The 57,984-nt window shown below is 40.8% G+C and overlaps 3 protein-coding genes across 5 annotated transcripts; all 3 read left to right on the top strand.

The window, feature by feature from the left end:
* The first annotated feature begins 2,872 nt into the window (after positions 1-2,872).
* Positions 2,873-22,872, top strand: LOC103054953 (serine protease 27-like). 2 transcript variants are annotated; one of them, XM_015887357.3, is made up of 5 exons: positions 2,873-3,059; positions 14,044-14,203; positions 17,135-17,409; positions 18,425-18,594; positions 21,285-22,872. In XM_015887357.3, exons 1-5 carry the CDS (start codon positions 3,002-3,004, stop codon positions 21,513-21,515), a joined length of 894 nt encoding a protein of 297 aa, XP_015742843.1. In that variant the 5' UTR covers positions 2,873-3,001; the 3' UTR covers positions 21,516-22,872. The 2 variants fall into 2 exon arrangements, with proteins under 2 accessions (XP_015742843.1, XP_015742842.2); XM_015887356.3 differs by lacking the exon at positions 2,873-3,059 and adding an exon at positions 3,084-3,221.
* Positions 22,873-31,925: 9,053 nt separating this feature from the next.
* On the top strand, positions 31,926-44,397 carry LOC103054715 (serine protease 27-like). Its single transcript, XM_015887351.3, has 6 exons — positions 31,926-32,054; positions 34,848-34,868; positions 35,941-36,103; positions 37,719-37,984; positions 38,789-38,958; positions 43,537-44,397. Exons 1-6 carry the CDS (start codon positions 31,997-31,999, stop codon positions 43,756-43,758), a joined length of 900 nt encoding a protein of 299 aa, XP_015742837.3. The 5' UTR covers positions 31,926-31,996; the 3' UTR covers positions 43,759-44,397.
* A 5,711-nt stretch (positions 44,398-50,108) lies between these two features.
* Positions 50,109-57,445, top strand: ELOB (elongin B). 2 transcript variants are annotated; one of them, XM_025163972.2, is made up of 4 exons: positions 50,109-50,315; positions 53,021-53,155; positions 55,400-55,508; positions 57,091-57,445. In XM_025163972.2, exons 1-4 carry the CDS (start codon positions 50,313-50,315, stop codon positions 57,198-57,200), a joined length of 357 nt encoding a protein of 118 aa, XP_025019740.1. In that variant the 5' UTR covers positions 50,109-50,312; the 3' UTR covers positions 57,201-57,445. The 2 variants fall into 2 exon arrangements, with proteins under 2 accessions (XP_025019740.1, XP_007424071.1); XM_007424009.4 differs by having other exon boundaries at positions 50,119-50,315; positions 57,088-57,445.
* Positions 57,446-57,984: the final 539 nt, after the last annotated feature.

Genomic DNA, 57,984 nt, shown 5'->3' with positions numbered 1-57,984 from the left:
GCAACTAAACACTCTGAATTCCTTAGGGTGGTGCCAGTCTCCTTCTCATCACTTTCACATGCTCTGGCTGAGGACTGAGGAGATACTTGGGATTCCTCTTCCCCTCCCTATGACCTTGGATCTCCATGCCACAATCCTCCTCACTCATGCCTTCCATCACACCATCTATCCTACCCCAAGGCCTGAGAGAACAGCCAGGTCTTCAAAGACTTCTGAAGGGGGGGGGTGTACCTGAGGACAGCCGCCATGACAAAGAAGATGCGCTTCCTACATCCCGATAGATGACAGTTTATTCGAAGGAACCTGGAGCGCACCCACTCTGCCCAATTTTACTGGACAGGCAGAAACTCTCAGACATAGGCAGTCCCTCAGATAACCAGGCCCAATGACATGAGAATCTTCATAGCATTTGTCATGAATCCAGCAAATTCCTTTTTAAACCCTGTTTGCCTTTACTACAAATGTTGTCACTGAATTCCACCATTTCCATTAATGGGTGGAACTGAATCTCTCGTTTATTTATTTATTTTTTAAAACCAATTTATGTAGCTGCCCATCTCACCACAGGTGACTCTGGGTGGCATACAACAAAATTAAAAACAGTCAAATACATTAAAAATATTTTTTAAAAAAATTAAACAGAGAATAAAAGGATGTTAAAAATATATACCTGCCTGTACACCCTCTCCCTTAGAAACTATACTGAAGTGTATTTTTATTTCATCCTATTGCAGTCACTAAATATAGTCTCAAATTATCTGTTATTTGCCTTTCACTTATTCTCCTTTTATTCTCACATATCTGATATCTGAGACTTTCAGCTTGCTAGTAGCAAGTGGTTCTATTATACATAGTATCCCAAAAGTCTTACTGCAATTTTAACATCCATTTCAATTTATGAGTTCTTGAGGGGTTTTTTCTTCCCATAGAGACATCCCTCCATATGAGAAACCTATACTGTAATTATAATTTCGATAGATTGTATATTGTAATTTGATTTATATCTATATTGTAATTGTAATTTGAGTTGTCAAACTGTGATTTACAGCCGTGCAATATTTCCAGCAGTGGTTCCCTGAAAGGGGAAAAACTGCTCTATGCAGAAAGCATTTGCACTTGAAACTCAGACTGATTTTGCTCACTCTTCTTCTGGATAGATAGAAAACAGGCTCCTTGCTGACGATGGCGGTCTTTGGCATCGGCTGAATGATCAGGAACAAAAACACAAAACCAGAGTCACTTCTTTATAGCCAAAAAACCGTAATCAGCTTTTCCTGCTTTGCTGCCTGGGTGGTGCTACTATTACATGGTGCAATATCTGAGCTGAGTGATTAAGTGGACTTTGGATAACTTGGCAGTCCCAGGAAAATGAGCATTTTATACTTTCATCCAGGTGTGGTATTTTATTAGGGGCTGGCCAGCTTCTAAAGAAGCAATACTGGATTAATCTTAACCCAGAGTGACAGGGCTCTCATTTATCATCCTCAAAAATGCTTAGCACCATAACAGGAAATTACGAAGGTAGCAAAACCTGGAGGATCGGAAGGAGGTAACAACACCTTTCAAAACGAGTAGTTGGTTGCGGTGGCCATTTTGTGATTATTTATTTATTTAAATGTAGTGGCCATCCAACTCCAGTGGAGTCTAAGTTATCTTAGTCACATTTGTTGACTTCATGGGAACAATTAATTGTATGTTCCAAACAAATTCCTAAGAGAGGATATTAGTCAAGTTGTAGATCTCTTGCATGATAGTATGTAGGGCATGTTTGTATAAATAAATTAAATGGGACAGAAGCTTCCAGTTTCTTCCAAAGGGAATAAAAACCCTAACAGTGCTGTCCTAGGACTGTTCTAAACTAAGTAAACTAAGAAGCATGTAACAGTCTCTTTCAAGGTTGTTTCCATTTCTCTCCCCAGCCCACTTTCTTGTCCTATCTGCGCTGATTTTTGGATTATGCATTCCTCAGGGCAGAGGTGCCTGGTTTATTTGTTTTTTGTCCTTTATAAATCATCCATGAATATTGATAGTTCTTGACATCCTTCCCTATTTTTCTACCTTGTGTTGTGTTAAGGTCACCCAAACAATGCTAGGAAGTTTGACTTAGTAATTATATAAGAGGGAAAGTCTGGGTTTGGGATGTTACTGAGGACCAGAGGATTCAGAGATATGGAATATTTGGGATGTATCCCCAAATTCAGGGACAAGAGAGTTATTCTTTGATGTTTGGTAAGAAATCTTACCATAAAGGTAACAAAAGACAGTGGAACTGTTCCGCCACCTGCACTTTAAGAATGATTTCAGCTCTGTTTTAAGAATAGGGTCAGGCAATGTCCTTTAAGCCATGTTGGACTTCATCTCCTCTTTGCCCCACAGCATGGCTAATGGCAAGGGTAGTGAGAGATGTGTCCCTAAGTATCAGATAGTCACCAGGTTGCCGAGGTCCACATTAGAAAAGCATTTGCAGTTAGCATCAAGTGACCGTGACTCTTGTAACTCCTTTACATCCAATGCAAATACCTTCAGATTTAATGATTCCGCTGAGGTGATTTGCAGGCAAAATGTCTTTAACTGACAGCCTCCCTTTCTGTGCCTGCCTGTGCTGTATAACAAACAGAGCTACAACAGGTGAGGATCTCCAGCAGGTTAGATACATGAAATATTTTCTGCTATTATAAGAATAGGGAGCTCTGCCAGAAAGACTGCTGCTAACCCTATGAATGGGGCAGCTGGGAGGAGACAGGGAGACCACAAAGGAGGATGGGCAAAGGTGTTGATTTGGGAGTTACTAGAGCAGAGAGAGTTCTGGGAATGACAACTTCTCAATTGCATTCTCAAACTCAGGGAGGAGAAAATGCCCTATGCTCCACCCTTTCACTGTTGGTATTACACTTTATAGCACAGATACCAAGATTGGAATAAAGCAATTTGAACTGAAACTGTCTGGAGCGCAACTACTCAGGCAACATATTAGAAGAAAAGTATCAGAGAAGTGGCAACCATGGACTTTCCCTTCTCCTTGCTGATACTAGGGCTACTGTACCTGTCTGTGGCACAAGGTGAATGATGGTAAGGGGGGGGAAGGTATTCAGTGTTTAATCTCTCTTCTTCCAAATTCTTCTGGTATGTCTTCTTTGGAGCTCTCATGATAGCTGGAAGTCAGTTCCACAAGCTGGATTGGCCTACTTATGAGATCTTTACAAATGGTGTTACAAACCAAGGTGAGGAAAGACCTCTTATTATTTTAATCTTGTACTTTAGGAATGCTCTTCTTCTAATTTTGTTATGTACTGTAGATCTTCCCTTCATCTTGCAGGTTTCTAGGTTGTTGTTGTTGTTTTCTTATCTTTTTGAATTACATGTTCTCCGCCGCTTGCCTCTGTCTACTCTAAAAAGAGAGTGTGCATTCCATCAGGCCAATAAGATGAAGCAGGCTTAAAGTTGAAATATGTAGAAACATGATCAGGCAATACCTCTTCAGTTTGACTGTGTTTAGAAATCTCTAGGGCCAGATAAATTGTCCTGAAGTACTGTACCTAAGTGCTAAGGAAGCTTACCTCCTGTATTATCTTTGAGAAATCCTAGAGAACAAGGGAAATGGGGAAAGGCAGATGTGGTCCCTATGTTCACAACTGGGGGGAAATGAGAATCCATGAAGCTCCAAATATCAAGTCGATATCAATACCGGAACCAGTTCATAAAATAATTTCTTTGTAAGCACCTTGAACACAATCCAGTGATTATTGGAGATCAGCAGGAGTTTGTCAAAAATAAGACTTGTCATACTAACCTTACCTCTTTTTTTAAATTGGGTAACTTCCCTAGTAGATTTTGGGAATGCTGTAGACATAGCATTGTTACACAGGGGCTATCCAGAAGGGATTCTTATGCAAGCAAGATCTTTTACCAAAAGAATGCTTAAAATCTGTTTCTCACAGCAAATATAAATCCCAAAAATGGTGACCACTCACATGTCAGAGAAAATTGTTGTATTTTATTAAGGGACTATATAATGAAAAGAGCCAGTTTGGTGTAGTGGGTAAGGCACCAGGCTATAAACCAGGAGACCATGGGTTCTAATCCTGCCTTAGGCCCAAAGCCAGCTGGGTGACCTTGGGCTCTCCCTCAGTCCTAGGAAGGAGGCAATGGCAAACCATTTCTGAAATCATGCCAAGAAAACTGCAGGACTTGTCCAGGCAGTCACCAGGAGTCAACACTGACTCAAAGGGACCAAAAACCAAACACAGTGTAAGTTTTTCACTGATATGCCAGTGACAGAGAGTTGTCATGACTGGGGAGAAAGCATTCAAAGAAAAAATTGCCTTTAAAGTAATAATCAGTGTTGAGGGAAGAGCAATGAAAAGGGGGCGGGGGGAATTGCAAAGCTCTCTTTTTTTCCAAATAATTTCATTAAGAATTATAAATGGAAAGAATAAAAGCCGATACCGGCTATAGAAAATAGAAACAGAAAAATAGAAAAGAAAAAAATGTGAAAAAGAAAAAAACAGAAAAAATGGAAAAAGAAAAAGAAAAAGAAAAAGAAAAAGAAAAAGAAAAAGAAAAAGAAAAAAGAAGTAACTTCCTCCTTCATCCCAGCAGGTAAAGACAATCGTAATAGCTTATAACTATCTCCAGATACAAAATAGTCTCTCTTCACCCCATAAGGGCAACCAGATGTAACTATTTTTCTCCTTTAGCCTTGGTCAAATAAGCCAACCTTGTATTCCTTCCCTTTTAAAAATATCTTTTAATTCCTTCAAAAAGAATCCCAGAACTAGTTTCCTGTTCATCTGTGTTTCAAGCCAAAAATCTTTCAGAACTTTAGCTGATTTCTTTTGTATATCCAATAAGTAAAGCTTCTCCTTCTCTTCGTCACTTCTAATAAAGTATTTTAGAACCTTAACAGAACTCTTTTAAATATCCAGTAAGTACATAAGTAAGTAAATGAATATCCAAGTTAGCTTCCTGGTTCAATATCTGTATATCTCCTTTTGGGAATAAGACATCCATCGGTTCCGTTTCTGTGCCCATATTTTTCCCCATATCTTTCTCATTATTTGTTACATTTAAGTCCCCCTTCAAAGTAATTTCAAAATCAATTTGCAACTTGTTCTTGTTCTGTAATTTCATTACGACATGCTCTCTCAATCTTGTCAAGAAATTAATCTATTTTGTCAAGAAGCTTGGTAGACAAATATTCCCATTTGTATTTATAGACTAGACAACCCATGACCCGTTGGGTCATCGTTTCAGAGATATTTCCTTACCTAAACAGAGAAACAGAATGACTACGGGCAAAAAAAGCAATGGGAGTGGGAGCGACTTGCTGCCAGTTTCCCATTGATTTTGCTTATGGAAACCTGGCAGGGAGTGTCAGAAATCATTCCTTCCTTCCTACAGCCCTTCCTCCCTCCCTCCCTCCCCCCTCCCCTCCATCTTTCTTCCTTCCTGCCCTCCCTCCATTTCCTTCCCTTTCCTTCCCTCCCTCCCTTCCTCCTCCCTCCCTTCCTCTAGCCTTGCGCCATTTGCCCTCCCCTCACAACCCTCAGAAGAGCCCAGGTGAAGCCTCCTCCTCTCTTCCTCCTCAGCTGACCCACAGAACTGCCTGCAACTTTGCTGGGGGGAGGTAGAACAAAGGGAGCCATGGACCCTGAGGAAAACTGCACCCCCACTCGCGGTTCTGGCATGTCCCCACTGGCCGCCTCCCTCAAGGGAGGAAGAGGCTCACCAGTGCCCCCCAGCCAGCCCTACCTCACCAGCAGGCATCCAAGTCACTACTTCATCCTTCCCTCAACACCCACAGCTGTTAAGAGATTTCAAATTTCTGCCTCATTTCCAAAGCAGCCAATCATCGGGCCTTGCCATCAGCTTGTTGGGCACAGGGGACAGAGGGAGGCAGGAAAGAGGTCAGGGATAAGCCCATGATGATCACATGACCTGGGCTGACCATGGCGGCGCAGCAGCACAGTAGTCCTGAAGCAGCCACAAATTTCCCAAATTTCAACCCCATGGGTCCTGGATTTTGTATGCATTCTGTAAATTAGCCCATTCGAACCATATCTTGGTTCAAAAATTGTTGCCCTATGATGCACTGTTTTGCCCAGTTGAAGGTTATAGACACAAGAGTTTTAGTAGTATATAGATTTCTGCTCCATTTTCTTTATTCTCTAGCTCCCTGTAGTGTCCAACCTTCAAAGTCCCCTTATCATGAAAAAACTCAAAACAACTGTCATTTTTCCCATGGGAAAATTTCTTATAGCTAATTCAAAGCTTCTTGTGGTCATTTAAAATTATAATTCCATGTCCACCTGAGTCCTTAATCCACTGTTAAACTTTCTAAAGTCCATATTCTGAGCACCCTTTTGCTGTTTAATCCAAAAAGTAATATTTTTCAAAAGGTTATAAAAATCGTATTTAAAAGTTCTTCCTGTAAGGAGAAGGTGACTCACCTACAAATACAATATAACTTGCCGTTCCAAAGAATCTTTTTAAAGCAGCAGGAAAAAAAATCCAAAGTTATTAAGAAGTAAGGCTCGGTCAAAAGGCTGCATTAATGACTGTGAGCAAAGACGGTTCCTCCCTTGACTCCCAGACATTGGACCCATAGGCAAACTGTGAAATGACTATTTCTGCATTTTACTCACGAGGAGCATGGGCTATCTCAAAGATCTCTCCTTAATCCAGAGAGCATTTTGGCAGCCAGGATCCTGCATCCCATGCCAGTCTCCATAGTAACCCCATCCCACTAAAAAAAAAGGGATCTTAACCTTGCCATGGCTCTCAGCTGGAAGTCCAACATTTGCAAAGCTCTCAGTGAAGGAAATGGCACTGAAGGGGAAAGCAGCGATCACTGGGGAAGTGGTATTCAATGGGGAATAGTATTTGAGCAGTACTGAGGGAATAGCCATGGCCACTCCTTGGAGGGTAGGGATGGGATAGCATGTACACTGTTGTTTTTAGGGATAAGAACAAGTTCAATATATGCTCTGTATAAATCCTACCAATAGCCTGAAACAGTGTTTGTTTTGGAAAAGTCATATGGGGGATACTGGTATATCCACTTTTGCTTTGGGAGCAAAAGGAAGGAAAACAAAAAGGGGGGTTGAAAAGCCAGCATTTGAACAATGGATAGATCATTTGGGGGAAGGAGGGAAAGGACAAGGAGAAAGAGGAAAAGAGAAGGAGATTTATGTAAAAGGTATCATGGGGGGGAGGAAGGAGGAGTATGGAACCATGATCTTGGTTCTTGAGGATTGGTGGTAGACAGGACCTCCTGAAGTTCATGAAAGGATAGAAAGGAAGGTAGAGGGCCCCAACAATCGTTGGGTTTGCTCAGGATGATGCTGGGCTTCCTGAAACCACTGTTCTGGAGCTAAGGATTCAAACCAGTTCAGAGGAGAGCCATTAGTATTCTGCTCCTCTGATCAAGACCAAGCTGATTTGGTGAAGCCACCTGGCTCTTCCAGGCTGTGAAACCCAACCCAGGAGAGGCAACTTGCAGGACCTGGGAATGCTGTGTGTTGGCACTGGTGGCCAGCTAGTAGCCAGTAGATTCTGGGATCCAAAGACCATAGTCATAAGTACAACTTGTTCAGGGAAATTTTATTGCAAATAAGATTTTATTAAATGCAGGTAGTCCTCAGTTAACTATAGCAACTGGGACTGGAATTTCCATCACTAAGCAATACAGTCATAAAGTACAAGGTCACATGACCATGTTGCTTAGTGACAACAGTTCTGGCACTTCCCAGTTGCCATTGTTAACTGAATCCTGCACCATCGTTAAGCAAGGACATCATGTGGTCTCCATTTTCAATCTCCTGCTGGCTTCCCCATTGACTTTGCTTGTAGAAAGCCGGCAAGGAAGGTTGCAAATGGTGACCACGTGACTGCGGGATGCTACAACATCATAATTGCAAGCTGGGCACCAAGCACCCAGATTGTGATCACATGACTGCAGGGATGCTGCAATGGCTGGAACTTCAAGGACCAGACATAAGTACCACTTGTTCAGTGCGTCGCAAGTTCAAACAGTCGCTGAATGAATGATTGTTAAGCAAGGAACACCTGTATAGATGTAGAGAGTTACAGAGGAAAAAGAATATATATAAGATTATGCCCCTTTACTTTGTCAGGAACCCCTAAAATGGTGGATGGACTCCCCAGATCTGCAGATCTACCCTGAGGTTCAAAAAGTCTGAGTCTCTTGACACTTTTTTTTTAAAGGATAAAGGTGTAAATAGCGCAAAACCTGAGATGGTTTGATAGAACATCTTATCAATGACTTGATCATGACCCAGACAGTTGACCATCTGCCAGATTTATCCCGAGAAAGACATTGTTCTTAGCATGTACTACTTATCCTCCCTTCTGCAGGTATCAGACTAGGGAGTACATGTTGTTTTCTTTATTTTAACTGTCATAAACTGTAATACAGATAGGAGGCTTAAAAGTGAACATGATTATAGTAATAATATACAATCTTTAAGGCTTGTTAGCTAACTCTTTCTAAGCATAAGTGTGGGGCATTTTTTAAAGATTTTTTATCCTGCCTTTATTATTTTTATAAATACCTCAAGGTAGTGAATATACCTAACATTCCCTCCTCCTATTTTCCCCACAACAACAACCCTGTGAGGTGAGTTGTGCCACTTTACCATTTCTGCTATGATGCCACTACACACTTCTATCACCTAACCTAAGAAGGCAACATGTTGGAGGGGTGAAATTCAGCACCTAGAAAGGGGATATACGTAACTGCAAGCCGAGCTCATTGGAGGCCCCATCAGATCTCTGCCTATTTTTGTGGTCACACAGGCTGGACTTAAGTCCAGTCTATTAAGATAAGCTGGCCTCAGATGGATGAAAGAGGGATAAGCAAAGTCTTGCAAAGACAGGGAGAGCTTGGAGCTGGCCTCCCAGCCATGAAGTTTGCTCTTGGGTGACTCCAGCTAAAGATGGAATAGAGAACTGAACACAACGGCTTTTCTCCTCTTCTTGTCTAGACAAAAAGTCAGAATGTTCATATTGTGAACTTATCCTCATGTCCTACTTACCACTGCATGAAGGGGCATGTCCTCACGACTGTGCCTCCATCTTATTCCCAGCCTAAAGTCATTTTTAAGATTGCTAAAATTAAGTTGATCCTCTTCTCCCCAAAGGTCTTTTCAGACATACAATCTATGACACCTCAGTGTTGAGACTGGTGATAACACAGTCAGGGATCCTGTTGGCTGCTTAAATACGTTATGTCTGCACCATCTCCCTGTCCAATCACTGGGCATTGTGTTCATTTTGGCTTGGGCTTCAAAAGAGACCAGGCACTTGGCATGCACAAGCTGCTTGTTTGTTTGTACACCAGAATACCAATCTCTTGGAAAACCAGTGCTCTCCAAACAAATGCCAGTCCTCCAGCAGATTTGACATCAATGCCATGTCAAAAACAAACCAAAAATCCCAGTAGATGTTAGGTGGGGTGCTGGGTGAGGTGGGAAGATACCAGCACCCTGACTGACAGGTGTGGGGAGGGTGCTTTTTAAGTGATCTATCAATCTCCTGGAAAGCCAAGCTTGTATGCTTGATTGCTTGCTTTGTTGATTGATTGACTGATTGACTGATTGACTGATTGATTGATTGAATGATTGAATGATTGAATGATTGAATGATTGAATGATTGAATGATTGAATGATTGAATGATTGAATGATTGAATGATTGAATGATTGAATGATTGAATGATTGAATGATTGATTGACAAATTAGTTTCTATCTATCCCTTGCTGGGCATTACCCTCCATAAAGATTTTCTTGCCAAAATGTTTGGATGCAAAGTTTCTTCCCTGAACTTGTTCTTTTCTGCTTTAGTTCTCTCTGTCTCTCACTCTAAATTCCCCAGCATGCATCTGGGGTTTCATCTTCTTCAGTCTCAGCTTCATAGTCTTTACCTCATGCAAACCAACTCTTTCCTTTTGGTGTTCCCAAGATTTTATCCCTCCTTTTTTCTCTTTCTTTCTTTCTTTCTTTCTTTCTTTCTTTCTTTCTTTCTTTCTTTCTTTCTTTTTTACACGCATCCTATCACTCTCCTTCAAACATTTAGTTTAAGACAAACATTTTTTAGGAGTCAATGAAAGACCTGTAATCTTGAAGCCCCAACTGACAAGAGTAGACAAGCTAAGGATGCATAAAATTTCAGAAGTTTGGTTTCACTTACTTTTTAAAAAGTTTTTCTATCTTTTTTTGTTTCTGCCCATTTCTGTATCATATTAGGAATTTTAAAAAAAGCTTGCATAAAAGTTCAGATGTATTTTCATGTCCATTTCTTCTCACATACGCACTTTGTGGATAGTTTTCTGTAATGGTGTGTGGGAATAACCTTGGGAGACAGGGCAAACAGATGCAGCCAAGAAAACAGTCAGATAAAAGGCAACTTAGCCCACAGTAGGAATGTGGGTGGGGCAAGAGGCTCGGAAGAGACCCTCCTTATTTTCTTGGGCTGTAAAGGGGATGGGGGGAAGAGAGAAATGTACTTTCAGACTTGCAAGATTCTGTTAATGTAACCTTACAATAAAGTAGAATTAGCTCACCTGACTGTGTTTCCTGTCCGGTCTATCTCGCAAGGCTGACATTTTTCAAATATACACATATTTTAGCACATTTTTCCCCATAGCACATATTTTGTGCAATGCTTTGGATGATTAATTGCTTTGAAAAATCTGGAAAAAAATATCTATTTCAGTATGTGAATTCATATAATTTATGTGCAGATTCAGGAAGTGCAAATTAGGGACATTCCCATCCAAGTGGAAACTGAACAAAGTTCTCATTCATATTTAACACGGACGAAGCTTCTCACCTACTTTTATAGATATAAGAGGTTGTATAATTAGAAGAAAATTAGCGTGGCCCATAATCTTATCATTGTATTTCTTTCAAAGTGGTGAAGAAAGCATATCAGAGACTTCTAGGCAGGCTTCCATAAGGCCTTCAAAATTACTGGACTTTGTTAACTCCTAGATAATTCAGTACAAACGTTGAATGATGTCACAGCAAAATCCCCTGAACCATGAACCTTCTCGCTGATTTGATTTCACATTTCACCCAAATGAGGAAACATTAGTTATCCGCTTGGGAATCTCCTGTGTGGTTCCTTTTATAAGAATTCTTGACAACTATTAGGACCTCGGTTACATATACATCAGATGTACAGTATTTTATATAACTCTCCTTTTATTTGATTCAAATTCAGACATTCCTTAGAAGGTGACAACATTTGTTTTTAGGACTATGCATATCAGGAAATGCATGGAAACAACAACAACAACAAAAATAATAATAATGCAGGGATTTTAAGTCCAATTCTGCTGTCATGTGCTATATTTAACATTTTGCCATTTCTTTTATGTAATATTTTGATTGTTTGTTCTGTGTATGAGGTTTTCTTTTTTACTTTCCTGGCCTTGGACCAACATTTTATTTATTTATTTATTTACTTACTTACTTACATAGTCTGGATAGAAACTGAAAATGTTAAACCATTAGACCTGACCTAACTTCATTGCAATTGTAGGGCATCTAAGGGGCTGCTGGCCAACTGGTGTTTCTAGCTTTCAAAAACTATATAAACCCATTCTACTTGTTCAGTGAGAGGTAGCAAGGGGGATTTGGATTAGGAGAATCAGTTAGAAGTTTGGGCTTTTTATTTTCTTCAATGTGTGCCGGTTGCACATCCTCAGAATAGTAAAAACTGTAGGAACAGATTCACTAATTAGATCTGGTTCTCAAGCCCTCCAACCCAAAGCTCTGGGAAAACTTTCAGGCTGGATAATTGAATGAAATAAAGTTATCTATATGTCTGGGAGAACTGGAACCAGTGGGGTGAAGCTGATAGAGAAAGCATAGACAGATATGTCAGGGGTGTTTTGTTTCTTTTCCGTTTTCCATGGTTTTGCTTTACTCAGCTGTGTAATTTTACTATTGCTCACATTTGCTGTTTCTTTGTTTGCTGATTAATGACTGCTAACTCTTGTAAGCCGAAGCAGGCCTCCTCTAACTTTTTTCAGTTATCCTATTCTTCCAGGATCCACTGTCCTCTCTTCACTAAAATAAAGTCTTTATTCATTTTCTTACACCAGTGTTGGATTGATACATGAAAAGTGCATTCCAGAACCACTTGGGTAGAGTTGCCCTGGATAAAAGGGGAACTGCAGCCATTTGCCTAAAAACCCAGTCTGGGACAGGGGGGGCTTCTGATCTGCCCCATTCAGATTCCCAAGAGAACATGTGATGGCAGTTGAACTACTTGCCCTGGGTGTGGCAGGCTTGTGGTATGTGTGTGTCAGACACTTTGCTATAATAGCTTGCACCCAAAGGGCCTCCTTATGCAAGCTGAAGACTTGGACTATCCCAACTAAAGCCAAAATATGATCCTCTGAATCAAGCCTGGATCAGCTGGAACCCTTTCCCCTGCTCCTATTGACAGTTCTATATGATAGTGTTCCTCTTCAGGGTTACCTCTTATCTGAAATATCTACCTTTTTTTTCCCCCTATTCTCACAGATGCTGCTAGGTCAAGCACAGCTAAAAGGCTTTCGGTGTATTGGAAGCATGGGAGAAATGGAAGGAAGCTAAGCTACTGAGAAGGTCAAAGTACAGCCTATTGGTTAGGGCTACCAGACCTAGAAAGCCACTAGATGTAGATGACAGCAAAGAGTTTACTTTCTGTATCTTGTTGCTGCCATCTTATGGCTGTCCAAATTCTTGCAGCCCACACCTGCTAACTCTAATGATAAACCTTATTTAAGGCAGATTTGCAAATATCAGAAGAAAAGGGTAAAGTAAACAAGGTTTCCAGTTTGAGATGTGATTGGAGTCCTTATTTTACACTTGCAAAACATTCTTCTGGGCTCTAAAATGATTCAATAGCTCAGGGTAAGTAACTTTTGGATAGCCACTGTTTTCTCTGGAGGCTTAAAGTTCACAATGGGCAAAGTGAAAATACAAAAAAATGGGATAGATTATCTATATGGGTGAGGATACGTGTTTCTTTCATGTCTTCCAAGGGATGGAGGGTTCTGGTTTTTTTCATTTTAAATCGTACTGAATTATATGGGTGTATCTATGCAGTCAGCAGCGGTCAAGCTCAACTTTAGAAAGTCTTTACCTTTTTCAGTTTTCATTATTTTAGGGCTGAAAATGGAGGTTGGGGGATAGATTCACACTGCAAATGTTTGGCAATGGTGCAAGGAAGCAAGTAATTTGGAGCCAGGGTTAAAGGAGAATCCTTAACCCTCTCCTTAGCCCTATCACACAGATCCATTTGGCCTCTAACCAAGCATCCATGTTCCAAAACGTTACACTCTGGTTCATAGACATGAGAAGGTTAAAGTGTTGGAAAGTTCTGTTTCTAAGTTGGTAAAAAAGTTCTGGACAAGGGGATGCTTAGATGAGAGCTAGGAATTGAAGACCTAAGATTTCTCTTCTTACTTGTATGACTAATCTGATTTCAGGTAGCTGAAAAAAACATGTTGGCAGGTATACCAGCTGAGAAACTTGCCAATGGATCTGGCAAGATTGGAAGGAAAGTTTGGGAACAAGCTCACTGTAGTCCTGGAGCTGAATAGATCAGCTCTAGCAGAGTGAAATAGGCTCTTGGGTTTGAGGTTCTCCATCCCACCCTGAATGCAAGAGGGATAGTTATTTAAAGTGTCAGACTTTTGTGCACATATACAGTATTAACAAAAAAAAAAAATTAAAAGTTGATTTCTGACGCCCTGTAGAGTTGGAATCAAATGCTTATCAATCTGTGTGGTGCGAGAAACCATTCGTGGTCTTAGTTGTGTTAACCAAAACTTCACAGTAAACAATAACATGTTTGTCTAGTTACTTTGCCATGGCATGTTATCTGAACAGAGTCATTATATTCCATCAATCGGGTTCAGATGTTAGATCTTTCATGAGTTATGTGAATCAAGCCTAGGAGTTCCATTTAGTTGAACATTGCAAAGGATCGTTAAGAAACCTGCTGTTCCTTCTCTTCTCTGTGCAGAATGTGGACAACCAAGAACCCCACGAATTGTTGGAGGTCAAGATGCCATCAAGGGGAAATGGCCCTGGCAAGTCAGCATTCTCGAGAATAATAAGCCTATTTGCGGTGGCTCAGTTATAAGTGATCAATGGGTCCTATCGGCAGCTCATTGCTTCTATGAGTATGTATCAGATATGTGTTGCTAGGGATCCTCATGAAAGCTTCACTTAAGCTGCTAAGTTGGACTAAAGCTGCCCACCAAGAAGCTGTAGTTTCAGCAGAGCCATATTAGAGATGGGGAAAAACAGCAAGCTAATTAGTGAGCCAGGAAGCAGGTAAAACCAACTTGTCATCTAGTCAATGGGGCAGGAAGTATATCGGCATCTTTATAAGACCAGAAAGGATGCTTCCTAGAGGTAAGAAACTGATTGGGTTGCTGATAAACAATGTAGAGTCCCAAAGTCATAGGCAGCATTGCGAGGTCTTGTGTTCTGCTCCCAGAGGTGTTAAAGAATCCTTTGAAAAATTACTAGGGGTGAAAGGTTACATACCCAATAAGCCATCCTAATAATACATAGCCTTGATGCATGGTTTTTTTTTGTTGTTGTTGTTTGATTGCTCAGCTAATAACCCTGGAATTTTCTGGTCTTTCTCATCCAAGTTTTAACCAGGCTTCAGCCTGCTTAATCACCAAGCTCAAACAAGGTTGGCCAAATCATTTGCTATGGCATGCAAAGATCAGACCAGAATCAAAAAAGATGGTATGTCGAGCAGGATAACATTCAAACTTAATTTACATTTAATTGACATTTGATAGGGTTAAGATAACCCTTCTCTCACATTTAAAATTACACTTTGGTAACAACTTTTTGGGGTTTGCAGGGGCTGCAGCTAAGTTTTTAGGTGCCACGTGCAGACCTGGGTTTGCATTTCTGCTTTAGATAGGAGGACTATGAGTGACCCTTTGCAAAAGTAAGGAGCTGGCCTCTCCATTTGAGTGTAATGTGACTTTTGTGAACTGTTGCTTAGATTGGAGGGCAAGCTTTTACATAAGTCACGGAGAATCACCAGATCATTGCTGGCTTCAGAAGGGGAACAGAAGGCAAGGGCACCCACACTCCAGCCAAGGAGCTTCCCCACCAACCACTACCACCATCACCATCCATCCAGTCTAACTGGACCACATGATTTGCTGCAGGGAAAAGCACTTTTTTAGGGCTACCATATCCAGAGGACTGCCAGATGACAGCAAAGAAAGACCCAAACTACCTCCTTGCTGCCATCAACTGGTCATCCAGATGTTGCAATCCAAATAGAGTAGCCCTGACTGTTTACATATTCATTTTCTTAGTCGTGTTCTTTCTTCCACAAAATTGGGCATTTTTCACAAGTTCATTAAGCCCTTTAAAAGGCAAGGACTTGAGGAGGTCTGATTGCAACTGCTGTAGGACAGATGCTGATAAAGAAGTAACACCTGGATACATCTTCTCAAGAAAAGGGGTGAGGATTAGGAGAGAGTCCAATCCCAGGAAAAATTGTTTTGCAATTTCAAATTCAGTCAGTCCTTTATTTGAAGGATCATCCCCATATGCTTTAGCATGGGTGTCCATGAGGGGAGCAAAGAAGAAGTCAAATTGAAGACCTGGCTCTTCCCTCATGCATTGGGCCAGGATGTTAGTTGAGCCCAATATAGGTGCAGCTGTGTTGGGAATTGCTATGGTCTCTTGGTTAATATATTATAGTTATTTTTAACTTTGTTTTGTATTTGCATTTTGAAGTATTCTCATGTATTTTTGTGTATTGTTGTTAACTGCCCAGGGTTATTTAAGATGGGCAGCTGTGTACGTTTTCTAAATAAATAAATCTATGATGAAACATATGATAATGCAATGCAAATTCCACCTCTTTTGTACTTGTGTCAGGATATTACAGGCAAGTTGCAAGAGGAAGACCCTGCATTGTGATATTGCAATGCATGTTTTATCATAGCTGTTGACATCCCTGCCCTTTAGGTTAATGCGTCCTTCGTTTTCTTCTTGCTTGTGACTGGCCTCTGATTCTGCCTTAACACATTATACAGCAGAGGACTTTGGAAAATCATTATGCGTTGTAACAGAAGGACAATTGCTGATCCTGTGGGATTGATTGATACAAAAAAACTCAAACCAAAGAGCTGCTCTGATGACCTCTCTGAGCCTGAAATGAAGGAGGAAAGTCATGTGGGTAATGCCAGCTTGATAAGCTAGACCTTGGATAAACAACAGCATTTCTTGGCCAATGTTCTGATCTGTCCAAGGGGAAAAAAACTAAACGAAAATCATCTGGGTGTTGAGAACATTACAGTAGTGGCATTAATTAGTGGAGCAATAAGGAATGTCCTCCTCAACTTGTGTCTTGTGACTGCCCACCCCCAGCATCAGAGCAATTTTGTGAAGAAGGGAGCCTCTCTGTGGCAGCCATTCTGGGAGCATCTTCTTTTCCTATCAATTTATAGGAATGCCCAACTCAAACAGTATGACTCTGGGTGACATACAGCAGAAAACAAGCAATAAACCAAAAATAACCACATCACATAAAAAAAGACATACTTTGTCCAAAGTATGATCATCTGAGCCTGGGCATTTGTGCCTCAGGTGAGAACTCTGGTTGATCTGTTTGATGATCCATGTGTTTGTTCTCTTGGCTGTCCATGGTATTCTCAGGAGTCTCCTCCAACACTGGAGACAAGCAAGAACATTTTGGAGAGCAAGGAGCAGAAGTGAGGGAAAAAACTAGCTATGGGTGTAAGTTCTGAAGCAGCCAACCCTCAGGTTAAATCTTGAACCAAGACTCAAATAAAAGTAGCTGAGCATTTCTGTCTTTCGATGTCAGCATTACTTATCTTCAGCTAATCAAGTACACCATTATGATCTACTTCAACAGAGCTGAAGTTTGCATTTAATGTTAAACCATGGTTTGCTTAGCTTAGACTTAACATGATGTGAGAACCCAGGGCGTGTAGTTTTCAGTCCATGGCTTATGATGTATCATGTTACACAGACCAAGCCAACTTAAATTTAGCCAAGAAACCATTCTAGAAATATAACAATTGGCTTTGCTTTTGTGTTTACAGCAGTGCACCTGATTACGAATACATAGCGCTGCTGGGTGCTTATCAGCTCTTGAATCTCTCAAGTGATGCAGTATTTGCAGCGGTGAAAAAAATTGTCCTCCACCCAGACTACGATGGGAAGAGCAGCTCCCTTGGGGATATTGCTTTAATTCAACTGCAAATGCCAGTGAATTTCACCAACTCCATTATACCCATCTGCTTGCCGACACCCTCTGAAAAGTTCTCTAGGGAAGCGGATTGCTGGGTCACCGGATGGGGAGCAATTAAGGAGAAGGGTGAGGCACATAGAAGGAATTTACAGGCTGATTATTGGTAGAAAATGTGAAATGTAAAGCCCATAACAGTATGGAACAGAAGTAGACTTTTTCTTTCTTTCTAATTCTTTTTTCTTTTTGGCCAGGATTCAACTTTTTTAAACCATCATTTCTATCTCTGAATCTCAGGGGTGTGAATTAGTGGTTCAGAGATGTCCCAAGAAGAGGCTCAGACAGAATATTTTGCTTCTTTGGGTAGGATTGGAGAGAGTTGCTAAAATAGGAAAGTTAAGCATATTGGATAATTTATGCACATTTGTTAGTGCTTTTTCAGATATGAAACATTTTGTGAAAAAGGGCACTTTGTGGCCACACTTCTGTGATACAACCACAGACATCCACCTCAAAGCAATGATGTGCATGGTGACATCATGACCCAAATGCCACCCTTACATTCTCGCATCCCAATTTCTTACACGAGGAATTTATGGGTGTTGTTTCATGATGTTATGATGGATATTTTGTCCCTTCCTGGGTGCAATCTTGGGAAAGGGACAATAACCATAACAGTAAGCCACAATTCATGGTTTAGAAACTGTAATGACTAGGTTTGCACATAGCATTAAACCAGAACTTAGATCATGATGGCTTAGAACAGTGTTGTCCAAACTTGGCCACTTTAAAATGAGTGGACTTCAACTTCCAGAATTCCCCAGCCAGCAGGCTGGCTGGGGAATTCTGGGAGCTGAAGTCCACTCATCTTAAAGTGGCCAAGTTTGGACAACACTGGCTTAGAACCATGGAAACCCAACCATTACATGCTTGGGCTTTCAAGAAATGTAATGCAAATTTCTTTACCATAATCTGCTGAGCAAATTTAGCCCCATCTTGCCTGGGGCACAACTTTGTACAGCTAACCAAATCCTGCTGTGCCTATTTATACAGTGCACCCATTGCTAAAAAGATGCATGTCCAACCAGGATATTTCCGAACTGCTATCCTCTTCGTTATTGTAACTCCTTCCTCTCTCCCACAGTAAACTTACCACCTCCGCTCACTCTCCAGGAAGTGAAAGTGCCTTTCATAAGCCAGAGAGACTGCAGCCTGCTCTACAACCAGTTTCCAATTCCAGGCCTGGGCAAGGGTGCTATCAAGCATGATATGATCTGTGCAGGTTCTCCAGATAGTGGGAAGGATTCCTGTCAGGTACAATGCTCCATATTGGTTCTTGAATTTCTTACATCTACGGGGTTAAATTCAGTTACCTCTTTCCTTCTGTAACATGAGGATGTATGGAAAACACACTATCATGGCATGGCAGTTATACTTTTTATGATAATTTGGGGTTACAATCTTTAAAACTGTAAATGATAGACAAGGACTGAGAGGTCATTCTTTCTATATGATGCCTACCCTCTCTCACTGACATATTTGAGAGGGCTCACTGACAGTTGTTGCTGGCTTGTCTTTTTAGCAAATTGAGGCTCTTTAGCACCCTAGTTCTTTGCAATGCCCTCCCTGTTGAGGTGAAGATCCTAACCTCTTTGCCCACTTTGCAAAAAGCCCTAAAAGGACCCTTTTTAAACCACATTTATTCAAATTAGATCACCATTTATTGGCTACATTAACACTGTATTTCCTAATAGAATCATAGGGTTGATAGATTACCTTGATCTGCATAAATGTTCAATTCAGTGTTCAATGGTTGGTTTTAATCGTTTCTTTATTCCTTGGATAAACCATGACTTAGCTCCTCATTCATATAACTTGACAATGATGGGTCAAAGCAGTGGAAGGGTATTATAAGTGTAAATGTGTTTTCTTATAAATTTTATCTATATATTTATTTATTGTTTTAATCTGTTGTAAGCCACCCAGAGTCCCCCATTGGGGGGAAATGGGCGGGGATAAGATAAATAAATAAACAAACAAACAAACAAACAAACAAGCAAATTGTTCTCCAGTGGCTTCTCACCTGAGCATCAATAATCATCAAGAGCTGAGGAGGCAAAAGTTGTCACCAAGCAGCAGACTGGGGACATAAAGTTTTCTCAGCCTTTCAGAGAATTTCATAAATTCTTTGTAGCACCTTAGTTAGTCTCACTTGTCTCAATTATTGATGCATATTTTCCAGAACTCTATCTAAGGTTCTCCCCTCAGCATTATTAGAAAGTAGATGCATATCATCTCTCAGAGGTTTTGCCCATCCAAATCAGGCAAAACTGAGACAATTACACATCTTATTTTCTTTCACGGCCACAAGGATGCACTGCATTCTTATAAACCCAACTGGATTAGTGTAATTTCTCATTTAAATTTTTTAGAGTCTCCATAGACTGGTTCCTTATTATTTTATTCCTGTCGTTGCCACCATTTTATCAGTATTTTACCTATGTATTTTTTTTAATCTGTATTCCGGTCTGTTACAAAGTATTTGTTCATTCAATTGTTTTTATTTTTTTTCATTTTGGGGAAAGAGGAAAGTTAAAAAAAATACAACATTCAAAAGAAAAAACAATGATAAAATGAAAAACAACTGAGGCAAAAAAAAAATAAAAGAACAAAATTTGGGGGTGTTCACGTTTGTAAGTACACATATATTTGTGAACTTAAGAAATAGTAGAAACATTTTAAATATCCATATTCAATATTTCTGTCCAGAATAACATTCATTCAGATCAAGGTAATCTATTAGGAATTACAATTAGGAAACGCAATGTTAATATTGCCAATAAATGGGGATCTGACTTGAATAAATGCATCTATTGTATGATTTTTCAAAGCCTTTTGTTGTTGCATTCAGGGGTGTCTGCAACAAGCTGAGATTTCATCAAAATGACAAAATGTGTGTTGTGATGCCACAATGCAAGCCTCATCCTCTTTGTACTTGCATGCCACATTATCTGCCCCTGTCATTGCTGTACAATATGTATGTCAATTTTTCAGCTGAAGCTCTTTCCCATGCTTTTAAAATAGTGCTGATCCAATGAAAGGCATTCTTTATTTTTCTACTGTTTTGCAGTAACAAAGCCAGAGAGAACATTTTCTGAGAACAGAAAATGAATCCATGTTTATGTTGCATCAGTTTAGATGCATTTGCAAAAATCAACAGGTAGAGTCCTCATGAAAGATTTTGGGATGATTTTTCCCAATTTCTTCAAAAATATTTACTTGAAATTGAGCATGGCCTATTCAGCATGGCCACTGCAGATGACTATACATGCCAGTTGACTAACAACTCCATCTATGTAATCTGGAAAGGTCATAATCAATACAGTGCAATTTTAGCAGTTTATAATACTACTTATGAATTAAGTAGTATAGTCCGTTCCTCATAGCTTGAGGAAGTATAGCTTGATAGTCCATTCCTCATAGTTTGAGGAAGCATAGAATTCTATGTATGGAATTCTATACCCATTTGGTGGCATTAGAAATTGATAAGAGCCTTCAGCTGTCAATGTTCCAATAACTTTAATTAAACAAATGCATAGGATTATTCCCAGTATTACAGATACAGGTAGACCTCGTTTAGCAACCACAATTGGGACTGGAAACTCAGTCGTTAAGCAAAACAGTCGCTAAGTGACCACTGTTGTGCTTGCAATTTTACATAGGACAATGCATACTAACGGCAAATATGTGACTGACAGAAAGATGCTGCAAAGGTTGTAAATGCGGACATTGGTCACAAAGTTACTTTTTCCTCACCCTCATAACTGCAAACAGTCGCTAAACAAGGCAGTTGCTATAAATGAGGATTACCTGTAGTGGCTAAAATTAGTGAGAATGTGATTGGCCTGAGAAATAATTGGCTGAGGTAAGATTTAGACCCTAGTTCAGCTCATTCACATACATATCAATGTCCCCCTCTCTCTGTTTATGTCTTTCTTCCCCAGGGTGACTCGGGAGGTCCCTTGGCTTGCCAGCTTCAAGGAAGGTGGACTCAGGCTGGGATTGTGAGCTGGGGAGTTGGATGTGCCAGTGACGTATACCCTGGGGTCTACACTTCAGTGCCTTTCTATGCTGACTGGATCAAAACTACAATGGAGGGGAAAAAAAATGGAGGACTGCAAAATGTACCCGCTCTAGTCGTCCTTTTATTGTCCCTTGGACTGGCTCTTCTTTGATATTTCTTTGCCTTCAGCCTGTCAGTTAACCCAGTGTTTTTCAACCTTGGCAACTTTAAGAGGTGTGGACTTCAACTCCCAGAATTCCCCAGCCAGCATATGCTATCTGGGGAACTCTGGGAGTTGAAGTCCACACCTCTTAAGTTGCCAAGGTTGAAAAACACCGGGTTAACTGAAAGGGAATGGTGAGCTCTACTTAAGGGCACTCCAAATCACCACAAACAGTAAGGTAGATGTTCCAGGAACCCCACCTCCAGCTGATTGGTTTAACTTGTTTCAGAACATATTGCTCAGGATTTGTGCCAATAGAGCCTGCTCCCCAAAACAGTGGAAATTGTCACATAGAGAAAACGCTGAGAAGGTTTTCTTGTATCATGAATATTAGGACATTTTTCCATGATATTAAAAGTAGTATTTGAAGGTCATAATACAAATATATAACAAGGCATCTTATTTTTAAAATAATTTGAAGAGATGTAAATGTTCTGGAAGTTTTTAAACCACACAGAAACACTTTTTCCCCCTTGGGGCAAAATAGAAAAAAATTGGGGAAAATGGAAGTATATCAAATATTTGTTTTATAGGACTCTTTATTGATTTAAATTCACTTTGCTATTTTAAGAACCTACTGTATCTTATGTTTAACTTGATTTACTCTTATAAACATCATGTTTGACATTTATTAAATGTAAAAGTACAATTTAATCAGACAGTAAGTATACTTCCTCACTGACGTTAAAGAAAAATGTTTTTCAGATGTTCTTCTGGCACTTCTTTGCATTTCTTCTGTCCTTTGTAACCTTGTCACAAGCAGATCCACTAGCCTGTTGACAGAAATTCAGCAGGAGACCGGCCCACAGGCAAATAAGGCACTGAGTGATTTGTACTTCTTGGTGAAAATGGCTGTGCCTTCTTCCTCTTCCCTTGGAGAACTATGCCATACTTTGTATAAAGGAATTGTAGTCACTCTGATTCCTTTGACTGTTACAAGTTAATAGAAATCATGGGGTGGGGGGAGAACAAAGGACAATAATAAATTAGCACTGTGTATTATTCATTATTTAAAATGGAAATTGTCAGAACCTTCAGCAATCAAAATATTAGCTTAGTAGTTGCTTGCTTCGTTTCTGCCATTCGTTAGGAGGGGGGTGAAGGAAAGTAGAAGGAATTGGTGTGAATTCAAAGGCCAGGAAGATGGACTGTTATTGGGAGATAAGAATGTGGAAGGCGCCTAGGAGGAGGGGGGTGAGAATTTGGGGTAAAAGCAAAGAGGGGAAAAGAACGGGCTTTAGTTTCAGCAGTGCTTTGCTTAGTGTTACATGTACTGTTCCAATAAATGAAATATTTTTGAACCTAACCTGGGTTGCACGAGATTCTTCTTCGTTGGGATTTGAACATTGTAAACCTGGCAGGAATTTCTAATTGGACTTTTTTATGCTTTCCAAAATTTGGGAGGGCATAGGCTTGGGAGGCAAAAATGGGGGTGGGGAATGCTTTCTGAATTTTTCTAAGCATTCATATCTGTAGTAATGTATCATGACGTGGTGATTACACAGTTAACTGTGAATTAAATTTATTTGGTTTGGGGGTATTTAGATACATAGAAATTGTGTTGTCCTTTCCATGCAGAATGTGCACTACTGTATAAATACATATGTGGAATATGCACAGAATGTATACTAATGACTTAGCAGAAATACCAAGTTGAACAGGTCTCCAGTAGGATTAATAAACAAAATCAAGGACACTATGAAGGATAAAAGGCTCCTTCAGAAAAATGAAGTCTTGCCTTGGGAATAAAAGGTAATATCAATTTCAGCAAAATGTATGCAACAAAGTATGAGGAAAGAAAAAGACTTGAACTGAATATCAGGAACAAACTGATGTCCAGGAATGTACGCTAATTTTCTATGTGCAAAGTGCTGCTACTTATGGGGACAGCAGTTTCCATCAAAAAAATATTTAAAAGCCTTACCGCATGATTCTGTTACAAGTATAGGCCAACCCTAACATATCTCATATTAATAGCTTGCAGAAAATGCTGTGCAAAATACATACATAAGAGGGCATTTTAGATAGAAAATATTTGGTCTACCAGAACAACACTTTCTCTCACATAGTCTACATTTATGCAAACCATAAATGAAAAATTCACAGGAAATCAGATTCCACAGTTCCACAGTCCCAATTCTTTAGAATTGTCCTCGGTTTTAATTGCACATAAGCGAGAGCTTAAAATTGAATAATTATTGTTGGTAGTATTTTAGCATCTAAAACTGAACCTTGTTTCCGTATCGTACCTGTTGTACAGTGGTGGGGATTAAAATGCAGTAAAGTTTGAGATGCCAAGAAAATTAAACTCCAACAGCTTGAGGTTTGTTGTGGATTCTCAACAGCAGAATCATAAAGCAGAATTAAACAGTGGACACTGAATACAGGATCGGCTGATCATTTGCTGCAAAAAATTAAAATTTGGTCCCTCCATAAGAATTAAGCACACAAATTGGGAATTCCTACCATTATTTATTAAGAGTTAATTACGGTTTGTCAGTCCAAGGTGAGTTGCACCACAAGGGAAATGCAGTTTTTCTCAAGGTAAGGATGTGATGCAGTTCTCCTTTTTATTCTCCAATTAGGACCAGCAACTCTGTCGATAAGCACTGCAGTCACTAAGCAGAAAATCATGTGACCACAACCGGCTTATGTCCTCACTTCCCCTTCAGTCTTTAAGCAAAACATCACGTGACTGTGGCTTACAATTTTACTTCCACCTTCTCTGTTAACTCTGCTTGTCACAAGCCAGTTGCAAAGCACACAAATGGCAATCACATGGCTGCAATGGTCATAAATGCACTCTGGTTGCAAAACGTGACCATGGGATGCTGAAACAGTCATAATGTGATGATTGATCATAGAGGGTTTTTTTTACATCATTGTAACTTCAAACAGTTGCTAAACAAGGCAGTCAGTAAGCGAGGACTACCTGTTTTCCCTGAATTGCAGGTAAATTCAATGGCTTTGAATGCCTTGCCTTTTATCAGTTTAGGATTGTTTTGCGACCAAAATTATCCTATACTGATTACATCCAGTCTCTGTACCACTGACTTTAAAGATAGTCTCCAAAAAAACTGAGACTGCTTCTGTTACAAAATTCAGCCACCACAATGTTTCTAAGCAAAAAAATTGTATATATTGTCCTAATGTTGCATTAGTTTAGTTACTGTTGTGAACGTGTAGGCTGTGAAGTGTAACTTTGACAGCCAGCCAATTTGCATGTCACAGTGTCAGGTTAATCCACATCTCTGAGTGAAGGGTGTCTATTGACCCTGTACAATTAGATTACAATAGACCCTCCCTGTGCTGGAGATAGAGAACTGGATCCTTTTAAAAACAAAAGGGCAGAACTTGAGAAAGAACTCAGGGGAGAAATTGCTGAAATGAGTAACATTTCCCCAAACAGCATCTGATAAATGGCTAATGTCTTCCAGAATCAAGAGAACAACTGATTCAAGAATTCATATGTTGTCTGTAGAAGTTGGTAAACATTTAGCCAGGATTTTTCACTAGACTTTTTATTTGTTTTCTATGTGGTGCTAAATTTAGTTGTTTATATTTTTCTGTACGAGATAGGAAATGCGGTTTATTATCAACTTTCTTTTATTCCTTTTTCAGGTTAGACATGAGGATGTCCAGAACTTTATTGAGAATGTTCTTGTGATCTAAAATGTACTTTATAATCTCTGCAGACTCTCTTCTGAGATCCAGAGCTTACTATTTGTAGCATCTTCTGGTCTGCTTAGAGTATTCTATTTGCTGTTGCATTTTTAAGCCACTGGTATTTCTCTCTTTCAGCACTGAATGTTTGCATTTTGTATATTTAGAGTTAAAAGGGTTTTTTTCTAATAAAGATTTATTTTGTTTATCTCCTGTGAGATTAATTTTATCTCCTGCAGAGGAGGGAAAGGAAGGACCAAATCCTCCAGCTGTATACTTCTATAATACCCAGGAAGCTACACTATTTCCTTTGGGTTTCTTTTCATTTTGACTTCTTAATCATCAGAAAGGCTACACAAGTTGTGAGAGCCCTCTCTCTCTCACACACACCAAGGTTAGGGGGAGGATGCAAGGTGAGAAGCTCCCTGGAAGATAGGTCCTGACAGGAGGAACTAGTAAGCCACTTCCCTTAACGTAGGAAGTCAAGCCAGGGTGTGAAGATCCAGAGGGCTTTTGAGAGAGGAAGTTTGAGATCTCCAGCCAGCCACTCCAGTTAAGTATTCATTAAGATTTTTTCACTGCACATCATGTTTGGCAATGGTCTCTTATACATACACACACACACACACACACACATTTTCACACAACAGATTACTATATATCATAAATTTAAGTCTCAGTACAGGAACTCTTAAAAAAATAAACATTTTGGATTTAACTGTCCATATCTGCTGTATGTACCTATGTAGAATTGTATGAAGTATTCTAGAAACAGGGCCTTTTTGTGACGGATTCAAAATAAAGTTGGGTGTCTCTGATTTATCAAGTCCCTTTCCCAATATGGAAACTTCTGATGTAAAACAGATTATCATCCATTCTGACTTCAAAGACCATATCAAAGATGCAGATATCAGTTTGATGGCACTAAAGTCTCCTGTGAATTGCACCACTAACATCATCCCCACCAACCTTCCAGACTCACCAATATAGTTCCCCCCAAATTCAAACTGCCGGGTTACTGGATGGAGAACTATTGCTGAGAATGGTGAGGAAAAGCGGGGGGGGGGGTGGCTCTTTTAATCTGAATTCAATGGGATATTACTCACTTTTCTTTAAAAAAGTGCTTAGCTTGAATGCTTATTTTTCTGAAAAAGTTCTTGGGCAACAATTGGGAACATACTCCCAATTTAATGCCCATGTATGGATTAAAAAGAATTCCATGTATATACTAGGAGGGGACTGAGCAATTTCTTAAAGTGGATATATTTGTATTTGTATTTATTTTATTTTATTTATTTAAATTTATTGGCTGCCCGACTCCAGTGGATATATGATAGATCAGTGATAGAATGACATCTTAAAATTGCTAAGGTTGAGAGACACTACTATATAGGTATTTGGCATTACTTGCTGCACATGTAATTACATGAATGCACTCTCCAATTTCTTTCTTTTGCAGGGGAGGTTTACACAGAAACCCTTCGGGAACTCCAAGTTCCACTCATAGATAAGGACTCCTGCAGTATTTTCTTAAGGTTTTCCCTAAACAAAGATTATTTTCATGCTTTAAACCAATCCACTGTGCTCTGTGCTGGATACAAACAAAAGGGGAGGGGTATCTGTCCGGTACGATTGTGTTGGTATAGAAGGGAACTGGGGCCAGGTTATCTGAAAACCCAAGTCCATTCTCCAAAGCCTGTATGTCCTGCACCTCCACACTGTCAACATTGTAGAAGAGAAATCTAGGAAGATTCCTACCTGTATAGAGGAACTCATCATCCACTTGATTTTATTTTTTTAAGAACCAGTAGTGGAGCCGTTCTGAAATTTGAGGATTTTTCCATACCAGTAAGGAAGAACTGATGGTATGCATGGAAATGAGGAAGAAACAGTTCAGTATATTGCAGTAACTTGATTATCTCGGCATTCGATTTCTTCCAATTCTTAGGTAATTCTGCACAGCAGCCTAAACTGCTTGTCTCTAATGCTGCTCTTGAAGCTGACTTTAAAAATTTCAGTCTGGATTGCAATGGTTTGGCAATGGGACTAGGTTGGTGTTCAGTCCAGATTACAGCCACCACAAATTTCCTCTCTGTGTAGGAAAGGAAAGCTTCACTGTGTGGGCAGGTCTCCCAGTGCCTGCCTTTTTCTTTAAAGATTGTTCCCTCTTCATCAGTCCTTGTTCTTTTCTTTTGCTTTCCCAGAGTTTTGCACACCCCCTTCCCATACTGAGACCATTACCATTAATGCAGATCCTTCTGATGTCACTGTAGCTCTGGAGTTATAAGGATCAAAACAAAAGGAGCAAGTTGTTCCTTCATTTCTACATTCCACTGTAGGTCCATAAAAACTTTGTAGCAAGGAGGAGCTTCAAAACACAGGTAGAAGTTCATTTACAATGGGCTGGAGTGGGTGGAGGACAACATCATCTGTTCTTGTACTTAGGAGGTGGTAGATGGCCCAACATGGCAATGGGGCAAGCAGAAAGTGTGGATCTCCCTTATACAACATGCATTTATTAGTTGTACATGTTTCTCTTTCCATACTGTCCTCAGAAAGGTGTTTGGGGACTCGGATTTCCCCTTTTATCATTGCATTTGCCTTTGGGAGAAATAAAGGAATGTGGTCTGTAATGGGATGGGCCTCACCCCCCTTATGGTGAAGCAGAAAAAGCTACTGCCCCTTCATTCAAACCAGGAAGTGAATGTGTTGATTCTGAGTGCTAAAAGCTAAGGATAAGCTCCCTTAAGGAATGAACTTGTGTTTCTATAAAAAGTGGGTTTTATTCTTCTTTTCTTTCTTTCTTTCCTTCTGAGATCAGCTTCTCTTCATGATGGTCACACTGTTCACGTGCATCCAGAAAAAGCCAGATAGGAAGTATGATGCCTAGCAAAGAAAAAACAACAGAAAATCAGGCAAAGTTCCAGGGAAGTGAGTAATATTTAACGAAGGGTAGACAATGAGCCCAACCGCCTGTATTTTAGACCTACTATAAAGATTTATGGTATCACTTTCATCACCTTTAGAATCACCTGCATCACCTTTATCATCCAACATTAAACAATTTCCTTTTACAAGGCTGAGACCAGAAAGCAATTCCACAAAAATACATGGATATGAACTGAATGGGACCTGAAAGATAGACTCTTCTTAGCCTGTAAGAAGTAATACATAGCGATTAGAACAACTGAAAATCTTCTGATCTTTTGACTTCCTTTATCTCTAGGGACAGCCCCTATTTTCTTACCTCTTTTCCTGGGGGGAAAAGAAGTATTTCTATCTTGTGCCTGCTTATTTCCTTTTGAATGTTAACATAAATGATCAATAGATGCTGCAAATTGGCAACCATAAGCTCTGCAGGTGATTTTTGGTAACATACTGTAATTATTTAACATGTTGACTGTCTCTAATCCAGTGTTTCTCAACCTTGGCAACTTTAAGATGTGTGGACTTCAGCTCCCAGAATTCCCGAGCCAGCAAGGCTGGCTAGGGAACTCTGGGAGCTGAAGTCCACACATTTTAAAGTTGCCAAGGTTGAGAAACATTGCTCTAATCTGTGCAATTCTCAGAAAGACATGTGTCTGACAAGCTCCCTGCCCTTTGCCATAATACCTTTCTTAAAATTTTTCTAATTAAAAGAAGCATGGCATCCTGGCATACTTCAGAGCTCTGAACCTCACACAGACCCCAGAAATAGTCTTAGGAAATATGGTGGACAGCTGCAGCCCAGGGCTTTTTTGCCTTCCAGTAAATGGGTTTTAATAAGACGTTCAGGTAAATATTCTGGATGACAACCATTTTGTGAGTTGCCCATAACCTATTCTCGAAATTCCAGAATTGCTTATAAAAGTTGGGGATCATGCCTGGTCTATAATATGTATGACTTGTCCAAAACATTTTGTTTGACAGAACAAGAGAATAAAGGGTAGACCAGTATTTTCAAATATCTTGCTGAACCATTATCCAATCTTTGTATATCCTCCTGTCATCACCCCATAGTACTGCTAGAAGTCAGCTTCAGCCATGACCATGTGTCTGAAGCTCTGCCTTTTTCATATGTCCACTGCAGCATGACACTTCTAAAATAGGGGATGGGCTTTGATTACACACTTGCAGCTGCCCTCTTGACCTTTTTGACCCCCCACCTTCCCCAGATAATCCTGGCTGGGCCCACTGATCAGTCAATGGTTCTCTAGGTTTCTCATCAAGCTTAAATTCTTCTCTCATGATGATGGGACATGAAACAGAACTTCAACCCTGATCTGTTCCTGTAATTATTTATCATCAACCTAAGCCAGAGATTGCTTGCTTTAACCACAGGCAGTTTCTTGACATGACACTCAGCATTTCAAAGGGAAACCAGAATTCTGAGAGATGGGCAGACCAACTCTGAGGGAAACTAGTTATGACTTGACCAAATTTCTACCCCAGGATGGTGTTATATCCTACATTTCCCTAGTTTTTTAAGAGTTGTCACTTTGATTTTTCAGCAAGAGAAGGAGGAGATGGAAATTTTGCATTTGCATGGCCCTTGCTAGGAATAATAGACATGGGACAGATCCACATTTTCTGCTTGCCCTATCAACAGAAGTGGCTATACCCTCCGTCCCACTACTTGAGTGTAGGAATGGTGGCGTCATCCTCCATCCATTCCCTACCATTCACACATACACGCCCGGTCTGTGTTTACTCCGTTTCAAAACTGCTGTCTGCTGTTCTAAACTGTCATAAGCCCTTCTGAGCAAATAAGGAAATTACTGATTTACAACTGGTTGTGGTTTTTTTATTACCTTTCATAAAGGTAAGTAATGTTACCCATAGTTATTGCTAAGCCTCCCTGGGAAAATGCAAGACTGGTGGACATTTATAAAGCTTCCAAGCCTTTCTCCTGATACTAAGTTCTCTGGGCAAAAATCCAGGGCATCCTTTAAGCAGACTTGCCTAAATTTTATTGCTGTTTAAATCTGACATTTCAATTTCACAGGCAATCAAATGCATACTCAACTAAAACTATTTGATGGACAGCTCTGGTTTCTATGCTTTTCATTGCTGGGATGTAAAAAGGCTAAATGGTTTGAAATTTTGTCATTTGTATAGCTGCTTTAGCAAACTAGGAATGAAATTAGGAGTGAATCAGGGAGGAAGGGAAGATTTCCAATGGGAGCATGAGATCTCAAGAATTCAAAGAACTAGAACTTCTCGGTTTTATCTTTAACTCAAGAGCGGGGAAATACTATAAAGTTTGGCATGTTTTGTACTTCCACATACAATGTTTTGTAATTCCAATATTGATCTATACACATTAATTAGAATAATTAAATATTCAAGAGTTATGGGAGGCAAGAGATAAGGAATTATTTATGGATGTTTTATATATGGATATCAGTGGAACACTATTTGGGCATCTGAATGTCACATTTCTATCCTTTTAAAATTATGACTAAGTCAATGGAAAGTATTATTTCACATCTATTAGATAGCTATGCATCTTTTTAGAAAGAAATGGGTGCGTTCAGCTCATTGTCAGAACTGTGGTGCTCAAAATGTAACATTGGTTCATAAGATGGGGCCCTGTGCTGTAGTGGCTCCTTTTTATTTCATATATAAATGTTATTTTGATGGATTCATCAGTTCTGAAGATGTTTTTATAAACCATTGGTCTGAAAATTAAAAGAGAAGTAATGCAAATGGGTATTGTGTCCATTTATGGTTGCAGAAAAAAAAACTATAGTGCAAGGCTGACAAGACACACCTTCCACATCAATTATACAATAGCCTGAAGTCGCCACGCCTCATTCTATATTTGAGGAATAATTTCTCCATTGGGAGCCCCATTTGCATGACTGGTAGAAATGGGGCCTTGATATATTCAGATACTTAATTTCCTTTAGTTCTATTGTGAAGTAAGGTAACCAAAAGCCTTCCTTGAGTAGAGCTGCTAATTCCATAGACAAAGCTATATTGTTTCCTTGGCATAAAGATGTGGTTTGCTCCTGCCTTGTTGTAGAATGTTGTTGCATGTATGTATATATGTATGTATGTATCCTATAGTCCAGGATGGATGGATGGATGGATGGATGGATGGATGGATGGATGGATGGCTCAATCCTAGACTATAGTCCTGGGATTTCTTTTTTATTTTTAATTTGTGATAATGTTTTTATTTTAACAATAACTTTTTCTCTTTTTATAATGCCTGCTTTTATTCACCTGTTATTTTATTTAATGGTTGTATGCCGCCCAGAGTCACTTTGTGTGAGACGGGCAGCCGTATAAATGTGACATATAAATAAATAAATATCTAAGTGGCCTCCCATAGAAGTACTCACCAGGTTTGACCTGGCTTAGCTTTTTCAAGATCAACGAAGGTTAGCTAAATGCTACCCCATGAGCTGGGTATTGTTAAGTAAACCAATTGAGATGTGAATAATTTAAGTACATAAAATGACTCTGTGTGTGTGTGTGTGTGAGAGAGAGAGAGAGAGAGAGAGAGAAGTTATTTTTAGCACATCAGATAATTATGTTTTTATGGGTGTTTTTCTTGCTTTTTTTCTTCTCTTGTTTATTAAAAAAATATGTAAGAGTGAACAACAAAGAAAGGAGGGGAAGCAAATACTACATTCCCTACCCTTTCACCTTTGCAGTTAACTTTATGGCACAGATACAAAAGCTGAAATAAAGCAGTGTTCCCTGAAGTTCAGGAGGGAACTACAGTTCAGGAGGGAACTACAAGGACAGGAGAGAACTACAAGGACAGGAAAAGGACTATGGCAAGCATTCCCCCCTCCTTGGTGGTTTGGCTGCTGCTGATGTTGGTGCTTCAAGGTGACGGATGGGGTCACAGTGGATGGGATGCGGGAAGGAAAACCAGGGGTTCTTCTGCATTGATTCCAAGGAGAAAAGCAGATCTATAGTGCTAGTTAGTGTAAGCCATGAGGCCTCTTTCACCCATGCCAGAGGGGAGGGATGAATGCCTAAAAGAAAAAGTAGCAACCCCTTTCCCTGATCCTAAATCTCTTAAATTCAATATAATTTCACCACAGTAGGAATGTAGGCACTCTACAATCTCAGAGACACCCTGGAAACAAAAGGTGAAAAGAGATGTGCACAGCAGTCTTTCCCAAGTTGGAATCCTGGTAAATTGGTTTATAACTCCCATTACTCCTTAGCCAGGAGGGCCAGGATGGTTGGGGTGATATGGGAATTAAAATCCAACACATCCTCAAACCCATGTGCTAGGGAAAGCTATCCTAAAGAGGGGTGGGAAAAGTTCTCTTGCATATTTGGGGCAACCTGAAACATTTGTTTTTCAAAAACAGAACGTTGACCAAAAACCCATTTGTATAGTTAGAAGTAGTTGCTGAGAACTGTGGTATGCAGTAACTTCTATTGTTAAAACAGTTATGTTGTTACCTTTAGTAACTTTTACTGGATTTTTACTGACTAGATGTGAATGATGAGGTTTGGGGGATTTGTTTAATTATAGGAAATGAGATAAAAGTAAAAGGAAGGAATTCAAGTGGGTTTATTAAATTAAGTTTATAATACATATGTTCTTATTTATGGTAACCCTTAATAGACTTTTGCTGACTAGGATGGATGATGAAGTTTTAACGATTTGTTTATAGAGAATGTGGTCAGATATGGGATGAAGAGATTGTTGTATTTTAAGAGATGGCGATAAGTTGTTAAAGTTATTTATACTTGCTATGATGAAGGGGGAAGCTACTTCTTTCCTTTCTCTTTCTTTAAAAAAAATTTTTTCTTTGTACTTTTTCTTTTTTATTTATATAGTTTGTATTAGTTTTATTTGTACAATGTAATCTTTAATAAAATTATTGTTTTTTAAAAATGAACTATGGTATGCCTAGATTCAGCTTAGTTCCTGTTTTAACCTCTTAATTCATTGACACGGGAGATTAAAAGCAGAAGTTTTGCATTGAAATCCCAACTCCAATGATAAGTAGGAGTGAATCATATCTCTGGTAGATTAGAGAGTAGGAGAAACACACATTTTGAAGATTTGTCTTTACTGTGTTCATATCTTGCCTTTCTCCTATAGGCCTGAAATCCACCTAGTACGGTATTCCCACACCTAATATTGAACACCTCCAGGCTAGTGTAATCACCAGGGAACAAAGCAATCTTTTAGCAGCCAGGAAATGGATTTTTAAAAATATATTTTTGAGGGGCAATAGTTTGTTTTGGTCTTCTGAAGCTAGAAAGAACATGAGTTATGGGATAGGGAGTGGATTTCAGGGGCTTTTTCCACTGCTGAGAGGAAATGTTCCCCACCTACCCTAAAGTCATGAAAATACTATCCCAACATGACATTTGCTAATCTTAACATCTCTCCTATATCCTGCATCTATGCCGGTTCCCAGTCCCCTGATTTCCCTCTAAGATAAGGGGTGACAAAGCCCAACAGATTTTATATGCCTTGAGGTTGCCCTTGGACAGAGCCAGAATACAGCAGGGACAGGGGCAGGGGCAGGGGCAGGGGCAGGGGCAGGGGCAGGGGCAGGGGCAGGGGCAGGGGCAGGGGCAGGGGCAGGGGCAGGGGCAGGAGAGAGAGAGCACGACCCCATTTTAACACCTGAACAACTAGTGATGATTTAAGTTTGCCTCATTTATGCAGATAAAATGAAAGCAATGTCATGAGGTTACATCAGAAAAAAGATGTTAGTGTTATCCAGTAGTTAGCCGTAAGGGTATACAGAATGTATATGGAAAGGCCCCCTGTCCATTTATCCTTCTTTTGAGTATTTGGAAGGGTTTAAATCAAATGCATAAATTTGGTCCATTAAAGCAGTGTTTCCCAGCTTAGCAACTTTAAGATGCGGACTTCAACTCATGGGAGGTTTCCATGGTTTTTAATTTCCCTTAAAGTTGTCAAGGTTGGAGAACACTGTATTAGAGGTTTAATGCATCTATTTACTACTTTGGGGGGGGGGACCAAAACCCAGAAAATATAGCTCAACACCCGATCTCAGCAGCCCAGTCTTAGAGGGCTCCATGAGTTACAAAAAATAGAGTGGAGGATGAAAATGGCCCCAGTTATTTCTCCCATGCTTGATTGCACCTCTTGGGACTGTGGGGTATTCCTACAAGATTTCACACATGAATATCTGCTGTTTTGACGCAAGAGGAAAGCACATTCTCAGAGAGAACCTGAGTAATACAATGGGCCCGATCACACACATTCTGTAAACGTATTATATGCACATGAAGAGAATGTTTAACACCAAAAGTTAAAGACATTTGCTTTTACCCAGAGACATAGGATCCTATAGTCCCTGGGACAGAAGAAGCCAACATGGGATGCACCACCATACAATCTACAGATGGACACTCTCCTACTGTCATGTTCCGAAATTAACATCAAGTAACTCAAGACCAAGCTCTGAAACACCCAAGTTGAAATTCAGTATTGCATGGACTTTGACATTTATGCTAGAAATATAAACTTGTGGCATGATTGCCAGGCATATTTAATTTTATAACCAGCTGAGAAGAGTTTGCACCAAAGTGTCTTCTTTTGAGTTTACATATATAGTTCTTTTTTTTAGTTTTCCTTCCCACCCTTGAAATAACTTTTTTTTGTTTTGGTTTCTTCAGGTGCTGCTAGAGTAGAAGCAGGTAAGTGATATTATTAAATGGAAAACATTTCTGCACAGGAGAGCATGGATATTAAATTGCATAAGATACTAGGGATGGTACAGACTGAAAGATCCAACCACTCTTCTATATGATGATTCTTCTTGAGTGACAGACATTGTTAATAACCCTAGTTATTCTTCACATATATTGTGCTGACACTCAATATAGCTCTCATGAGTCAAGCTTGACTGCTGATGACTACACAGATACATGGATGTGGTTTTCTCAACAGCAACATAGAAGTGGTTTGTCTTTGTCTTCTTCCAGGGCATTTTCTCAACTTCCCAATCTAGTTCAGAGCCTTGGATGTCCTGGTGGTGCCCCACCTAAATCTTATCCAGGTCCAACACGTTACATTGACACTAACACATTATTAACTGAGTTCAGAAGCAAGCAAGATTTCTGCATGTGGCTGAGCTGAACTCCAAAGTGTTCAGTTTAAAAATCTAAGCTTTGGCTATTGAAGAGCCCAACCATCATATATGAAGCCACTTTCTCCAATCTGGCAGCCACTGGATGCATTGGACTACAACTTCATCACCCCCAGCTGGGACCGATGGTACTCACTGTCAAACACATCAAGAAGCCCTTAAGTTGGTAGCACTGGGGGACATTTATCAAATCTATATGTGCATAACCAATGACGCCAAGGCTACATCCAACCCCAAATCCATTCTTCCAGCTTTCAGAATCCTTTCTGGCCATGAATACTGAAAATCAGCAACATGATTTTCCAAAACAAAACCACTGGATACCCTAAAATAGGTTTGAGATTGTTTTGATAAGAAATGGTAAAACTGGGGAAAAAAGAAAGAAAGAACAAAGAAACCCTCTTCATGGCCACATGCCTGACGTGGCTCTGGCCACTTTGCAGCACTGTCCCACTTTTGCAGCTCTGACAGGCAAGCAGCATTTTCATGTATAATGTGGAATGTTAATAGAAATATGTTCAAACAAATTAACACTGAAAGGAAAAATCACATTTTTGCCATTAGAGGTGTTGTGGGGTGATCATGGCATTCTTCTTCTTGTAAATCTTCTTTCCTCCCAGCCTGTGGGCAGCCTGTGATCGTTCCACGGATTGTTGGAGGGCACGCAGCTGCTGAAGGGTCATGGCCCTGGCAAGCCAGCATTTTACAGGATAACAGTCACATTTGTGGAGGCTCCCTCATCAACCCCAACTGGATAGTATCTGCAGCTCACTGCTTCTCTTCGTGAGTATATGTTAGACACTGCTACAAAGCCATTGTCCAGCCTTGCTCCAGAGGCAACTGGAAGTTAGGGGGAATGATTCTGTCGTCAGAGTTGTGGGTCCCGAGAAGGTGGGGCCAGGCAGTTGAGTGATGACGAAAGGCAGAAGAAGCAGGAGAAAAGGGAGTTTCAGGTGTAGCGGCTGGATAGTCTTCTCATCAGGCAGAGTGACATGGCTGCCTCAGGCAGCAGTTGCTAGAAGGATGCTGTAGCTACTGTGTAATGCCAGAAGAATGAACTGCGTCAGTCACACAACCTCTCTTAAACTTCCCGAAGTTAGCCAACTACGTTGAAGTGAGATAGATCTTCCAGTCCCTTCAGCTTCTGTACAACAAACAGGAGGGAAGTCTCTGCCTCAAACACCCATGACATATCTCGATCCCAGCTTTTGTGGAGGCAACCTGGCAGACTATTAGAAAAGAGGAATAGAAGAAAATAACGCCTCTTCAGTTTTAGGCCTGAGCTTTGCAAAGTCCTGCCAAATGCAGTGCTTTCTGTTTAAACCAGTGTTTCTCAACCTTGGCAACTTTAAGATGTGTGGACTTCAACTCCCAGAATTCCCCAGCCAGCCATGTTGGCTGGGGAATTCTGGGAGTTGAAGTCCAAACGGCTTAAAAGTTGCCAAAGTTGAGAAACACTGGTTTAAACTAAAGGCATCTCAAAGTGAAAACAGCGGGGGGGGGGGGGGGAGGACTCTGAGAAAAGCAGATTCAAACAATTGGAATATTTGCTGGATGGGATTATATTATATTGTAATATTATTTTAAAAATTATTAACAATTATAATATTTGCAGCTTTTAAAATACAGTACTTCCCTTGTTTGAGCAGAAAGCTCTTTCCCTCTGGTTGCATTGAAGAGAAAAGAAATATACATTGGCCCACAATGATTTCTCATGTACAAGGATTCAGCATCAAAGCTTGAAGCAAGGGAGGGAAGGGCCTTACTGATTCTTTACAAGAAATGATGGAGTGTCCCAACACTGCAGTCAAGAAAAGTTGTTATTTCCTGAGTACCAATAACCTATCCATGGCTTTGCAGTGGTGGGAAACCATACAGAAAGCAGAAATGGATTCACGGGCACAACTGGCGACAGGAAACTTGATCAAATTCACTTTCAGATGTTCATTTTTATAAATGTTTCACATTCAGTTCATTAAGCGTGAGGGTTTAAAAAAAAAAACATGCACTAAATTATGTATATATTTTGCCCGATTTGCCCAATACTTCCTTATACTTCTGTTTGCAATTTTGCCTGATATACTGTACAAAGGTTTTGCAAATTCCTCCCATATACCTAGCTGAAAATTCCATTCTATTATTATCTTACTTAGCCATGCACACTAGTCATCCTAACACTAGAGTTAAAGAGCTCTCCGCTCCAGGGGTATTCACAAATATGGTCAAAAAAATCAAGACAGCAGCTGTGAAGATACATTCAAAACTCTTCCCATTTTTTTATGTGCACCACACACATGTTTGGATCACACCATCACAGCCACCATCTTGATTTTTTTGACCACATCTTGCAAACACCCCTGCAAAAGCTTATATTTCACCTTTGATTCTCAACTTTCAGTGCTGGAACACTGTATGAAGTACAGTTGGGTGCTTATAAACTCCTGGACCCTTCTCCCAATATGGTGACATCCACCGTTAAACGTGTCATCTCCCATCCTGACTACAGTGGCGACGGTTCCAGTGGGGACATTGCTTTAGTGGAGCTGAATTCCCCAGTGCATTTCACTGACTACATCCTTCCCATCTGCTTGCCAGCATCCTCTGCTAAGTTTGTTGCAGGCACAGAATGTTGGGTCACTGGGTGGGGACATACTATGTCTTCAGGTGAGGAAAACTGGAGGAAGCATTTTTAATTGTTCTCAGTGAGACCCAGAAGACTGGACTGCATATGATTTTTTGTTTATTTCTTTCCTGGTGCTCAGCCACACACATTTTTATTTGGGAAAAGAAAGCCGCTGAGGCTGCTTTTTCTATGTGGGCTTTTCAAGGTTTTCCACAGTCTTGCTCAACATGACTTGATGTATGTTGCATCACAGACAGCAAAGTCTTTATGGGAGTAGTCCATGAGTAATCTGAGGGGGCATCTGATTGAGGAAGTCCAGCTCTATGAAAAGTTTGGTTTTATTTTATCTATTTTGAATAAACAACAGTGACGGAACTGGAGGACCAAAGTATATAGGCAGGTATCTATCAAAATAATCTGCACTTGGAGAGGTGGAAGAGGCAGCGGGTTTCAAAGTAAGATGAGGTGTTTGTACTGACATGGAAGTAGTTAGAGTGCTGGTTTGGGGAGGTCAGGAAAAAAAATTCGATACATCATTGCGGGTAAATTAATGGAGGCATTTTTTAAATACATGATTGGAAATTTAAAAAATATGGGAAGAGCAATTTTCCATGAATCCAACAATATACAGTAAGGAACAAGGTTGTACGAGTGGCGAATGGTATTCCACAGCATAGGTGCACAGCATAGGTGCCCAGATGTTGCTGAAATACATCTCCCAGAATCTTTCATCACTCATCTTACTGGCTGGGTGTGCTGGGAGTTGTGGAGGTCTACATATTGTGCATAAGTCTGTTGTCTTTGCATTCCATGGATGAAAATTCTTCCATATTTCTCTCCTACAGAAGACTTGGCACCCCCAAAAATCCTTCAGGCAGTGGAAGTACCAATCATAGAACGTGATACCTGCAATGATCTCTATAATAGAAGCAGAAACTATCAGTTAGAAACTGATCTCGTCAAAGCTGACATGATCTGTGCTGGGTATGAAGAAGGTGGAAAGGATGCCTGTCAGGTAGGATGTTCCAAAACCTGTTCTTTATAGAGGCAAAATGAGATGCAAATATAAATTCTGAGCAAATTCTGAGCAACTGAAAGAAAGTTCTATAGTATCTTCACTGTCCTGAGAAGGTGTTAAATGTGTTAGAATGTGTTAAACAGATTCGAAAGACCAGAGGTGCAAAATATATGGTCCACACTTTCTTTGGGGCTCTCCAGGCTGAAAATAACCCCCACTTCCAGACCTCTTTACTGATGAAGCTTTGTTCAAATGCATAATGAAACATCTGCCGCACTTGTGATCTATACCTTGGTGCAGATCTTCCTGAACCTGGAGAACCCCAAAGAAAGTATGTACAGAGAGCCTGAGCTACCACTATTCCAAGAGACAATTAAGAAATATGGTCCATCAGCATCTCTTCTATTGAACCATGGGCCTTCCAGAGCACGGAACTAAAACTCGGAGTTCTTTTTTTGCATAGAAAGTGGGGGGGGGGAGGAATAGCAGGTGCCTCAGGGGCAAAATGGGTGCCTTAAATCTTAAAACCAAAAATGGCTTGGTCTTGTCCACTTTTCAGGGGTAGCCCTTGAAATGCAATGCAAAGCTTGCTGTGGCTTCAAGCTGATGGAAAGTGTGAGGTCTTGGTGTAGACATAATCACCCATAGAGTCTTTCTTTCTGATCTTGTCCTATCTCAGAGAAGCCATCCCCCAATGATCAGTTCTCTTTTACCCTCTGGAAGGTCAAGGAAAAAATAGGGCTTCAACCAGTTAAAAAAAGAAAGAAATCTTCAATGATCATATAGGTTTGAGTCCTTTGTGCAGTTATCCTATTTCATTTACCTAGAAATAAGCTCTGTTAAATTCAGTCCGGTTGACTTCTGAGTAGACGTTCCAGCTACAATAACACAAGATGCTTGATCTGCTTGAAGAACTAATCTTTTTTTCTGGGGGCAAACAATACACTGAACCATAATGTCATCAAGGGGGCTGGCTTGGTTAGCACAATGTGCTAAGCCACAAAAACAGCCAGAATAAATCTGCACAAGGACCCTGCAACTCAAGGCAAAGAGGGGCTTCAGAGCACAGTGGAAGTATAACGGTATGTGGACATGGCAAGCATCTCAGATGGGACCCTCCCTATAAAAGTGATGGGGGAGAGATGTACTTTCAGATTTGCAAGATTCTGTTAACTTAACCTTACAATAAAGATAGAGCTAGCATTCCTGGGTATGCTTCTTGCCTGGACTACCTCACAAGGCTGACAGGGAGAAAGTAACCTTGGTCTGCAGCTTCTTAAAGCAACTGCATTACTTCCACAGCTGCTTTAAGGAATTGCAGATAGGGGCCACATCCATGCCTCTGAAGCATTTTGGGGGATTCAAATCCACAGTGCTGCACTGCCCTACTTAACATGTTGTCTGTGTGGATTTGCCAAGAGTTTCCCATCACAACCGAAGGATGGCTGGGAGATGAGGTGGGCCACCCTTGACCCACCTCATCTCCCAGCCAACTTTGGCCACAAGGTCAGTGATGAGGGAAAATGGGGAAGTTATTACATAAGTGAATATTTTAATATTCATTTTTACAGTGCAATCAAACTTCAGCTTGTTGCTGCTTGCTGTTCCTTATACAAGATGCATTTTTACAAAATGTGCTGAGATTTTTCAATCATAGTTTCACAACATCCGTAAACAGCCCTGGAAATGCTTTGTTTTGGGCTTCTAAAGGTTTAAACCAGATGAAAAGTGCAGCCCAGTGACATCCAGAGAATGCATGTGGTCAGTTCCTGTACTATGGAGGTCTACTGCTGATTGATATCATGTTCTGATATGCACCTACTTAAGTCCACTGAGTTCAATGGGGCTTTCTACTCAGGAAGAAGAGATAAGATATAGTTGCCTAAGGAACCTGTTCTCAGATGTTTCTCTGAGAGCAAAAACAAATCTACTAAAAATAATAAACGCCAAGAAATAAATGCCAATAAATCGATTGGGACTTCCTTTTGAGTAGAACATAAAATTCTGCTGTAATTCTTTCCACTTTTTTTTTCAAATGAGGAAAACTTGCCGGTTTTAAGGAAGAAAGGTGAGGTCCTCTCTCAATGATGTGCACCACACAGCAGGCATTGTCCTACAAATCTTTCCCTTGTCTCTCAAGTGGGAGGGAATGCCTCTTTTTACAGGGCATTCCCATCAGCAAAGATGAAAAATATTTGTCTTGTAAAATATTTTAAAATTAAAATCAGTATGCTGCCATCAGCAAAATTAGGATATGTTAGGACAGAAATGGCATCATATGTTTCAAGTTTGTTTTAGCTGAAAGTAATTTTCTTCAAATCAAGCTATATCTTGCCTCTTGACTTCATGAAAACATCCACAGAGTTTCTTGGCGACAATAGAGAAATGTTTTGCCATTGCCTTCTTCTGGAATATCCTTTTAAGCTGCCCAGCCTAGTCTACAGCCCTGGAATTCTTCTGGTGGTCCCTCATCCAAGTATTACTAGATCTGGCCCAAGCATAAGTTGTCAAGATCAGCCACAGTTGGCTTGGTGCTGCCATCTAGCTGGGCAAACCTATTTTGTGGATAGATAAATATGTACGTATATATGTATTATCTTTCTTTGCTTACAGTTGATTTGGTTAATTTTATTCCATGTTTCCATTCATTTCTGGAACTTTTGTTTATATACTTTTTGTTCATTGTATATTGTTGCTTATGTGTCTTACTTATAAACGACTGACAGATGTCAGTGATTTAGTAATCTATAAATTATTATTATAAGATCTTGCTATCATCACCCTAGAATGATAAACTTGAGTTCTAATTTTGAAATTCAACCACGATGACATGATTGCCTTTCTTATCTGTTGTTGTTGTTGTTGATACTGGTAGCCTACAGTATTATCTCAGCCAAGGGTGAGAGATATTATATTCTGCCTTCCGTTTATTCAGAGGACAGGTTGAATGATTAAAACTTCATTTAAAAACATCACTACACAAACTGATTTTTACAGGATGCATTAAGTTGATTCTCTTAATTACAAAGTGAATGACTTGTCACAGTGGGTCCCTAGAGTGTTTGTTTGTAATATTGTTCCATATATACTGGCTCTTTCCTTTTCTTTCCTTCTGTCCAACTGTCATGTAACTCCTCTTCTTTCACCTCTCTCTATCCTCCTTAGAAGGAAGCAGAAAATTAATCTGACCACAAATCAGAGACCCCTTGATGATCCTCCAAATCCAATCCATTAATCATCGTCCTCATAATACCAATATAGGTAGTCCTCGCTTGCCAACCACTCGTTCAGCGACCGTTCAAAGTTGCGATGGCACTGAGCGAGTGGTACTCATGATCGGTCCTCAAAGTTCCAGCCATTGCAACACCCCGCAGTCATGTGATAATGATTCAGGCACTTGGCAACCAGTTCGCACTTAATGACAGATGTGGTGCCCCATGGACACATGACTGCCATTTGCAACCTTCCCTGCTGGCTGCCCAAAAGCAAAGTCAATGGGGAAGCTGGCAGGGAAGGCCACAAGTTGCTTTGGTAAGTCCCCCTAGCCTTCCTGTGCTCGCACCCTGCCACACCATCCATCCCCCAGCCTTCCTGCACTAGCACCAACCCTCCCAGGCCCTCCCCCCACCTCCCCCAACTCACGTGTGGCCTGCACCAGCCCTCCCAAGGTCTCCCCTCCCTCCCACAGCATCCCCCCACTCCTCCGTGGCGCCCCTATATGCCTTACCTGGGACTCCCCCCACTTCTTTCTCAATGACCCATGCATCTTGGGCAACTGGGACTGCCTGGATTGCTGTTGATAAGCAATACAGTCACATGGCGTTGCACTCTACGAGTGTATCACTTATTGATGGCAATCCCAGTCCCAAATGCTATCATAACCCAAGGTCTACCTGTATAGACGAGCTCAAAAAAAACACTTGGAAATGTTCTGGGTGTTTTGCATACCAGCTCTTTCCAAGAATTAAGTGCATGTGAAACAGACAGAGATGGACAAACTTACACATGGCTTCGTGTGTCACTTGCTGGCCAAACACTGGGCTTCAGATAAGGTTTCCTCATATGTTTACTGCCCAGTGCACCCCTGATGTGGACAAGAGTTCTAAATATTAAGCCTGGGAAAGATGACTGAGTTTTCCCTCGAGGTGCTTTGCACCAGAGACACAATATGTTCGGTTCACTGAAATGCAGCATCAGTGCCATGTGCCTCATTGAGAGGCACTGCTTTGCATTATTTCTAAGGAGATCCCCCAGCACATCCAGTAACTGGAAGAGGTTTCTTTGCCAGCCCAGAAGCAAAGCCAAGAGGCAGCTTTGCTTCTTTCTTTAGAAATTGGGAGCCTAACCCTAACCCGACCCAGATATTATGGGGATTCAATCTAGGTCTTCCTGCATGCAAATAATTGTATTGCACTGTGACAGTTCCTTGTCTAGAGTGTTCTGTGGGTAAAGTGGTGGGTTTAAATTGAAATAGGGAATACAAGAAAGAAATACATGTGCTCAAACCTTATTCCTATTCCTCCCAGACTTTCTTATCAGGAGGTAACTCACGCTCATTCTCTTCTTTCTCCACAGGGTGATTCCGGAGGGCCCTTAGTTTGCAACTCTGGTGGAGCTTGGACACTGGCTGGGGTGGTGAGTTGGGGGGAAGGCTGTGCTGAACCTGACCAACCTGGCGTGTATATATCAGTGCCTTTCTACGTAGATTGGATCAATAAGAATATAAATAGTGGTGGACTTTCAAACTTCCCCAAGGTGACTCTTCTTTTGCTGACTTTTGCCCTGGCCCTTCTATGAAATATCCACCTTCAGTCATTCCAGACATGAAATTTGTACCAGCAACTGCAAGACCTTCAGCTGGCAATCCTCTCCTAACAAACAAGTCCATTAAGACCCAATTCGCAGATTCAGCATCAATCTGGGTGACAGAATCCACTAAGATCAAAACATAACTGCCTGTCCCCAGGCATCCTTGGATGGACTAGCCCTACAATATCCACTTCCAGCCTCTGGAACAAGAACATCTTATAGTTCTCCTTGGGGAACTAATTTATTTGAGAACTCTTTATAGCTTTTTAAAATGTGTATAAACCACACAAAGCACTGTTCTTACATTAGTGGTCACTATATACCCAATAATATAATTTCATGATCTAAGTAGTCAGATCAATGCTTAAGCTATTATGCCCTTAAATGTTTATGGATAATTTGTTTTTCTTTTTGGTTACATATTGCTGATTTCCCTGCTGCCCCTTTTATTTACTCAGTCTGGCACAGCCAGTCTTGTATACACTTTGAATGCAAATACGTAAAAGAAATTTTCAAATTTCAAGAGACAAACTAATAACCATTATTTCTCAGGGCCACAGGTACATGAAGCTGGAAACTCGGGTAACTGAAATATGTTATACGTGGTATAGCAAAAGTCGGGCCATATAGACAATTTATTATATAAATTACCTTAAATGTTTGAATTGGTTGCCATTTTCTTCTAAACACTTCCTTACTCATTTGATGCACAACCCATGTTGGAAGGCTAGGTTGCATCTCTATGTTGACGAGAAGGTTGCAGATGAAAGAGGGGGGAAATAAGAGTCATCAGGACAAAATTATCTTGGTGAATGCACAGGCAACTGGAGCCAGTGTGCAGTGGGTGACTGGGAGCCTGGAGAAAAGCAGGCATTGCTTCAGATGCTTGAGCAACCAAAAATTGAGCAATGAGGCAGAGCCCAGAAGTCATGCCAACTTCTTCAGAAGCACCCAGAGCCAGCCAGCCTGGTAACAAACTCTTTTGCATCCCAGCCAACAGCTAACAGACTGAGAGCAGATCTACACTTTCTGCTCGCCCCATCACCGATATGGGACACACACTACTTCCTGAGTCCAGGAACAGATAAAGCCATCCTATTCCCAACCTGTTGCAACTATATCCTTCACCCATATTTTCCAGCTGCAATTCAAAACTGTGTTTAAGCCACTTAGAACAGATGTCTCCAGTGCTTTGGCCCATTTTAGTAACCATTTGGCACCAGCTCCAGTTGGCTGCAGTGCCTAGAACATTTCCTTCCTTTCAGTGGCTGCCAGGCTGCTATGTTCTCTGCATTTTTTAATAATCTCTCAGTTGATCCAACAATGGCCCATTAAGTCAATGGACTGTCCTCAATCCTAGAAGCTCATGTTCCATTCAACCCTAACATCTCCCACTGGAGACACTTCCACTTTCTGCCCAGGCTGGGTGAAGCATCCTCCCCTTGCTTTCCTCTCTTCTGCCCACAAAAGAAAATGAAAGAAAATTGACCAGATTTGAATCAAGTTAAAATCACAGCACTGACAAAGCACTAAGGCAAAGCATTGTATCAAATGTTTGTCCTAACACTATAGCACCCACAGTACCATACTGGTTATGCAACCACACTCAGCCAATTGTGTAGTGAGAAGATCAAGTAGGTCAGTCCATGGTACTGCAAAGCTTCCTTTCCCTTCCTCTCTTTTCCTAACATCTTTAAGTTCCAACATTGGAATATTACTATTTTGTTTCTATGAAGTTCTATTATACTTCTTCCTTGTTGCAGTTTCCATGGACCTACAAAGGAACATAAGAACCCAAGAAGAGCCTGTTTCCCTCTTGCTTTGATTATTGTAATATCGGAGCCATTAAAACTAACTCTGATGGAAGGATCTTATATATAAGTTTGTTTCTCAGTTTTCACTGTATTTTTATTTACAGTTGATTATATTGCCTGTCAGTCACTTTAGGGGGATTTTTTTCTGAAAGTTGGGATACAAAAAACTGTAATAAATAATAAATAAATCACACTAAGTCATCAAAAATTCCCACCTAAGCTTAGGATGCTGTGCAAATGCAAGTACTAAATGCTAGGAATTAACTGATCAAATCTAAGTGTCTTGAATGAACACAATTACTGCATGTTTCCAGAGGGAGGGTCTTAACTCTTTATAAACCCAAAAGAAAAATCTGAAGAGAATTTTTTGGCATTAAAAAAAAGAGGGAAGAATTAATGGGACAACACTGAAGCATTGTAAATGGAGTCTCTAAATTCTCATGAATGAAGTAGGATGGTTACTCGATTAATGATGGTTACATGATTTCAATAACAGCATATTTTCAATAACTGAGATAAGATTCCTCCTAACTAGCCCCAGAAGACTTTCTTAAGTCAGATATTTTGCAATAATTTCAGTTTCACAGAAGAGAGGATCTATAATTTGTTAGTGTCATTCTGGCATTAATGCCAATAAATGGTTCCTTTCTGAATTATGCTGATCTCTGCTCAGGAGCCTATCCAGATAACGATGCAGTCCTGGGGTGGAAGTCAAAAAGTCAACATAGAGGCTGCACGATCAAAACCCACCCCTTTTTATTTGTGTCACGTGATATTTATTTATTTTATTTATTTATTTATATTTATCAAATTTGTATGGCCACCCATCTCACAAAAAACGTGCCTCTTTTTTGTGCAAAAATCTCTGGAGGAATCAGCAGACAGACAAAATCTCAAGGAAAAATGTAGAAGAAGGCATATGTTGATGCTTAGTTGAACAGAGGAAGGAAGCTGTGCTCTGTATAATTACACTGAAATCCCAGTAAGCTATATTCTATCCACACAGAACTCTCCTGTGATTGGTGCCTTCCAGAGATGTTTGAATGCCATTTCCCAGAATTCCTCTTGCTGTGCCAGAATTCTGGGAACTGTAGCCCAAACACATCTATCATGTGCCAAAGTGAAGAATTTTCCATTAAGGATACTTGGAAAGCTACTTTTTCATCTCCTTCTCATAGCTCTGGCATTTAGACAGATGGACACCTTCCAGAAATTATCCTCAAAGAGAGAGAAAGAAGTCTGTCTAACTGTTTGGGATATGCATTATCAGATGGTATATACAATCCATTTTTCCTTAAGAATTCGGAGTAGAATTATATAGATGCCACATTATGTCGTGCCCCTATGTATGGGGTTTTTACATGACTTCCACACATACACTCTCTTGGAGGCAGGAAATTTCTTTATTTTTACAGAGTGTATATCCTGTGTACTGTTTTTCACTACAATGAGGTGGTACTTACTGGTCACTGCTTGGGGTGTGGAGCAGGAAAGCTTTGGTTCCTCTTCAGTTTGCTTTTATAGTTTTGATGCATGCCGCAACCCAAAGATTGCATGATGAGACTTCAGTATAGTTAAGTAAACCAACTTGAAATAAACATAATAATGGCTACTGCAGGCTAAAAAGAAATGGAGTCAGTTCACAGACAGGTTCAAATAAGTAAAGGACTCACAGACAGAAATAAGGCAGAGGTAGCTGGGACAAAAAAGGAAAACTCTGTTTATTAAATAGAGAGGGCCAATGGGGAATCCCATCCCATTACGGGAATCTCACACCAAAGCATCTTGAATGGGATTTTGCTCAGTGTCCACAGGAAAAATGAGAAAGAATCAAAAGCATGAAAAGTGTTAGAAGGTGGAACTCAGATTGCATGCTTCTATCCTGACTCTGATCAGACAAGCACATTTTATCATGAGTCCTCAAGACTGAAGAAAATGGCTGCCTCTGGAAGAATCCAGGACAATAAAGCTAAAAGTACAGATAGGTTTCTGCACACTTTTTTTTAACCAACAAATGTCGCAGTCATAAAATGAGTCACAGTTGTTGACTGACCTACCAAGGTCAGAAGAAATTTCTTTACTCATTTTTAATTTTTTTATATGAATTGGTTCATACAGCATAATGCAAGTAGGTAGATTCTATAGATCTAACCAACATTCAAAATGAAATATTGCTACTGGGATTTTTTATTTTATTTTATTTTTGCATAGATTTAATCTTTTGCCAGTCTTTCTTTTGACCATGTGCACTGAAAGCTGGTAGAATTAACAGTGACATTAGGAAAACTTTAACCTTTGCAATATATAGGGTTTTCATTTTGTCTAAAAATCTCCCTCTGCAAAAGTGTTAACATTGTTTTTTTAAATAATAAAAATGTCCTTCCCCTATAAAATATAGGAAATTAAGTTTTAAAAATGAAAAAAGCAAATGAAAATTGCCATTTAGATCTCAGCTTAAAGTAGCCTCCCCAAGCTTGGTAGGTTCCAGATGTGTCTGGATTACAATTACTATGATCTCAGCCACTTGGTCACACTAGCTAGGAATCATGAAGGTGGCAATCTGAACACATATTCAGGATCCCAGATTGGGGAAGGCTGCTTTAAAGTAAATACTGTTTCAAACTTCACAATATAATATTTAATGTACTACCCAAAGCCTCATGTAACCAAGATAGCTACCTATGAATTAGTATTTTCCTTGTGATAAATTTACAGTAAGCTGTTGACCAGAGGATTGATCTTGTCAAATTCTTACAGGGAAATAAGGGCTATATATCATGGAGTAGTTGCTTAAGCTCCACTATAGACTGCAGAAAAACAGTGTTTCATCTGTGCCAGTGAGGGTCAAGTACTACAGAATGCTGACCAATTTGGTAGGGAAGAAAGAGGGAAATGGCCTTGAGAACAGAAAAGAGCCACTTATCAAATAAAATCTAAGTAAGGCATATTCTGCCATCTGGTGGTGAAAGATACAAATGTAATCATTGTAGCAGTTCTAAGTCTGGGTTTTAAAATTGTTTAAAACATTTATACCCTACCTAGCTTCCATGGAGTTCTAGGTGGCCCAACGCATATTTCCATTATCAGATATCAACTGGCCCATACAACCTATCAATGCATGATGTAGTTTGGGTTTCACTTAGTACATCATGTGAATCCAAGCAATTGTGTTTTGTACAGTGTTTACAGTTTAGCACAATGTGTTAAACTGACCACTGCCTAGGGAGCTGAAGATGATGACAAACATCCAAGTATCTCTATTAACATTCTACTCCAGTTTAATCAAACAAGCACTATTGGGTGGTATGAACTGTATCACATTTAACTGTGGGAAGATGGTAGTATTTCTACGTGGGGAAAACTTGTCTATTAGGAAAAAAAGAATATTTTTGTCCTTTCCGCAGCATGCTCAGTTGCTCAGAAAGTGGGGAAACAGAAGCTTTGAATCTCTGCAGCCTGAAATGACAATGACGAATTTACAGTATGGTCTGGTGGTCAAAAGGATTAGTGCATTATACTTACACACTAGAAATGTACGAGGAACACATGGAAATGCAGCATTTTCTTCCATAGAGAAAATCTTAGGATGACTCAGACGCACCAGTCTACCCCAACCTGACATCCTCTAGGTCAGGGTTTCCTAAACTGTGAGGTATACCTCCCTTGGGAGGTGCAGAGTCCAGGGGAGGGGTGAAGAACCCCTTAGTTACATTGTTACAATAAAGCCACCTTTCCAAAAGTTTTATTGTAGTTTTCATTGTTCATTTGTGTTCGTTTTGGTGTTTGGATTTTTAGGGGAGGGGTGTATATTAAGATTACACTAAAGGGAAGTGTTGATGGCAAAAAGTTTGGGACCCCTGCTCTAGGTGTACTGGAATTCAACTCCGAAAAATTTCTGACAAATCCTAAGAATGATTTGTAATGCAATGCAACTCGTGTGCACCAGGTTGGGGAAATGATGGGAATAGCTGGTTTTGTTTTCTCATACTGGAATCGAGGTTGTATGCTCGAGAGCGCGCTAAATTCCTGGCCCTACAGCCCAGGGCCAAGAAACTCCATGGTGCAACATGGGGGCCTTTATACAGGCCAGAAATGCCCTTCTCAAGATGGCACCCACCTCCCTACATGGTTACATAAGGAGCCTTGCACTTGACCTTTGAACCACTTTTAGCTCGGAGAGGCGTAAAACGGAAGTTAGCTCCTTAAGATAGCTCCCACTTTAGGAGGAAGGGAATTCTTGCCAAGACTCAGCGTTAAGCATACCAAAAGATTAAAGGGCTCCCGAAAAACACAGCGACCACTCGGAGGGAAACCACCAAGACACCTTTTCACTTCCGCAACATAACGGAAGCAGCCATAGAGAGTAGCCGCTCTATAAAACGAGCCTTGAGGGGAAGCGCTTGGAAGTGGCGGTGGTCTAGCCGCGGGGACCTTTTCAATATGGCGAGACTCTAGGATGCCCCTCTCAAGATGGCAGCAAGCACTTCCGTGCCGTTGACCCGCCTTTTCTTCCGGGGGCTCCTTCCGCGAATCCTTTTCTCTTCGGGCCGTCTATGGTCTTTCCCCGACCGAAAGCCGTAAGGCGAGCTTTGATGGGGCGCATGCGCCACGGTGCTCTTCCCCTAAACCGGGTTGGGTTATACCGAGACTGCGGTGCATGTTGGGAAACTGGGGGTTTTGCTGCTTTTTCCTCTCTGGGGGGTCTGGGCTGAGGCTGCATCTGCAGAGATGGTAAGTCGGGGAGGGGGCCCGCCCGGGGGCGCGGGGGGCGCGGGGCCGGGCCTGAAACAGTAACAACGGGAATCCCAAGGGCAACCGCGACCCTCCGGAACCACCTTCCCCGCTCCCTTCCCTTTCCTTCCCCCGTGGGGGGCTCCCCCGCCCTCCCATGTGACGCTCGTCGCCCCCCTTTCTCCCTGATCTCCCGGCTCCGTTTTGGCGGACGCGGTCTGGGCTCCCCTGCGCAGCGCCCTTCCTGACGCCCCGAAAGAGGCGGCTTCCTGCCGGTTTGCTCCCTTCAGTCTTTCCCGGCGGTCTGATCGGGTTTTCCTCCCGACTGTTTCCCCTGGCTCTGCCTCAGCCCCCGCCCGCTTAATCGCCTCAACAGCCCTGCGAGGTAGGCTCCGAGAGGGGTTGATGGGGCAGAGGTACCCCGGAAGTTTTACACGGGTTGGGAGGGAGTTCTCCCTGGTGCTGTTGGTGGCGCTGGGCTCTCTGACGCCCCCGTCTTCCTGCTTCCAGGTGCTGCCTCGTTATTCCTTGCCATCATGTGCTGTTCCTTGCAGCTCCTCTCGAGTTTATTTGGTAAACCGATAGTTGGTGGTTTTTAGAAAGGGACGCATAGCAGGCATTGGTTAGAAAGATGATAAATCCATTTTGGGGTGAGAGGTTGTTCCCCAAGGAAGCTAAGAGAGGTTCTGGATGCTGTTGTAGCCAGGATTTTGTATGGGATATAAAAAAGATGTATTTCAGGGTACAAAAAGCTTCCCAGCTGTTGGGTGCTTTTACTCTCTAGGGCACAATGCTGTTTGACACTGGAAGCCACCTCCAACAATTGAACCTGGCCAAATACAATTCCTAATCTTTGGCTTTTACGCTGCCCTTCTTTAAGATGCTCTCCAGATGCTTTGGATTTCAACTCCCATCAGCCTTTGGTAGCCTGGCCCCTGGCATTGTGGGAAGTGTAAAAAAAATATGTAAAAAGACAAAGTTTTCAAGTGATGGGTTCTGTCTTGGGTTTAACACTACCTTGGAGTTGTCAAACAAAGCACCATTATTGCTTCTTATCAACTCTTAAGAGGAAGCAGTTTGGGCTCTGTCATGCCCTGCTTGGTACATAAGCCCTAATGTCATGACTGGATTTGATTTAATTTGTAGCCTTCCTTCCTCACTAAGCTTAAGATGGCTTACATCACATCTGTTTTTCCTCTTATACAACCCCGTGGAGTAGGATGGATTGGGAGATGCTAACAAACCAAGTCAACTGAACCGCTTCCCTGGCTGAGGGTGGATGGAATTTGGGTCTCTCCAGTCCAAATTCAACAGCTTAACCTCAGGAGTGAATCAAAGGCTTGGTTTCTGTAAAATGGAGTGACTTAAACATTAGCTATGAAAGGTTATCCTTTATGGTGGAGAAAAGTTACATTGCAGGGATTTTTGCATTCTAAATGGGCAAGTATCGAGACTAAGTCTGAGATTTTTATCAGCAAATAAAAGAATTTTGGAATTTCTGAAGTAGGAGGAAAAACTCATAAAATAATAGTTTGAGGAATCTTTCAAATGTGAGGACCAGAGTTGCTGATACAGGTTTGTGTTATATATGAGACCAAAACCATTGTTCTACCAGAACTTTTCCCAAACTAGTGCCTTATCGATATCCTGGACTACAATGCCTACCATTCTGTTATTATTCCTATTGGCTGTGAATGATGGGAGTTGTAGGCCACACATCTGAAGACTATCAGGCTGAGGAAGCCTCAACTCTCTAAATCAATCTTGAAGATCTAGCATTTGTTATTCCTCTGCCAGGATCTCTTTTGTTAGATTTGTAAATTGTATTAAGCCAAGGTTTGTTTAACAAATGAATTAATTGGGTTTGCCCAGTATGCTTACAGATTAAGATCCAGTGTGTTATATGTTCTCTGTGCTATCCACGGAAGCTCTGGTAGCACTGGCTACCTGGAGTGCCTTCTATCGGTTTTGACTGATGTGCCCAGCTGCATATCTATGTAGAGTGGACAGACCTTACCATAGTCATCTGTAGTCCTTGTAGTACTCTGTATGTGGTTTAATAGAGAGACTACCTGCACCTGTAAAAACTCACATGAGCTCTGAAGTAGGCCATGAAGAACTAGTCACATGGTTATTAATTGGCAGGTATGAAAGATAGGGGTATAGTATATTATGAAAGGTGTTTCAGTGATGGCTCCATCCTTGAGAATGCCTTAAGAAGGATTACCTTTCTTATAGCTTCAGGATTCTGTGGTGTTAGGCTGCTTGTAAATAACAGTACTAATTTTAGTATACAATTCTTAACTGCTGCTGTTTTACTTATAGCAAATCTCGATTGGCTGACCCCCAGAAGACCTCAAATGCAATAATAAAATCTGAATTAGGCTGCTTTTTCAAACAATGGAGTTGTCTGTTGCTTGGCGAATCAGTCTGGACAGTGTACATATATTTTATGTACATTACATCAATTTGGATATAGCAAAAAACTGGGAATAATTCCTCTCAATTGTTCCATAAAACTGAAGTTTTACTGTACTTTGTATTTTATGTTTTGGAGAATAATTGTCTATCCTACATACCAACTTGAGATTTTACCATGAAACCTTGTATAAAATGATGTCATTATCATTATTGATTATTATGCGTTGCTTGGATAAAACTGCTATAGATCACCTAATATTATGAACCGATCTGTTGCCCAACAGGACGTCTTTCTAATGATCCGACGTCACAAGACGACTATCTTCACAGATGCCAAGGAGTCCAGTACAGTGTATGAGCTGAAAAGAATTGTGGAGGGGATTCTTAAGAGACCTCCAGAAGAACAGAGATTATACAAGGTATGGGGAGATCATGATAAAGGGTACCTTCAGGGGCTCTTCCGATAAATTCCAGCATTACACCAGGGCCCACTATTCACTAGGTTGGCATTTCACTACTCTCCTTTATCAGTTCAGATGTTATATTAATTTTTTGACCTAACCAAACTGTTGCTCTTGGGAGATACTCCCACCTGAGCTCCTACCCTTTTAGCCTTCTGGAGGGCTGTGAAGACCTGGCTCTTCCCCCAAGCATTGGGTTAGAATGGGAGTTGAGCTGCGAGGGATAATTAGTCTGGTGCCTGCGGGAAGGGTATTTTTGTTTTTAACTTTTTTTTTTAATGGATTGTTGTGAGCCGCCTAAAGTCATCATATGACATAGGCAGCCATATAGTGCTGTAAATAAATAAATAAAATACTGGGTCTGCAGCACCCAGAAATTCCAACCATCCTCAGTTGCATTTTTTTTTAGACTATAGAGTTTCCAGGAGCTCTGTCTGCTTTTTTTCACTGCTTAGCCTGCAGTCAGATCATAGGGAACAAAGCTCTCATTAATTGCTTCTGATAGTCTTTTGGAATCACCACTGTTCAGCAGGGTTGTTGAGGAAAGAAGATAGCAGTTAGGCTTCTGGACCCTTCTTATCCTTATCCGGGTACTGAGTGTTTAGGAAGTACATCTGTAGGATGTATAGAGTATATCTTTCATTTTAGTTGTGGAAGTAACTCAATATCCAGCTGGCTGGTGTGGTCTTCCGGGCTGTGTGGCCGTGTTCTGGAAGTTTTGTTTCCTAACGTTTCGCCAGCATCTGTGACCGGCATCTTCAGAGAGCAGGAGCACAGACAGGAGTAGTTCTCTCTGTGCCCAGGATGAGGTGACCCTGTTGTGGGTATTTATAGAGATCAACAAACTCAGCTCAACCACCAGGACGTGTGAGCAGTTCACACAATGAACATACTAATCACCCCCAGCAGCCACTCGTTAACAACTCAATAGAAGAAAAAACCCTGCCTAATCCCCAGGAAGATACACACATATTCTGACACCAAAACACCCCCCACACACCTCCAATCCCCCCCCCCCCCAAGTCTCTATAAATACCCACAACAGGGTCACATCATCCTGGGCACAGAGAGAACTGCTCCTGTCTGTGCTCCTGCTCTCTGAAGATGCCGGTCACAGGTGCTGGCGAAACGTTAGGAAACAAAACTTCCAGAACACGGCCATATAGCCCGGAAGACCCACACCAGCCATTGTATTCCGGCCGTGAAAGCCTTCGACAATACATCAATATCCAGATCTTCATATGTTGCTTAAACAAATCCTGTACAGTAGATATCTGGGTATCTCTTCAGAGCAATAAATTAATAACCAGCCATCAAATAATATCCATGTAAAACAATAAGCAATTAACAACCCACAGAGTTGTATCAGGTATACCAATGGAGTTGGTTCACCACCCACCTAGTCCTTTGTCCCATCTAAGAAACTATTTTTCAGTTTGCTCTAGAATATTTGGGATTAAAGAATCCTTGGAGTTAGAGTTCTAACCCTGTATTTCATTTTTTAATAAGACTAGAAATGGAAGCAAGGAGGGAGGTAGCAAAGGGTTTCCAGTGTATACTAGTTTGCATATACAGCCAATCCCCAGGTTAAGAACGTCCACCTTACAGACAACTCATACTTACGAACGGGCTACCTATTACTAAAAATGGCGGACGATGTTTTCCTTCCTCGAGCCAACAGACCACTGAAGCTCACAATGTTTTCACGAACCGCTAAAGCTGCACGTTTTTAATATACAGCCTGTTTTCAGCAGTTCATGAAAACATTGCACGGCTTCAGTGGTTCATCAGCTCGAGGAAGGAGAACACTGTCCACCATTTTTAGCAATAGGCAGCCCGTTCATAAGTATGAGTTCTGACTTAACATACAAATTCGAGTTAAAGACAGACTTAGGAATGGACTCATTCTTAACCCAGGGACTGCCTGTAGAGCAGTTTCAGTGAAAAAATATATATATATGGACTCCTTACTATTCTGTCCTTTGCCGCCCAACTCTACGGCAGTCTGATGTACCTAAGATAGTTAAACCTTGTTCTAAACAGAGCTTGCAGTCTAGTTGCCTAATTTCTGTGGGCAGGTTGCTTTTAATTACCCACCTAAATAGTAGTTGTTTGTGATTATCAGATTTAAAAAAAGAAAAAAAACTTATGTGATTTGCTGAGCTTCTCTTGCATCCTGGTGCAAATTACCCCATTTTCCAGGATGATCAGCTGCTGGATGATAGCAAAACTCTCGGAGACTGCGGCTTCACCAGTCAGACAGCACGGCCCCAGGCCCCAGCAACAGTCGGCTTGGCCTTCAGAGCCAGTGGTAAGTGATGCTGTTGCATGCTTTTCTTTCTTGAAACAAACAAGCACAAAGTTGTCATTAAAAGCCTAAGACGAGGAAGTGGTTTTCACTGATAACCTAGGAGAGTTGGCCAAATTTGCCTTAGACAGATATTCTGTGCCCGGAGTGCTGTCTTTGAAAAGACCCCCTTGCAGTGGTATACTGCCACACATAAGCAACCAGGAGATGGCCTCCAGAGGTGGTGTTAATGTGTAGCTAGATATATGCGTGAATGGGTCGTCCCTCGGGTATCTGCACAGAAAAGTACAGCTCCCTGCGGTCTAGCCCTGCTCCAGAGGCTTAAATTCTCAGAAGAAGATCAGATACCCCAGAATCTCTTAAGCATTAGAGGGAGATTCACCAAAGCAGCAAGTTGATGAATTTTAACATGTGGCTCTCACCATGCTGTAAGCCTTCTCAGCTACAATAATCTGAATTATTGTAACATGCCCTGTGCAAGGTTGCTCTTGTAAAATGTTTGGAAACATCAGGTGGTCGAGAATCCAGCTGCTAACTGTAGTCACAGTTGATGATGGAAGGATTTTGATAAGACGCCACCTCTCCCCCCGCCCCCCAAGAATCAATTGGAAGGGATGGTTGCCACCCAAAAAGTCAGGTTGGTCCCATGCTGTTATCCTTGTGGGTGTCCCCTTCAGGGAGAAGTAGTTTTATTTTGACGGGTCTCTGGTGCGTAAAATGTTTTAAGCTCAAAATAGTCATTAAAGAGTTTGAAATCAATTGTTTGGATTGTTTTGAAAGCATTTTGATTACATGTTGGCTCTTATGTCAGGTTCAAATCAGTATTTTGAGCTCAGAATTGGTTATTGGTGACCCCAAAACACCTCTCAGTGGCTGGAACACCCCGTGTTGAGCTTGAAATGCAGCATTTCAAGCTTGAAGTGTTTGAATCACAAAATACTTTGCATACTTCTACAAAGCAGTATTAAAAGTATGGCAATAAAAATACTTTTTGAACTCAACAGCCAAAGCCCACTTAAGACACCAAAGGCCCGGATCTTTTATTTATTTTTATTCATACTGTTAGCTGCCTGTACTGTCAGTTTTGGCAGAAGGGTGGGCATAAATATAGTGATAAAATACATTTTATCTTGGATGGGAAACAAGCCAGTGATTTAAAAATCATCTCAGGTTGATAGAGAATGGACCTAGCTGCTGCCTCGGCAGAGAATAATTCTGCTTCCTTTCTCTTCCTCCGACGAGAATAGCAAGTAGGGCTTCTGCAGGGATACAGCTATTTTTTTCCCCTAAGTTTGCAGGCAACCAAAGCAAAGATGTATTAATAACTTTACTCACACCCAAGTATCAATATGAATGGTATAGAAATAAAATCCTTATATGCTGCTTCTGATACGGGATTAAGCAGACGCTACTTGAAAAGACAGGGTGTGAGCTATGTCTGTGCCTGACTAGTTTGCAACAGCTTTGGACTTCTCATGCTACTCGTGTTTGGTTTGGGATTTATAGTTGTCGGTGATCTAGCACAAAATAGTACCATTCCAGAATGATGGTGTCACACACACACCCCTTTCTCCCCCTCCAGAAGATGCCTTTGAGAGCCTCCGCATCGATCCCTTCTCCAGCCCCCCAGAGCTCCCAGACGTGATGAAGCCCCAGGACTCTGGCAGCAGCGCTAATGAGCAAGCAGTGCAGTGAAAGACAGAGGCTAGTGGAATTTGCTGCACAACCCATGGTACCCTTGAACCCTCTCCCCCAGCCTCCCTCTGTCATCTGACATGGAGAAAGATATGGCTCTACCCCTTGCCTCTGATCCTGGTTTCCCTTTTCTCCTTCCTCTCTAAGCAAGACTACATGCCGCCCCACCACGCCCATCCTCACTCATCTGACAGAGCTGTTTTCACTTTGGTTTTGAAAATAATAAAAGTACAGCTGTTTTTTTCCCCCTTTGTCTTGCGTTGTATGCCTGTGCACTGAAACAAAAAAGGGGCTTTGGGACAAGGGGAGGTTATATTATGACAATTATTCTATAAACATTTATGCTACAATTATTCTGTTCATGTCTTTATGTCAAACTGTCTTTCCTGCGGCCTTAAAGACAAATACAGCTAATCCTATAGCGCACCTGCGAAATACGCTATCAACACCTTCTAAGGCAGCTTTCACCTTGTGAGATGTGTTGGGATTCCATCACCCGAATTTTCTAGTCATATTGGAAAAGGCTGTTCTAGAAGAGGACATGCAAATTTTCTACTGCTTGTCAATGCTGGAGATGACGCGCTCATATCTTACGTAACATTAGCCCACTTGAAATGCTATGTGTAATCACTTGCCATCGCAACAGCTATGCAATTAATACTCTACTTCACGATAGGCAACCTGGTGCCCTCCAAATGTCTTCAGTTGTAATTTCCACAATCCCTTCGCATTAGATGTGCTGGCTGAAGCTGATGGGATTGACATTAAAACACTTAGAGGGCAC

The sequence above is a fragment of the Python bivittatus genome, unplaced genomic scaffold (genome assembly GCF_059951505.1).
Source record: "Python bivittatus isolate LINGU-HERP-01145 unplaced genomic scaffold, Pbiv_v1 ctg000440_np1212, whole genome shotgun sequence".
Taxonomy (NCBI): domain Eukaryota; kingdom Metazoa; phylum Chordata; class Lepidosauria; order Squamata; family Pythonidae; genus Python; species Python bivittatus.
This window is presented reverse-complemented; position numbering and strand designations above follow the sequence as displayed.

Bases quoted from the DNA above. Each gene is read 5' to 3' on its own strand.
- LOC103054715 (XM_015887351.3), top strand. From the start codon at position 31,997: ATGGCAAGCATTCCCCCCTCCTTGGTGGTTTGGCTGCTGCTGATGTTG. The intron at 34,869-35,940 runs GTAAGTGATATT...CTTTCCTCCCAG, and splicing joins TGCTGCTAGAGTAGAAGCAG to CCTGTGGGCAGCCTGTGATC. The intron at 38,959-43,536 runs GTAGGATGTTCC...CTTTCTCCACAG, and splicing joins GTGGAAAGGATGCCTGTCAG to GGTGATTCCGGAGGGCCCTT.
- ELOB (XM_007424009.4), top strand. The intron at 53,156-55,399 runs GTATGGGGAGAT...CCCATTTTCCAG, and splicing joins AAGAACAGAGATTATACAAG to GATGATCAGCTGCTGGATGA. The intron at 55,509-57,087 runs GTAAGTGATGCT...CTCCCCCTCCAG, and splicing joins CTTGGCCTTCAGAGCCAGTG to AAGATGCCTTTGAGAGCCTC.
- LOC103054953 (XM_015887356.3), top strand. From the start codon at position 3,146: ATGATAGCTGGAAGTCAGTTCCACAAGCTGGATTGGCCTACTTATGAG. The intron at 3,222-14,043 runs GTGAGGAAAGAC...TTCTCTGTGCAG, and splicing joins AAATGGTGTTACAAACCAAG to AATGTGGACAACCAAGAACC. The intron at 18,595-21,284 runs GTACAATGCTCC...TTTCTTCCCCAG, and splicing joins GTGGGAAGGATTCCTGTCAG to GGTGACTCGGGAGGTCCCTT.